The 66,549-nt window shown below is 38.5% G+C and overlaps 3 protein-coding genes, 1 long non-coding RNA gene and 1 pseudogene across 4 annotated transcripts; 3 read left to right on the top strand and 2 right to left on the bottom strand.

The window, feature by feature from the left end:
* LOC114473987 (olfactory receptor 52E4-like) overlaps window positions 1–4,778 on the top strand; it is a 7,806-nt pseudogene extending 3,028 nt beyond the window's left edge.
* Window positions 4,779–15,489: 10,711 nt separating this feature from the next.
* LOC114474188 (E3 ubiquitin-protein ligase Topors-like) lies at window positions 15,490–17,645 on the bottom strand. Its single transcript, XM_028464295.1, has 2 exons — window positions 15,808–17,645; window positions 15,490–15,710 (listed from the first exon to the last, which is right to left on the bottom strand). The coding sequence occupies exon 1, from the start codon at window positions 17,496–17,498 to the stop codon at window positions 15,846–15,848; it is 1,653 nt and encodes a 550-aa protein (XP_028320096.1). The 5' UTR covers window positions 17,499–17,645; the 3' UTR covers window positions 15,490–15,710; window positions 15,808–15,845.
* Window positions 17,646–22,207: 4,562 nt separating this feature from the next.
* On the bottom strand, window positions 22,208–24,367 carry LOC114474187 (E3 ubiquitin-protein ligase Topors-like). Its single transcript, XM_028464294.1, has 2 exons — window positions 22,526–24,367; window positions 22,208–22,428 (listed from the first exon to the last, which is right to left on the bottom strand). Exon 1 carries the CDS (start codon window positions 24,214–24,216, stop codon window positions 22,564–22,566), a length of 1,653 nt encoding a protein of 550 aa, XP_028320095.1. The 5' UTR covers window positions 24,217–24,367; the 3' UTR covers window positions 22,208–22,428; window positions 22,526–22,563.
* Window positions 24,368–27,035: 2,668 nt separating this feature from the next.
* On the top strand, window positions 27,036–34,898 carry LOC114474191 (uncharacterized). The gene is made up of 3 exons (XR_003675351.1): window positions 27,036–27,160; window positions 34,226–34,484; window positions 34,694–34,898. It is a non-coding gene; the product is annotated as an uncharacterized LOC114474191 (long non-coding RNA).
* A 20,699-nt stretch (window positions 34,899–55,597) lies between these two features.
* Window positions 55,598–59,586, top strand: LOC114474186 (uncharacterized). The gene is made up of 8 exons (XM_028464293.1): window positions 55,598–55,644; window positions 56,311–56,425; window positions 56,604–56,906; window positions 57,781–57,944; window positions 58,125–58,268; window positions 58,364–58,598; window positions 58,717–59,015; window positions 59,141–59,586. Exons 1-8 carry the CDS (start codon window positions 55,603–55,605, stop codon window positions 59,495–59,497), a joined length of 1,659 nt encoding a protein of 552 aa, XP_028320094.1. The 5' UTR covers window positions 55,598–55,602; the 3' UTR covers window positions 59,498–59,586.
* The last annotated feature ends 6,963 nt before the right edge of the window (window positions 59,587–66,549 follow it).

The raw sequence follows: 66,549 nt of genomic DNA, 5'->3' as shown, positions 1-66,549 counted from the left end.
ACCTGGATCAGTGAGAGGATAAGGAGAAAACCATGCAGAGCAGCCTACTTCACCATCAACAAACAGACAAAATATTTCTTAAAGAATATGAGAATTAAACTCCTAATATGTTGTCAAAGATAAAGCCAGAAAAGAAGGATCACTGACAGAAAATTGCTCTATTCATGCATAAACTTGGAACATTATACAATAATAATGCATTTGACAATAAATGGACAGCACTCTGATTAGTCAGATTTACTTTAATACTGAACAGATAATTCCACACCTTGATGACTTGAGTAGTTGATGGTTACATTAATCCATGTTTCAGCAGTTTGAAGTCAAGTGTATTTAAGGATTTTAAGCATTGTACATTATATATAAGTATGTACATATATGCATAGACATTATATACATCAATGGTCCCCAATCCTGGTCCTCAATGGCCACTATCCAGCATGTTTTAGATGTTTCCCTCTTCCAACACACCTGATTAAAATGAATAACTCATCATCAAGCTCTGCAGAAGCCTGATAACAATCCTGGTCATTTCAATCAGGTGAGTTGGAAGAGGGAAACATCTAAAACATGCTGGATAGTGGCCCTTGAGGACCAGGATTAAGGACCTCTGATATACGTAGACACCGCATTGCCTGCTGCAGCCCACTAGAGCGGTGCATTAACAGGGTGTGGAAAACTGTGAGCAGGGAACAAAACCTGCAGGACACGAGGAGGTTGACATAAGACATGTAGACAATGATCTAGCAATCACACTGTGTCCAAGAACTCAGCTAAATAGATGAGGGAAGCTTGATTGAGAATGGGCCACACCTGGGTGGAAAACATGAAGTCAGAACCCAAACACACTGACATCACCAGGGAGGTAGAGACATGAGCAGGAATACCTGGAAACACTAAGACATGAGTAAACACAGGAGATACTCAAAAATCAGAATAAACTAAGACTAAAATAACTAAAAGAACCAAAGGGCTAAACACAAAGAAAAACTAACAGAACCTGACAGGTTGGACCATTTTGGAACGGTGGCAATAGTTCTACCTACAGTACATTACATCTATAGAGGAATGATGTGCTTACACAAGATAGATAGATAGATAGATAGATAGATAGATAGATAGATAGATAGATAGACTTAAATAAAACAAAAGGAACCCGAAAACGTTCAAGCGTGTCAGGTTTTTATTGATAACATTGCATTTGACTCTATATTATTGTATAGATGTACTACTACTGTATTATTGTTGTTATTGCTTTTTCTTATAATTATCAATTATATTCTCATATTTTTGTATTGTTATTTTTATTAATAATTTTTTTTTTTAAAACTATAGTTGACTGGTTTCCTCAATTATATCATTATTATTTTTATTGCTATATTATTATTATTATTATTATAACCATTACTATTATTACTATTACTATTATTACTGTCACTAATAATATTATGTCCCCATCATCATCATCTTATTATTATTGTAGCCAAGAACTGAAACATTCAAGGAACAAGAACATAAACCAATTCAAACTATCTACAAGAGTATTTAGTATTTGACTCCCTGTCTCAACCGCAGCCGAACAGTTTGTCCCTGTCCTGTCAAGGTCATCTGTGTTGAAATGCTCACTGCAAAGCATGGACCTCTCAGTTGCCACAAAATCTTCCCGTTTCACTGCCCGTTCCCATTGTGTCCCTTAAACCACTGTCTTTGGGAAACTTTAAACATGTGAGCAATGTAAGCCAGAGATAAAGAATTGTCTACAACAAAAATAATCCCATCATTAATTAGGCCTATTATTAGCTTTATTAGATAGCTCAAATACATTCATCATGTCTTTTTATTACTATAGACTTATTTTGGTTCTTTTTTCAGACATTAAATTCAAGAGTAGATGTTGCTCTTTATCTTTTTTAGCTTTACAGTTTCAGCGAAAAAGTAGTCGGCGGGGGTCGCGGCACGCGGAGCGGAGCGGTCGGATCCGTTGGGCCCGGTGAATCTGACAGCTCCGCTGGGCGTGCCACACGTGCCGGTTCACACGCTGTCAGTGAGATGCTTCTGAGGAAGGTGAGAGACATCCCTGAAACTGTAAAGCTAAAAAATGTAAAGAGCAAACATCTACTCTTAATTTTTATGTTTGAAAAAAGAACCAAAAAAAGTCTATAGCTCTAATAGATGCTGAATTCTTTCTAACCCATCAATTACTGCAGTAAGTCTGTTTATTTCTGTGTAACAGGTTGTTGCTAGGAACCCTAGATTCATAACATCAATGGTTCTGTCTGTCCTGTCTGTGTTTATTTCACTATAGCTATAATAATCTGCTAACAATATATTATTTCTTACATGTCCATGCACCGCTGCCTCCACCAGCACCGTTCCAAGATGGCGGCGCTGTAGACATGTCCCTCTACAGTCGATGTGGCGTCTACGTATATAATGTCTATACATATATGTACTGGGGGGTATTTTATTTTAAGATAGGTGTAGAAGAAATCTAAAATAGCCACTTGTCAACCACTACTAAATACAATTATGTGATTAGAATCTGGTAGGTTGATCTTTATTAACATTAAAATGCTGTGAACATTCCTACTAGGCTGGGCAATATCGACCAAAACTTTTATCTCAATATTTTTTCTCAAATGGTGACATATGATATAAATCTAGATCATTTTATTTCGAATGAAGTCTGAGAAGAAAGATAATTCTGGGTTAAATTGCTGATCCAAAATGCTAAACAGGCTCATTTACGAACAAACAGCTGCTCAATATGTTGCAACATTTGGTTTTTTTCTCCTGTAAGGGACAGCATGTGTGAGTGATATGTAATCTGTAATATGGCTTGTTATGGGGAAGCTCTGAGTTAGGACTCTGTTCTGAGAAGTAAAAGCAGTGACTCTTAAAACTAGTATTTTGATGCAAAATAAACTATTATATATAACAGAAAACTCGATACATTTAAATCTCGATATATCGCCCAGCTCTAATTCCTAAATTATAAAACAGCCTAAATTAAAACATAAATGGATATATTAAGCACTGTGTTTATTTTAATATACTTACAGTTCATATACAAGTCAAACACGTTGCATATTTACTGTTAATTTCCAAATGCTTGTTTTTAAGTTAGACATGTACATTTTATTTTCATAACATATTTTATTTTAATTTTTCATCCTCACTCATGTGGTTTCTGGTATTCACTAATGACTTATTAGACACATTTATTACAGACTTTACATCCTTTAACACTTTGTGAAAGCAGTGTATATTTGTGGAGCTTGTGATTGGCTGATTTTTCATGATGACGTACGCCATTCCTTCCCCCGTGGTAGATGCTAGAATCTCAGTTAATAACGATGTCACATATGAAAACACAATAGTTATCACTCTACACATTTCACAACAAAGCTCATGTCCCTGACGTCCCACCTTCAAACAAAACCTAATTTGGCCATTCATGAAAAATCTACTTAACCTCCCACTTTTCTATAGCAATACATACTTCCTATAGGCACTGCACTAGAAATACTTCAAAATATTATCAAAAAACCTACAATGAAATAAGTGCCGGTCAAAATCTGGGAGGTGCCGGATCTTGCTGCTGCAAGATTTGGCCCAAATGAAGTTCTGCCTTTCTTTAACCTTGTAAGTTGTTACTGAGGTTAATGAGATCCTTGGAGAGAAAGGAAATGCTATATAACAACTTTGCTCCAACTTAATTCCTCTGTCTGACCGACATAGATGATGAGAACCTGAGGTCATTTGGAGGACTGGTATGTCAGGTGTTGCACTTTAAACCTAATCATTTGTTCTTGTTACAGGTCAAGAGACAAATCTGTGATTCGTCACAATTGTGAGATGGGTGAGGAATTCAATGAGACATATATAACACTTGGGGGCTTTGAAGGCATGGAAAACTATAGATATCTTTATTTTATCCTTGTGTTGACGCTGTGCATTTAATCAATTTACAGTAATGCTATTATCGTGTATATTATCTGGGAACATCAAAACCTTCATGAGTCTATGTACATTTTCATTGCAGCTTTCTCAGTAAACTCACTTTTAGTCAGTATAAACATTTACCCAAAACTTCTGATTGATTTTCTATCTGAGAAACAAACTGTATCCTATTCAGTCTGCCTTCTTCAGTACTTCCTATGTTACTGTTAGGTATTGTAGACTTATTACTATGGCAGCCATGGCCTTTGACAGGTATGTGTCCATATGTAAGCCTCTGGTATATACCAAACATCATGACTAACAGGACTGTGGTTGTTGTACTAGTTTTTGCCTGGTTTGTGCCTGCTTCTCAAATGTCAGTGTCCACTGTGTTGAGTGTCAAGCAGAAAGTCTGTCATTTTGTTATAAAAGGATTTTTCTGTACCAACTCTATCTTTAAGCTACACTGTGTGAACTCAAAAGTGATATCAGTATTTGGTTTGGTGTCTTGCATGTTTATATTGGGTATTTGTCCTGTGTTTTTTGTTTTATTCACATATGCTAGAATACTTTTCATTGTCTACAAAAGCAGTAACGATGTGAGACAAAAAGCTGCAGAGACGTGTTTACCTCATCTGCTGGTTTTATTGTGTTTTACTGCTTTAGGTACATATGATGTCGTTTTCACTCGATTCAACGACAACTTTCCCAAAATTGTGCACTTAATCATGACTTCACAGGTTGTTTTATATAATCCTCTCTTTAATCCAATTATTTATGGTTTCAAAATGAAAGAAATATTTAAACGCCTTAAGAAGTTGTTTGGTTGTACATAACAAAGGTGAAATAGTTACATTTCTATTGAACAAATATTTATACAATACTTTTTTCCTATCTTTTTCTTGTTAGTGTTCATCACATGTACAAATAAATCAATTTCACTGATAATTTACTATATACAGTACGTGTCATAGTCATTCCTATGCATAGGACCACAGGTTAGACACACACACACACATTTAGCTCACTTTCCTCAAATTTTTCAATTTTGCTTTCATTTGAGACAAATTCATGTAATACTGCAAGTTCTATATCATTGGTAAAAATGTGTAAACATGAAAAATCAATCTAAATGTTAAATCTAAATGTTACATCTAAATGTTAAATCGGTCACTACCCCGTGTGAAATGTGGGTTTTAGATTCAGATTTAACATTAGGATTTAATATTTACATTCAGATTTAATATTTACATTTAGATTAGTTTTCCATCAGTACACTTTTTTAATAATGATATAGAACATGCTGTTTTTCATGAATTTCTGTCTCAAATAAAAGAAAAAAATTGCTAAATGTGAGGAAAGTCAGCTAAATGTTCAAAATATGTTGGCTATGAAAAAGTGATCGAGTCTTTACATTCGGCACCCCATACCTAACTGGGGTGAATAGTTGGATGTGTGGAGTGCACACACTGCACATGAGGCCTACACACACACACACACACACACACACACACCCACACACACACACACACACACACACACACACACACACACACACACACACACACACACACACACACACACACACACACACACACTTTATTGTAATATGAAAGATTTGTCTTTTGTCTTGAATGTTGCAAAGTAAAGTTAATTAAAATAACCTGCTGTGTCCTTAAGCTGCTGTGTGTCATTATTCCTTACTGACAATTTTTGTTCTTTTTTTTTTTTCCTTTGGTTATATTTGCTAACATGTGTTTGTAATATACATGTATAAATGTAATAAGCTTTCGGTCAGAGGTTCTTCATCTGGGTAACAAAAAGCATGGGTACAATGAACAGGCTTATCTAATAAAGGCAATCAGTCACATGTTTGCTACACCACTATTGATCATGTGGGAGATGTAGTTCAGAAGGAGAATGAGGAGTTTGTAGTGAGAAAACTAATTATATACACAAATATATAAACAGTGTGAGAACAAATACTTGGCATTAAAGGATGAGGACACTGCATACACATCAGGCAGACGGTCAATATGCAGTGTCTAAAACCATGGCTAATCTACAAGAATCCATATTATATTAAATCATATCAAAATCTATATTTAAGCTCTTTGGGTGTTGAGAGTCTAGTGTGTGAATCCAAAATAGTTATTTTTGTCAGTGTCTCATCCTCTTGACAACAGTACATGCTGAATTCCCTGGAAATGACAGAAGAGATAGGGTGTGAAACAGCATTAAATTACTGGCCACTGGATACAAGTAGTTAGGATTGGCACATCTGATGGAGCTTTTATGTTCACTGATTCTCTTGACAATAAACCAACAATCATTCTGTGTACAAGCAGTCAGATAGTGGGGAAGGCTTGATTGGGAACAGACCACACCTGAGTGCAAAACATGAGGAAGCTAATGACTCAAAACCCAAACACACTGGCATCACTGGGAGGTGGAGACACAGTCTTTTCAAAGACAAAAACGGCAAAATGAAATGACTAATGAAAACTTTAGACTTAAATTAAATCACGTTGGCCATATCATCAAGGATCTAAAACGAGCACACAGCGCTAACATATGAAGTCTGAAGGCGGTGCAACTGCTAATGCTAACAAAACAATGACAGGGACGTCTTATCACTTTTTAGCGTTATTTACAGCTTACCGAAGTGCTCTGTTCATCGTCTCCAAAGATAGAAGGAATTGAACCCTCAATCAGACAAAGTCTTTCTGTAAATCCTTCTTTATACTGGTGAAGGTTGATGAAGCAGTCATCCTTGAAGTGCTTCACACACAAAAATGACCTTACCCACAGATGTGGGTACATTTCCATAAAAAATAAAACTCAACCAGGCACTTTGAAAAGGTTCTGATGCTGGGAGACGTTGTAATGAAGCGTGTGGGTTACTACATCCAACAACTGAACATTTTGACTTATCCTCTCGTAACTTCTGCATCCTGGAGCTTGGACTACAAAATAAAAGCGAGAAATAAAAGTCGTTGTCCTAATTTGGCAGTTCTGCTGCAAATACTGTGATGTAATAGTTCAAAAAATGTAATAGAGAATAGAAAAATTGAAACAGATTGAAAAATATGACCAAAACAGAATATAAAGATATCAACGGAGCACCTGAAGAGACTAATTTGATTTTTTTTTTGTACTTCTAAGCACTCTAAATATACAACAAAATGCATTTAAGGGCTAAAAAAGTGGATTTAGCATGATATGTCCCCTTTAACACACAGGCATGGATATATTATAAATACATGTGTACATGCATTGGGAGTGCTGGGATTTGGAGCCTTTATAGGAACATGTGCTTCATTCATTGATCCATTTCCAGTATCTTCTCAAAGCTACTGTTCTCTAACGTGTCCCCATTCCTTTCCTTCAACTGTGGTTAAATACTTTTTCAGTAACGTTTTCACCTTCTTTTATTTCTGTAAATCTAGGAAGTTAGAAATTCCATAGCACTGAGTATTTTACCGGCTACCTCTGTCTCACCACTGGATGGCGCTACAGAGCTGGAAGAAGATGATATGAAACGGTCCGTTCATGGTCAGGAATCTTCCTTTGAGCTTCTATAATCTGTATTTCTTTCTAATCTCAGCCCTAACCTTTTTCTTATCTACTTTAAGGACTACATTTCTCTTTAAACCCTTCAACTGCCCACCCCTCCCTCCACCTCTCTGATGCACCGCCCACTGTCACAATCAGCCATGGGAGAGCAGAGGAGCACAGACCACGCCCACAGTGTGTGCTGATGCTGTGCTGACACAGGGCCAGTTCTACTGGGAGGTGGACGTGTGTAACAGCGCCCTCTACAGGATAGGTTAGTCTATGTTCACTCACTCACTGACACTCACTTCCAGGAAAGTGAGTCAGCACCAAAGACTGCTGAGTCACACAAACAGTCACATAAAGGCTCTGCAACTGACCACACAACTTTAGTGGAGCTCACTCTAAAAGAAAGTGTGTTAAACCAAGGGTTCCCAAACTTTTCAGCCCTTTTCAATCCTTGTTCATCAGAAAGAAAATGGGTTAAAAGTGTCCAAAAATGGTTGAAACAGTTGTGAAATGGTATTTTAAATACCACAGAAATTGGTTAAAAGTTTCAAATTAGAGTGGCCAAACATGTACAGAAAAAATTGTAAAAAGTGTCAATATTGACTTAAAGGTAACAGAAAAAGGGGAGGGGGTTCTGATAATGTAATTTAAAAAGTAGAAACAATTATTTTAAAGTGGCTAATAATGGGCGTAATAAATTGTGAATGTGGTTAAAGCATGAGCATGAAATGTGGTGAAGAGTTTAAAAGTGACAATAATAACTAACATATGTGACATTAGGTGGAAAAGTGGTGGAAATGATTTATAAGTGCCAAAAATGTCTTGAAAGTGGGAAAAAATGAAAAGGCATTGAAATTTGATGGAGAAGTTGACAGAAATGGGGAGTAATGTAGCAAAAAATGCATTAAAAGGAGCAAAAAATATGGCAAGAAAAAGTTATGAAAATAGGTTAAAATATGGAAAGTTGGTGAAGTTGCAGGAAAAATGATAAAAATAAGCAAAAATGGGCTCAAATTCTTTAAAAAAATATTCTTACTTTATTGAAGACATCTGGCGACCCTAGTGTTTTGTAACCCCAAATGGGGTCCTGACCTGAAGGTTGAGAACCCATGTTAAACAATGGCGAGATCAAACGTAGGCAACTTTCATCACAGCAGGGCCACAAACATCCAGTCTGAGAGCCACATTATCAACATTAATGTCAGCATTTAGAATAATGACCATCTAAACAAAAACACAAAGTTTTTGTGTATTTTTCTATTTTATGGAGTCATTTTTTTCTCATTTGTTTTTGTATCTAGTTATCTTTTTAGTGCTTTTAGTGTTTTTTGTTTTGCATCTTTTTGTTATGGTTTTTACCTTTTGTTTTGTGTATTTTTGTAATTTTGTATATGTTAACAGTCTTTTTTGTTTATTTGTTGTTGTTTTGTCATTGTTGTTGCATGTTGTTTTGTTTATTCCTCAGAACTTCTGTATGTATTTTGGAGTCCTTTTTGTGTTTTTAGTGTTGTTTTGTACATTTTGTGCTTTTGTGTATTTTTTGAAGTAATTTTCTGTGTTTTTGTTCTCTCTTTGTGCATTTTCTATTTATATTCTGTTTTTATGTATATTTTTAGAGCCATGTGTTTATTCTTGTTGTTTGTTTTGGGTATTTTAAAATAGACCAAGGGCCTTGTGTGCCCAGGCCTCCCTTCATCATGTCTAGGCTAGATCACATGTGTACAATGTGTATTTTGTTTGACATTATTTCACAATGTCATAGACAACAAACCACTGGATTGTACTCCGTAGATATTTACTGGAATCAGAACAAAAACCATCAACTAAAGTTCATCAGGACTTGCAGTATTGATTTAGACCACAAGATGGGGCTAGAGTCCCACCAGCTTATACTGAAACGTTTGCTGAAGAGATGAGACTTTTATCACAGTGGGGGCTACAAAAGTGTGTGATTGTGTCTGAAGGTCACATGATTAACATTCATGTCAGCATTTAGAATAACGACCAATCTGAGCATTAACACAGTTTTGTTTTTAGAGTCATTTTGTTTGTAGTTTAGTTACTTTCTTCTTATTTTTGTAGTCATTTGTGTGTTTTTGGGAGTCATTCTGTTTTGTTATTTTGTAAATTTTCCAGGAATTTTTGTGTACTTTAAGTCACCTTGTCTGTTTTTGGCTAATTTTGTGTATTTCTTTGGTATTTTGTCTGTTTTTGTTGTCCACAAAGAAACAAGTTTTGTGTAGGTTTTAGCCCTCAACTGTTTGCATTGTCACTTTTTCCATCTATGCCTCTTGTTAATTACAGTTGATTATTTTTTTCTTTGAAACTGTAAAAAAATAATAAAAAAAACAAGTAAAAATACTGTGATTACCTGTCAGGCTTTTAGAACATTTGCTTTTTATTACTACTACTACTACTACTACTACTACTACTAGTAGTAGTAGTAGTAGTAGTAATAATAATAATAATAGTCAGAGTATCAACAAGTCAGGGTCTTACAAAAACAAAAGAGCATCCGCAAATTCACACATTTTGGCAAAATATTAAAAAGGATAAAACATTTTACAGCACAGTGGTTTGTCTTAAATCTTCTGTCGTTGGATTTCCAACTCTAGGAATGAGGAATTCTGATTTTGTCCATCTCAACATTCTTTTTAGAACAATGAACAAAATCCCTGTCTAAATATAAAATAATTACACATATTTAGGTCCCAAGCACCAAATGTGGTGGGAAGACCCTAATGATCCTGTAAGGATTTTCTTTTTTATAATAATAATAATAATAATAATAATAATAATAATAATAATAATAATAATAATAATAATAATAATAATAAATTTTTATTGAAAAGCACTTTTAAAGAAACTCAGTCACACTTTACATGTTAAAACAACAGCAAATAAAGTGATGAAAACATTTAAATATAAATCAGACAAATATAGATATTTACTGTAAATATATTTTACTACATGTAGGGTTATGATGAGTGGTAGAGTGGATCGTCCAATATCCAAAGGGTTTGGGGTTTGAATCCCGCTCTATCCAAGTCATTGTCGTTGTGTCCTTCGGCAAGGCACTTTACCCACTTTGCGTGGTGTGTGTGAGTGTTGGTGGTGGTCAGAGGGACAGATGGCGCACTATGGCAGCCTTGCTTCTGTCAGTCTGCCCCAAGGCAGCTGTGGCTACAATAGTAGCTGACCCCCATTGCATGTGGAATGAAGAATAATGCACATCAATTTAAAGTGCTTTAAGTGTCTATGTAAAGCATTTTATAAAATCCAATGCATTATTATTATTATTATTATTATTATTATTAGGCTTTTGATAATTGGAAAGAGGATAAAAAACATGATTTTGATTACCTACCTAATAAAGGTTTGTGATTTGGTTCAGTAGAATTTGGTTCATAGGGACTTTGTCATGAATTGAGTTTTCTGAACACCTGTGACATGCTGAACTGGTTCTTTCAGGTGTGATGTCATCAGATGGATGTACTGGTTGGTGGTTCCAGAGGCAGGGCAACTCTTTCTCTGCAGTATACGATGGAAGTTCTGAGCCTCTCTCCACTGTTCCACCACACATCAGAACAATTGGCCTCTTCCTCTGCATCGGCGCTGGAACTCTGAGCTTTCACAACCCTTTGACCGAGGAGCATTTAGCTACACTGCCCACTATTTTTGGTTCTGCTGGAGTGGTCCCAGCTGTGGGTCTCGGTCAAGGCCGGCTGCGGCTACGCTCTGGCCTCCCTCCACCTTGCTGTGTGTTTTTTCTACAACAACTCAGCGTATAGAGAGCCTGGCAGTAGCCGCAGAGGTTGGAGGAACACCAATGTTGGCTTTTGCTCAGTGAAAACCTTGATACAGAAGTTTGAGGAGCTGGTGGTCTCTCCTCCTCCTGAATCCAGGGGTTCCACAGGCCTTCCTGTTAGTGATTAGGAATGGAAGCTTAAAAAGGAAGAGACCAAATTTTGCATAATTGGAACTTAATTATTTTACACAAAGGCATCTGTATGAAATAAAATGTTTATCAAAATGTACAATTCTTTTTTTAAATAGGGGTATCATGTAAAATTAACTTTTTCAAGCTTATATCATGTTAGTGTCATTCCCTCCTGAAAAACATACCTTCAGTGTTGCTCAGATTGATTCACGTATTTTTGAGTAATCTTTAAATCTCCTGCCAGTGTCTATTAGCTGTTAGCAAACACCGGTCCGTAGCTCCGGTAGTTCCGTTCTGTCAGTCCTCTTCGTTCAAACAGGCGTCACAGTTGAACCGGGAGCATGCAGTGCATGATGGAAAACAGAAACGATTTAAATCTTAAAGCTAGCCACAGGTGTAAGGAAAGTTGATGGTTTGTAGATGTTGCAGGAAGTGAAGTAGTAAGGTGGCCGAGCCATTGCATAATGTGATTTATTTTTAGGTTAACAAATTGTTATATTATGTTTTTATTGGGCATCAATCATTAATAGCTTCTGTAAGAAAATAGTAATAACAATAATATTTATTTCAATATTTCTTAAAAAGCTATAGGGAGCCATTGCAAAAGAGTCAAAGAGCCACATGAAGCTCCAGAGCCGCATGTTGCAGACCCCTGTTATTCACTAGATGGTGATATCGACTTGCTGAAAGATCAACACATTGACATTAAAGCTTTTTAAATAGGGCGACCAGACGTCCAGATTTAGGTCAAACATATAACTGTTAGTGTCATGTCACAGATGCAGTGATGTGCCGTGACCACTAAGGTTGGGTAGGCACGTTATAAATCGAGACCACCAATGACAATTTCATATGTTTCTGCTGACAATCAACTTAATTTGTATAAAGCAATTTACAACAGTCATGTCAATGCGCTTATCAAAATATAAAATTCATAATAAGAAAGAAACAAACCCAAAAAGATCTACATGAATAAGCATTTAGCCATCTAACAAAATCAACATTGTAAAACAAAGAAACATAAACAATTATTTAATATAGCCTCCATACTCTCCCAACAAGATATATCTCATGACACGGCAGCACATCTGTTGTTTGTGTTGGAAACACAAAAACACGGAGAAAATGACAACAACTCGGAAAAGCTTCAGTGAGACACATCCACGAAGCCAATTGTTCCTGTTGCACCATTCACTGTGAAAAGTATGAAACATGTTGTGACCTTACCTTTGCTGAAGCTCTGGTAACTCAGGTGTTGGTCTCCCATCTCTTAACAGGTGTAGTTTTTCCTCAAAAAAAAGTTTCTCTATCATCTCTAGCGCTGTCATCCACACTGTAGTGTTATATCGCCCACTAGCTAAAGAACGTAGAGCAGCGGTCACGTGATATCAATTCACTAATGTACTGTGAACTTACGTATAGCATTTAGCATAGCGCGGTTACGTCTTTTCATTTTGGGGACCTGACTGTGCATGCACAAACACGTAAAATCACGCAATGAGAATGGAGGCAGTGGAGCGACAGCGGTGCGAGAAAAAAAAAAAATAAAAAAAGACAACTGTTCCAGGAAATAGCGCTGTTTAGTAGTTTGGGCTATGAAACGCACAAAATGCGGACACTTTCAAACTTATAGGTACTGTAGGCTATTGGAAATGAAAAATAAATAATTTATAATTATATGATAATTAAAAAAATAAAAAAAATTGATAATTAAATAATCAAAATATCAATTCACCCTTGGGTAGGCACTGCCTACCTTGCCTACCCTGACGGCACGTCACTGGTGATAACCACATTTATTTGTTTATTTATATGAATAATTTCCACTGTTATCCATGCAGGATGTTTATTATTTACACCATAGTGTATAGTCATCTGAAAGATGTAAATCTTTGTTTTAATCAGAAATAAATTGGGTTATAAATATGAGATAGCCATAATTAGGTATCATACTAGGTCCTAATTATGAGATAGTATCCGATAATTATGAATAATTATTTTATAATCATTATTTTACTATTCCTAGCTTCTTCTTTTTTTAACTTGCCTAAATGGGCTTCCATAAGATTGGCCATCCTGGAGTTGTTTACATTATTTTATTGATATGGCCAAATATAATCTGAAAAAATAACGTTTATCTGATTATTATTAATTAAAGAGTGAACAGGTTCACATTGCTGAGTGCTGTTCTGCAACACAGAGGATGGGAGTGTTGCACTGACAAGTCTGTAACAGTACACTGATATAAACAGGATAGGCATATGGTTTTTATTCACAAATAAAGATAAGATCATACACAATATTTAAAAAAAATTAAGCCCGAAAAATAATAATAATAATAATCATATATATCTCATATAATTTTGTAATAAATCAATCATGAACTTCTCCACACTTCACTGGTTTGGAGATAAAAGAAAGCTGCTTTGTTTTAGGAGGTTTTCCTTCTCCTGTCCCATATGTGAGAAGTCATTTTCATCCAACATCAGTGCCTGATTTTTAAATGTTTTTTCTGTGTATTTTTCTATTTTATGGAATCGTTTTTGTCTCATTTGTTGTTGTTTTTGTATCAAGTTTTGTGTATTTTATTTTTTGTTTATTTTTTGGGCATTTTTATCTTTTTATTCGTTTTAGTGTTTTTTTTGTTTTGCATCATTTTGTTATGGTTTTTACCTTTTGTTTTGTGTATTTTTGTAATTTTGTATATGTTAACAGTCTTTTTTGTTTATTTGTTGTTGTTTTGTCATTGTTGTTGCATGTTGTTTTGTTTATTCCTCAGAACTTCTGTATGTATTTAGGAGTCCTTTTTGTGTATTTAGTGTTGTTTTGTACATTTTTGTTGCTTTTGTGTATTTTTGAAGTAATTTTCTGTGTTTTTGTTCTCTCTTTGTGCATTTTCTATTTTATTTTGTGTTTTTATGTATATTTTAGAGCCATGTTGTGTATTCTTGTTGTTGTTTTGGGTATTTTAAAATAGACCGAGGGCCTTGTGTGGCCCCAGGCCTCCCTTCATCCATGTCTAGGCTAGATCACATGTGTACAATGTGTATTTTGTTTGACATTATTTCACAATGTCATAGACAACAAACCACTGGATTGTACTCCGTAGATATTTACTGGAATCAGAACAAAAACCACCAACTAAAGTTCATCAAGACTTGCAGTATTGATTTAGACCACAAGATGGGGCTAGAGTCCCACCAGCGTGGGGCTTATACTGAAACGTTTGCTGAAGAGATGAGACTTTTATCACAGTGGGGGCTACAAAAGTGTGTGATTGTGTCTGAAGGTCACATGATTAACATTCATGTCAGCATTTAGAAAAACGACCAATCTGAGCATTAACACAGTTTTGTTTTTAGAGTCATTTTGTTTTGTAGTTTTAGTTACTTTCTGTCAGGTTCTGTTTGTTATTTAGCCTTTTTAAGTTATTCGGTTTGAGTCTGGTCATGTGTTTAACTCTTGTCTGTGTTTCAGGTGTTCCTGCTTGTGGCTCCACCCCCCAATGATGTCTGTGTGATGTCTGTGTGGACTGATTAGTTCACCCAGGTGTGGCCCATTCCCAATCAGGCCTCCTCCACTATATAGCTGAGTGCTTGGGTACAGTGTGTTTGCTGGTTCGTTGTCATTGTTAATGTCATTGTCTTCCCTCCTCGTCCTTGTGCCGCCTGTCATTTTTGGTTTTAAGTTACGTTTTCTCTGAGAAATAAACATGGACTGGTTCCAAGAACACTATGCATCCATCCTGCCTCCATCTCTCCTTGCATTTGGGTCCACACCTCCACTCAACCCTGACACTTTCTTCTTATTTTGTAGTCATCTTGTGTGTTTTTGTAGTCATTTTGTTTTGTTATTTTGTACGTTTTCCTGTAATTTGGTGTAGTTCTATTGGTATTTTGTCTGTTTTTGTTGTCCTCAAAGTTTTGTGTAGGTGCATTGTCACTTTTTTCTTCGGTGACTCATGTTAATTAATTTTTAAGCCTTTATTCATCATGTATATATGTTGTTACACATACAGTATTATTGAAATTTGTCCTCTGCAATTTAACCCATCCCTAGGGTTATTTTAAACCATCCCTTGGGAGCAGTCGGCAGCCTGTTCGGGGTTAACATGGCCCAGGTGAGGTTTGAACCGGGAACTCTCTGAATAGAAGCCCAGCGTCCTTAACCTCTAGGCCACCACTCACCATTACAGTTGATCAATTACAGTTGATTACTGATGTTTTTTGAGCGGAGCCTTCATAGATGTGCACCACACTGCTCCCTGCCACACACACACAGAGAGAGTATTATCAATCAGTTAATGATTTGTTATTGATCAGTTATTGATCACTGATCTACGTCACGCTGTGACCTCTGACCTTTGCGTTGCTTGGCTCCGCCTTTCTCTGCTTTCTAACTACCGTCGCTCCTGGTCATTGCTGTCCAGGTGGCGGATCTTTAACTTCCTCTTTTGTCCGGGTTTCTCCGCTCGCAGTACGTCACCCCGGCTGTCGATGGGCGGGGCTAAGGGCGGCGAGAGGGGCAGAGTCATAGGAGAGTGGTGGAGGTAGGGCGAGGAAGAGGAGGCGAAGGAGGAGAGGTATGGGGAATTTCTTTTCCAGAGGACGTCGGTCAGGGTGGGCAGAGATTTATTCTCAGAGGAGGTGGAGCCCAACGGCGAGAAGCTGAAGGCGCTCTTTGACTCCCTCCTCCTCCTCTTCCTCTTGCTCTGCTGCCAATCCTCCTCGGGGAGAGGTGTGCCCGCTGACCAGGGGTGTTCATGTGAGCAGCGCCTGTCTGGCTGCTCCGTGAACGCCGCTGACGTGGAGGGGGGGATGGTGGGCGGTCCTTTGGCGGCAGGCGGCGGCTGCTCATCTGACTTTTGCATTGTTTGGCTCCGCCTTTTTTTGCTCTCCATCTGCCGTCGCTCCCAGTCATTGCTGTCCAGGTGGCGGCTCTTGTATTTCCTCTTTCCTCCGGATTTCTCCGCTCGGAGTACGTCACCCCGGCTGTCGATGGGCGGGGTTAAGGGCGGCGAGAGGGGCAGAGTCACAGGAGAGTGGTGGATGTAGGGGGAGGTAGAGGAGGCGAAGGAGGAGAAGTACGGGGAATTTCTTCTCCAGAAAACATCGGTCAGGGTGGGCGGAGATTGAGACTCAGAGAAGGCGGAGCCTAACGGCGAGAGGCTGAAGGCACTCTTTGACTCCCACCTCTTCCTCTTGCTCTGCTGCCGATCCTCCTCGGGGAGAGGTGTGCCCGCTGACCAGGGGCGTTTATGTGAGCAGCGCCTGTGTGGCTGCTCCGTGAATGCCGCTGATGTAGAGGGGGGGATGGTGGGCGGGACTTCAGCGGTGGGCCGCGGCTGCTCATTCTCAGAGTCAGAGGAGATTTCAATGATCTCTGGCGTGGGCTCATCGATGGGCTTCCTGTTGCCTATGATCAGACACTCCTCCTCCTCCGGGTGCCCCTCCTGATTGGTCGGCTGCAGAGGGGCGGAGCTGAGTGCATGCAAAGAGGGAAGCTCGGCGGTAAAATCGGAGGTGCCAGGGTCTTCTATGAGGCGGTATATGTCGAGTAGCAAATTCATACTCTCGTCAAATATATCATCAGGCCGTAGGTACATTTCTGCGCTGGGCGCTGGGTGCGGCGTGTCCTCCTCGTAGTCATCATCGGTGCGCACCGTATGCAAGATGGTGGCAAAGGGCTGCCTGCAGACCGGGCAATCGGCCTTCTGGTTGGACCACTCCTTGACGCAGGGGAAGCAGAAGCGGTGCAGGCAACAGTCCAGGTACGCCACGTTGTTGAGGCGGTCCAGGCAGATTGCACACTTGGAGTCCGGTGACACGTCCTCCGCCGTCATCGCCGAAGCCCTCCGGGGCTCCGAGCCGCTATCGCCGACACCCTCCAGGCTATGCCTCCCCAAGCCCTGAGGGGCAGCGCCTTCTGACGGGAGGTCATCTGCTGCACTTTCACGGTGGCGAGAGAGCAGCGACACTTGTGTGGGCTCCATCACTTGGATGGGAGGAAGCAATAAGCTAACGTCACTATGACCATCACTGTGATTAAACATCTAGATGATTAATCTCCGTTAGCTGGCTTGAATTTACCAAATATTCCTTCTCAGACACAAGCTGTCCTACGAACGTATTTGTAGCGTCTGACCAATAAATGGAGATAACTGAGCGTCGAAGTTTGAATAGTCCGTCATGTCTCCTTTCATATCTGTCCTTTAGCGCCCGGAAGTGATGATGCGGTGTCATGACAACCCAGCGTTCGATTATTTTATTTTCTTTATTTATTTTTATTAATGAACATTATACACAAACAAACATAGGCACATATTCATAAACAATTTAAACATTCCATCTTCACAGGTTAAACACATTATTGAAAAGAGGAAGAGAAATAAATAAGATAAAATAAATACTAATTATAATAAAAGAACGTGAAATAAAATAGTATCAACAAAAGCGTACAGGGGTCAGGACATAAATTAAATTATATTAACATAAATTGCTCTAACAGTGTACAGAGTTTCAGTGCAGACTCATTTATCAAAGTTTTCATAGAAAAAAGTCGTTTTTCCACATAAAGTAATTATGTTTAAAAAAAAAAAAAAATTCGGCATTTATGTATGGAGAATTTGGCTGTCCATATTAAATTATTAACAGCAAAGTCTATATTTATATCTTTAGAAAAGTAACCAAATTGAATACAATCAACCGTTAGTGTGGATAAGTTTATTCCCTTTAGTCGCAGCCAGCTCCACAATTCCTCTCAAAATATACGAACCACAATACAATGAAAAAAAAGATGCTCCAAATTTTCTATTTCACTGACACAGAAGGTACAGCCCTCCACCTCTCCATTCAATTTAAGTCTGGTAAAATTATTAGTCGGATACATTTAATTTAAAATTGAATTCTTTACCTTTTGGAAGGAGTGGAAATGTTAAATTTAGTTCTTATAGTTACATGGCCAGCTTTAAAATTTCTCAATATATGATTTTAGTCAGATTAGGGAAAACATATTTTGTTCGTAATTGTCTGATTCATTTGTTAGTTATTTTAAATCATAAAAATAAATATTATCAATGTGGAGCTGCCTAGGTTCAGGGGAAGTTTTAGAATATAATAAGTCCTCTCTCACCATTATTTTAACAGGTACGGGGATTGCTTTTGTTAATTTTTCACAAGACAATATATTGAATTATTAAAGAAGTGTACAGATGTCCAAATACTTTTTGAAAAAATATTTTCAACGTAAACAGATTTTCTGTTGATCAGTGTATCGATTGTTCCATATGGGTGTGTTATGAGGAGTAAAGTTGTTTTTAAAAATCAACTTCCAGTAGAGAAGAACTTGCTGATAGAAATCACAGAGCATTATGGGTAACTTATTTTACTCAAAATCACAACAAAGTAAAAAATCTATACCTCCCACTTTATCAAAGATAAGTCTAGTCACTGAAAAACACAGAGAACTTTTGATTGCTAAGAAAACTTTTTAACCATTTGAGCTTTATAACTCCATTCATCACATTAAAGTCAATTACATTTAGGCCTCTATCTTTATAATATTTAACAATAGCTTCCTTTCTAATATAGTGATATTTGTTATTCCAAATGAAGTTAAAATTTATTTGGTTAATTGTTTTAATCATGTTTTGTGTAATGTCTAAAGAAAAGGACGAATATAGATGATTCTAGATCGACTGTCCATTTTTGTAAGCAATATCCTGCCAAATACAGTGAGGTCTCTTTGTAACCATCTGTTTAACATAAGTTTATATTTATTTACACTATTACAAATAATATTTTTTTCAGTTACTGTTTTATCCTTAGATATGATAATTCCCAAATAATTCACTTCACTTTTTACCTAGATATTATATAACGGCTGTAGAGTGTGGTCATGTGTTGTTATAATTTCACATTTATTTAAATTTAATTGTAAACCAGACACTTTGGAAAACAAATTCATATTTTGTAGAACTAATGGAATTTGATCTCTATTTTTTAAAAACCAAGTTGTGTCATTGGCCAGCTGGCTAATTTATAAATGATTTCCTTTTATATCAATGCCTTCAATTTCACTAAGTTTAATTAGCACAGACAACATTTCTGCAACCATAATAAAGAGTAAAGGTGAACTAGCACATCCTTGTCTTTTTCCTCTCTTAATATTGAACCTTGGGCGTGTACCATGGCCTCAACTGAACTATTAATATCATTATATAACATTCTAATCACATCAACGCATTTCTGCCCAAAACCAAAGTGTGTCAGTGTTTGGATAATAAAAGGATGTTCAACACAATCAAAGGTTTTATAAAAGTCAAGAAACATAATATACCCTTCACTAAACAAGTCCTTATACTCTATCAAATCTAAGACAAGTCGTATGTTATTATATATTGATCGTTCCTTTAAGAAACCGGATTGTGTCTCACTGATTATATTGTTGATATTCCATTTTTAAGTCTTGATGCTATTAAAGGGTGTAATTGGTTTTAAATTATTAATAAGTCTTTTATTTTTTTCAGGTTTATAGAATCAGAGTGATTAAACGTTCTTTCAAACTTGTTGTAAGTTCTTGCCTTTTAATACAATCAATGATTGTCTTAAATAACAAATCTCTCAATTCTTTCCAAAAATTGGGTTATAAATATGAGATAGCCATAATTAGGTATCATACTAGGTCCTAATTATGAGATAGTATCCGATAATTATGAATAATTCTTTTTTAATCATTATTTTACTATTCCTAGCTTCTTCTTTTTTAAACTTGCCTAAATGGGCTTCCATAAGATTGGCCATCCTGGAGTTGTTGACATTATTTTATTGATATGGCCAAATATAATCTCTAAAAAATAACGTTTATCTGATTATTATTAATTAAAGAGTGAACAGGTTCACATTGCTGAGTGCTGTTCTGCAACACAGAGGATGGGAGTGTTGCACTGACAAGTTTGTATCAGTACACTGATATAAACAGGATAGGCATATGGTTTTTATTCACAAATAAAGATAAGATCATACACAATATTTTAAAAAAATTAAGCCCGAAAAATAATAATAATAATAATCATATATATCTCATATAATTTTGTAATAAATCAATCATGAACTTCTCCACACTTCACTGGTTTGGAGATAAAAGAAAGCTGCTTTGTTTTAGGAGGTTTTCCTTCTCCTGTCCCATATGTGAGAAGTCATTTTCATCCAACATCAGTGCCTGATTTTTAAATGTTTTTTCTGTGTATTTTTCTATTTTATGGAATTGTTTTTGTCTCATTTGTTGTTGTTTTTGTATCAAGTTTTGTGTATTTTATTTTTTGTTTATTTTTTGGGCATTTTTATCTTTTTATTCGTTTTAGTGTTTTTTTGTTTTGCATCTTTTTGTTATGGTTTTTACCTTTTGTTTTGTGTATTTTTGTAATTTTGTATATGTTAACAGTCTTTTTTGTTTATTTGTTGTTGTTTTGTCATTGTTGTTGCATGTTGTTTTGTTTATTCCTCAGAACTTCTGTATGTATTTAGGAGTCCTTTTTGTGTTTTTAGTGTTGTTTTGTACATTTTTTTTGCTTTTGTGTATTTTTGAAGTAATTTTCTGTGTTTTTGTTCTCTCTTTGTGCATTTTCTATTTTATTTTGTGTTTTTATGTATATTTTAGAGCCATGTTGTGTATTCTTGTTGTTGTTTTGGGTATTTTAAAATAGACCGAGGGCCTTGTGTGGCCCCAGGCCTCCCTTCATCCATGTCTAGGCTAGATCACATGTGTACAATGTGTATTTTGTTTGACATTATTTCACAATGTCATAGACAACAAACCACTGGATTGTACTCCGTAGATATTTACTGGAATCAGAACAAAAACCACCAACTAAAGTTCATCAGGACTTGCAGTATTGATTTAGACCACAAGATGGGGCTAGAGTCCCACCAGCGTGGGGCTTATACTGAAACGTTTGCTGAAGAGATGAGACTTTTATCACAGTGGGGGCTACAAAAGTGTGTGATTGTGTCTGAAGGTCACATGATTAACATTCATGTCAGCATTTAGAATAACAACCAATCTGAGCATTAACACAGTTTTGTTTTTAGAGTCATTTTGTTTTGTAGTTTTAGTTACTTTCTGTCAGGTTCTGTTTGTTATTTAGCCTTTTTAAGTTATTCGGTTTGAGTCTGGTCATGTGTTTAACTCTTGTCTGTGTTTCAGGTGTTCCTGCTTGTGGCTCCACCCCCCAATGATGTCTGTGTGATGTCTGTGTGGACTGATTAGTTCACCCAGGTGTGGCCCATTCCCAATCAGGCCTCCTCCACTATATAGCTGAGTGCTTGGGTACAGTGTGTTTGCTGGTTCGTTGTCATTGTTAATGTCATTGTCTTCCCTCCTCGTCCTTGTCATTTTTGGTTTTAAGTTACGTTTTCTCTGAGAAATAAACATGGACTGGTTCCAAGAACACTATGCATCCATCCTGCCTCCATCTCTCCTTGCATTTGGGTCCACACCTCCACTCAACCCTGACACTTTCTTCTTATTTTTGTAGTCATCTTGTGTTTTTGTAGTCATTTTGTTTTGTTATTTTGTACGTTTTCCTGTAATTTGGTGTAGTTCTATTGGTATTTTGTCTGTTTTTGTTGTCCTCAAAGTTTTGTGTAGGTGCATTGTCACTTTTTTCTTCGGTGACTCATGTTAATTAATTTTTTAAGCCTTTATTCATCATGTATATATGTTGTTACACATACAGTATTTATTGAAATTTGTCCTCTGCAATTTAACCCATCCCTAGGGTTATTTTAAACCATCCCTTGGGAGCAGTCGGCAGCCTGTTCGGGGTTAACATGGCCCAGGTGAGGTTTGAACCGGGAACTCTCTGAATAGAAGCCCAGCGTCCTTAACCTCTAGGCCACCACTCACCATTACAGTTGATCAATTACAGTTGATTACTGATGTTTTTTGAGCGGAGCCTTCATAGATGTGCACCACACTGCTCCCTGCCACACACACACAGAGAGAGTATTATCAATCAGTTAATGATTTGTTATTGATCAGTTATTGATCACTGATCTACGTCACGCTGTGACCTCTGACCTTTGCGTTGCTTGGCTCCGCCTTTCTCTGCTTTCTATCTACCGTCGCTCCTGGTTATTGCTGTCCAGGTGGCGGATCTTTAACTTCCTCTTTTGTCCGGGTTTCTCCGCTCGGAGTACGTCACCCCGGCTGTCGATGGGCGGGGCTAAGGGCGGCGAGAGGGGCAGAGTCATAGGAGAGTGGTGGAGGTAGGGCGAGGAAGAGGAGGCGAAGGAGGAGAGGTATGGGGAATTTCTTTTCCAGAGGACGTCGGTCAGGGTGGGCAGAGATTTATTCTCAGGGGAGGTGGAGCCCAACGGCGAGAGGCTGAAGGCGCTCTTTGACTCCCTCCTCCTCCTCTTCCTCTTGCTCTGCTGCCAATCCTCCTCGGGGAGAGGTGTGCCCGCTGACCAGGGGTGTTCATGTGAGCAGCGCCTGTCTGGCTGCTCCGTGAACGCCGCTGACGTGGAGGGGGGGATGGTGGGCGGTCCTTTGGCGGCAGGCGGCGGCTGCTCATCTGACTTTTGCATTGTTTGGCTCCGCCTTTTTTTGCTCTCCATCTGCCGTCGCTCCCAGTCATTGCTGTCCAGGTGGCGGCTCTTGTATTTCCTCTTTCCTCCGGATTTCTCCGCTCGGAGTACGTCACCCCGGCTGTCGATGGGCGGAGTTAAGGGCGGCGAGAGGGGCAGAGTCACAGGAGAGTGGTGGATGTAGGGGGAGGTAGAGGAGGCGAAGGAGGAGAAGTACGGGGAATTTCTTCTCCAGAAAACATCGGTCAGGGTGGGCGGAGATTGAGACTCAGAGAAGGCGGAGCCTAACGGCGAGAGGCTGAAGGCACTCTTTGACTCCCACCTCTTCCTCTTGCTCTGCTGCTGATCCTCCTCGGGGAGAGGTGTGCCCGCTGACCAGGGGCGTTTATGTGAGCAGCGCCTGTGTGGCTGCTCCGTGAATGCCGCTGACGTAGAGGGGGGGATGGTGGGCGGGACTTCAGCGGTGGGCCGCGGCTGCTCATTCTCAGAGTCAGAGGAGATTTCAATGATCTCTGGCGTGGGCTCATCGATGGGCTTCCTGTTGCCTACGATCAGACACTCCTCCTCCTCCGGGTGCCCCTCCTGATTGGTCGGCTGCAGAGGGGCGGAGCTGAGTGCATGCAAAGAGGAAAGCTCGGCGGTAAAATCGGAGGTGCCAGGGTCTGATATGAGGCGGTATATGTCGAGTAGCAAATTCATGCTCTCGTCAAATGTATCATCAGGCCATAGGTACATTTCTGCGCTGGGCGCTGGGCGCGGCGTGTACTCCTCGTAGTCATCATCGGTGCGCACCGTATGCAAGATGGTGGCAAAGGGCTGCCTGCAGACCGGGCAATCGGTCTTCTGGTTGGACCACTCCTTGACGCAGGGGAAGCAGAAGCGGTGCAGGCAACAGTCCAGGTGCGCCACGTTGTTGAGGCTGTCCAGGCAGATTGCACACTTGGAGTCCGGTGACACGTCCTCCGCCGTCATCGCCGAAGCCCTCCGGGGCTCCGAGCCGCTATCGCCGACACCCTCCAGGCTATGCCTCCCCAAGCCCTGAGGGGCAGCGCCTTCTGACGGGAGGTCATCTGCTGCACTTTCACGGTGGCGAGAGAGCAGCGACACTTGTGTGGGCTCCATCACTTGGATGGGAGGAAGCAATAAGGTAACGTCACTATGACCATCACTGTGATTAAACATCTAGATGATTAATCTCCGTTAGCTGGCTTGAATTTACCAAATATTCCTTCTCAGACACAAGCTGTCCTACGAACGTATTTGTAGCGTCTGACCAATAAATGGAGATAACTGAGCGTCGAAGTTTGAATAGTCCGTCATGTCTCCTTTCATATCTGTCCTTTAGCGCCCGGAAGTGATGATGCGGTGTCATGACAACCCAGCGTTCGATAATTTTATTTTATTTATTTATTTTTATTAATGAACATTATACACAAAGAAACATAGGCACATATTCATAAACAATTTAAACATTCCATCTTCACAGGTTAAACACATTATTGAAAAGAGGAAGAGAAATAAATAAGATAAAATAAATACTAATTATAATAAAAGAACGTGAAATAAAATTGTATCAACAAAAGCGTACAGGGGTCAGGACATAAATTAAATTATATTAACATAAATTGCTCTAACAGTGTACAGAGTTTCAGTGCAGACTCATTTATCAAAGTTTTCATGGATTTCACAATCAGAATAAAGTCGTTTTTCCACATAAAGTAATTTTGTTTAAAAAAAAAATTCGGCATTTATGTATGGAGAATTTGGCTGTCCATATTAAATTATTAACAGCAAAGTCTATATTTATATCTTTAGAAAATTAACCAAATTGAATACAATCAACCGTTAGTGTGGATAAGTTTATTCCCTTTAGTCGCAGCCAGCTCCACAATTCCTCTCAAAATATACAAACCACAATACAATGAAAAAAAAGATGCTCCAAATTTTCTATTTCACTGACACAGAAGGTACAGCCCTCCACCTCTCCATTCAATTTAAGTCTGGTAAAATTATTAGTCGGATAAATTTAATTTAAAATTGAATTCTTTAACTTTTGGAAGGAGTGGAAATGTTAAATTTAGTTCTTATAGTTACATGGCCAGCTTTAAAATTTCTCAATATATGATTTTAGTCAGATTAGGGAAAACATATTTTGTTCGTAATTGTCTGATTCATTTGTTAGTTATTTTAAATCATAAAAATAAATATTATCAATGTGGAGCTGCCTAGGTTCAGGGGAAGTTTTAGAATATAATAAGTCCTCTCTCACCATTATTTTAACAGGTACGGGGATTGCTTTTGTTAATTTTTCACAAGACAATATATTTCCTGAATTATTAAAGAAGTGTACAAATGTCCAAATACTTTTTGAAAAAATATTTTCAACGTAAACAGATTTTCTGTTGATCAGTGTATCGATTGTTCCATATGGGTGTGTTATGAGGAGTAAAGTTGTTTTTAAAAATCAACTTCCAGTAGAGAAGAACTTGCTGATAGAAATCACAGAGCATTATGGGTAACTTATTTTACTCAAAATCACAAAAATTAAAAAATCTATACCTCCCACTTTATCAAAGATAAGTCTAGTCACTGAAAAACACAGAGAACTTTTGATTGCTAAGAAAACTTTTTAACCATTTGAGCTTTATAACTCCATTCATCACATTAAAGTCAATTACATTTAGGCCTCTATCTTTATAATATTTAACAATAGCTTCCTTTCTAATATAGTGATATTTGTTATTCCAAATGAAGTTAAAATTTATTTGGTTAATTGTTTTAATCATGTTTTGTGTAATGTCTAAAGAAAAGGACGAATATAGATGATTCTAGATCGACTGTCCATTTTTGTAAGCAATATCCTGCCAAATACAGTGAGGTCTCTTTGTAACCATCTGTTTAACATAAGTTTATATTTATTTACATGTTTTTTTCAGTTACTGTTTAATCCTTAGATATGATAATTCCCAAATAATTCACTTCACTTACCTAGATATTAGATAACGGCTGTAGAAGGTGGTCATGTGTTGTTATAATTTCACATTTATTTAAATTTAATTGTAAACCAGACACTTTGGAAAACAAATTTATATTTTGTAGAACTAATGGAATTTGATCTCTATTGTTTAAAAACCAAGTTGTGTCATTGGCCAGCTGGCTAATTTATAAATGATTTCCTTTTATATCAATGCCTTCAATTTCATTAAGTTTAATTTGCACAGACAACATTTCTGCAACCATAATAAAGAGTAAAGGTGAACTAGCACATCCTTGTCTTTTTCCTCTCTTAATATTGAACCTTGGGCGTGTACCATGGCCTCAACTGAACTATTAATATCATTATACAACATTCTAATCACATCAACGCATTTCTGCCCAAAACCAAAGTGTGTCAGTGTTTGGATAATAAAAGGATGTTCAACACAATCAAAGGTTTTATAAAAGTCAAGAAACATAATATACCCTTCACTAAACAAGTCCTTATACTCTATCAAATCTAAGACAAGTCGTATGTTATTATATATTGATCGTCCCTTTCAGAAACCGGATTGTGTCTCAATGATTATATTGTTGATATTCCATTTTTAAGTCTTGATGCTATTAAAGGGTGTAATTGGTTTTAAATTATTAAGAAGTCTTTTATTTTCTCCAGGTTTATAGAATCAGAGTGATTAAACGTTCTTTCAAACTTGTTGTAAGTTCTTGCCTTTTAATACAATCAATGATTGTCTTAAATAACAAATCTCTCAATTCTTTCCAAAAATGTCTGTAAAAGTTAGCAGTAAGGTCGTCTGTACCTGGTGATTTATTTAAGGTCATCTTCAGAACAACAAAATCTAATTCTTCAATAGAAAATTTGGAGTCACATTGATTTTTAAACAAATTCTCAACAATTGGAATATAATTTTTAATCTTAGCAAAAAATGAAGCGATGTGATTCCTGCAGCCGACGATAAGACACGTCCTCTGCCGCCATCGCCGAAGCCCTCCAGGCCGCTTTTGCCGACACCCTCCAGGCTCCGCCTCCCAAAGTCCTGACGGGAGGTCGTTCGCTGCGTTTTCACGGCGGCGGGAGCGCAGCGACATTCGTGTGGACGCCATCACCTGGATGGGAGAAAACAATAAGGTAAGTCACTGTGACCACCATGACTCAGCATCAGCATGTTAGCATTGGACACAGGTCACGACTCAGCATTTGAAAGCGCCGAGCATCAGACAATAACAGTCTGTATGTAACCAATCATTCAGCGTTAACATTAGCATGTAGCACAGACACGGCTAAACAAACAAATAAAGAGGGGAACAAACTCACAGGTCTGCTAATAACCAGCTATGTAAACAAACAGGTAAATAAACGTCAAACAGCGGTGTCTGCAAATGCAACTTTCCTTGATGTTACGGCAGGAGATAATTCCATAAACAATATACAAAGAAGCCATAGTAATTATGTAAATATTTTTAATAATAAGACATAATTAAGATAGATAGATTCCTTGATTGTCATTCACCATAACATCTGGGATGCACTGCACAACAAAATTACATTGCATTTCAGCCGCAACACAACAAAAAAGTTAAATAAGCAGCGAGAGCACAAGAATAAAAAGATAAAAACTAGGTCAGAGAAGGATGCAGTGTGTAAATATATAAATACATAAATATATCTTTGCAAAGTGTTTGTGCAATGGTTCTTGGCAAAAAAAAAAAATATACACAGAGGTAGATAGAATCAATAATGTTGAGGGCTGTTAAAGTCTAAGTTTTTTGCATCACAAAAAACAATTGACACTATTTTTTTTCACTTTCTAATGGTTTTGCTACAGTGACATACATTTCTTTAGCTTCATTCAGGGGGCCAAAGTTGAAAAAGTTATGTTTCCTCCCTCCCTTGTTATTCCACATGTTGTAAAAAGTCAGCTCCAAACGGGCCAGTTGGATTTTTCTTGCGTTGTGAAGTTGCAACGCAGAAACTCCTCCTCCTGACAATCCTAGCTCCTCCTACCCTACATAAGAATGTGAGCTCCTCCCTCTCAAACACTGCAGTTTATTATATAATACACATTATACTTTACTGTCATATATGTAAAGCTAGATACACGAAATGTGTTCTCTGCATTTAACTCCTCACTGAGGAGCAGTGGGCAGCAACGGTGTAATACCCAGAGCAGTTTCGTCTTTGGTAATCATTATACTGCCTCATATTGCTTTTGACATGATCTGACATGTTTGTCACCAAATGAGATGCAGCAGTTGGACAAAACAAATGATTATCACCTTAAATGCATTATTCCTGTAGTTAGGATAAGTGAGGAGAAGAAAGTGACTGAGCAGCTTAACACTGTGGTCAGTGTTTGAAACAGCTGACTGATTCTGCTGCTGCCATACACACACACCCTGAAGCAGCGTTTGTTGGACTCACAATCACAATAGCTGCTTAAATTGCTGTGTGTTTTACAGTAATGTGCCTTTTTTTGGCTGAAAACAAGACCAAGAGTGTTTTGCTCATACCACAGCAAAGACCAATCCCTGTCAGATAACTCATTAAATCAACATCGAACACAAATTTCAGGTTTTAAAACTGGGAACACGAGGGTATTTTAAATCTATTTAAAAGCGCCCAAGTCCTTTAACTAGGTTCACTTCTGGAGGTGCAGGGATAGTTGTTCTGACGGGTACTTCTTGGTAAAGAATATGAAAAATAGCCCGTTTGTGTTTTGACTCTTTAATCTTGCAAAATAAATAGGGATCATGAATACAAAAAATGTGCCTCTTAAATGTCCAGTAAAACAAAGAAAAACCATTCACAAGAGCCCGGCAATACCTCGATTACCCTTGAGTACCGTCCAAAAACTGTTTGCTTCCCCTGATTGATCACACGTGTGCGATCACCATGGCAACCTAAATAACTGCATGCCCCGCCCATCTACAGGTCGGGTAAATGCTACACATATGAAACAGAGGTATTTTAACAAATAAATTATGGCTCCTACAGCTGCTGTTTTGTACTCTGTGATTTTAAGCAAAAGGAAAAATTCAGATAGTTTGTTTGTTTGATGATGTTTTTAAATTAACCATACAAGCACAGTGCCCGTCGGAAGTATGTATTTATGTGGGAGCATAAGGGGTATATTAACGGGTGCAAAATGTGGGTGCAATTTTCCTGGTTTAATTTTATGGGACATGTGACTTCATCACTTTTATATTTTTTTGTATGGTGTATTTTTCTGTAACGTATGTTTTTTGGAGTTGTGTATTTGTGTATCTTTCTGTTGTCTTTTTGTGCATAAATGTTTGCTGTTTTTTATTTAAAATTTTTTGTAACGTATGTTTTTTTTGGAGTCATGTGTATTTTTGTATAATTATTGTTTTTGTTGCTATTGTAGTGTGATTCAAGAGTAATTTTGTGTATTTTTTGTGTAAATATTTAGTTTTGTGTATTTTGAGCCATTTTCATATTTTTGTTGTATTTTTCTGTAAATGTATGTTTTTTTGAAGTCGAGTACAGTGCCCGTCGGAAGTATGTATTCATATAGTGGGAGCTTAAGAAGAGTTGTCAATTATGGGCATAATAATAACAACATACTCTGTAGCATTATAAAGAGGTATATTTGCAGGCAAAGTAAAATAGTGTGTGCAATTTCCATGGTTTAATTCTATGAGACATGCGCATGATAAATGTGTTTTTTTTTTTTTTTTAACTCATTTTTATGTATTTTTTCATTTGGTGTTTTTTTCTGTAATGTACATTGCCCGTCGGAAGTATGCATTCATGTGGGATTATGAGTATTTAGTTTAGTGTATTTTGAGTCATTTTCGTGTGTGCGTGTGTGCGTGCGTGACTCTCTACCTTGGACACAAATCTCCTCCGTTGGTTCTCTCTCTCACACGCGCGCTGCTGAGAAATGTGCAGCTTTCAACACAGCAGCCATTGCCGTCAATAACTTCCTGGTGAGGTCTCTCCGGTCTAAATAGCGAACGGTCAAACTAACATGAAAATAAATGTTTCAAAATGTCATCATCAAATAAAGAACAGTAAAAAAGTATTTTTCCTCAAAAGAGAAAAGAGAAGTCCACGGGAGCTCATGCACACACCGGAAGTGAGCTGTGCAGTGAAATAGATATAGATGGTGCGCTAGCGCCCCCTCACACCCTGAGGTCAAAAGTTGAATAGGTTTCATTTCGGGGCCGTCCAGAAGTGAAATAAAATTAAAATAAACATTTTGAAATGACCAAATTACTCCAAAAGAACAGATTCACACACTTGGGGTATTTGAAACCTGTCGACCGAGTTTCAGGTCGAACTCGCACCACATAAGCGAGATATTTGCTCCGCACACACACAGACCATCCTTGCTTTTATAGGTAGATAATCACAGTAAAGTAATATGAGGGTGAGGAGAATGGTCTTTATAAAAATACACACTTTTAGGACGAATACTCCATAAGAGGTGCCATCAGGTTGCGCACCGTTCTTTGAATGAATGCCCTGGAGAAAGACGTAAATGGTAGAGCGACAAAATTCTTTTTGTGACCAAAAACATTTCTAAACATTTTTTGACGGTCAATATTATGTTTAACATTTGTTAAACATATGAAATGTTTGTGAATGCTTATTTTAAAGGGATTGCGAATATGCTGAATAAATGTTCAAATGTTAATATCAAATAATAAAAATCTAACCTTTTTTCATGCGGGTAGATTACCTACATTTTATATCCCAAGAAAAGGAATTGCACATGTTTTTAATACCAACTGAAGTTAATTATGGATTGCATGCACTGCACTTCTATAGATGTTTCAGTCATATTCTTGATTATGTATTTTACCGAGATGGTCCAATGGTGGTGTGTGTTGATGACTCCCAAAATGAGTTTTTTCTCCAGGGGTTCGATCTGAAAGCAATTTACTTTATAGTTAGTTCTTCACAGAATATTAACTGACAAATGAAAGTTGCCCACACTCATGGAGATGAAGGACGAAGTGAAGTCAGTGACCCGAGATTTAAAGTAAGTTTGGAATCACGGGAATAATATTAAATAAACATGAAATATTAACTTGAATGACTAAGTGGTACAAAAACGTTTTTAATATCGACCTTTTTTTTTTAACTCAAACAAACGTCATGAAGTGGTGATAGATATAGATGGTGCACTAGAGCCCCCTCACACCCTGAGGTCAAAAGCTGAATAGGCTTCATTTCGGGGCCGTCCAGAAGTGAAATAAAATTAAAATAAACATTTTGAATTTACCAAATTACTCCAAAATAACAAATACACACGCTTGGGGTATTTGGAACCCGTTGACCAAGTTTCAGGTCGAACTTGCACCGCGTCGGAGAGATATTTGCTCCACACACATGCACGCACACAGACCATCCTTGCTTTTATAGGTAGATGTTTCCGGGGACCGCTTATTAGGCGCGCCGCCCTCTCTCCTCTTGTCCTGGCTGCATTAAACTCATCTTAAACCACCACAAACACACATCTTCACCTGCTCAGTGTTAGAACTGTTATGCCTGGTTAACTAAGAATAACTCAGTCCGTGTTGTCCTTTAGTTCTTTTTATTCCAGCCTTTTGTCTGTACCTCGTAAGTACACATTCACAGTTGGCAAGCTACCTCAAGTGCAATTGTTTCAGTGGGAACTTCCGGTTTACAAAATAAGTCTGTTGGAGCAACGTTATTAGAATGTTACATTCTAACATCTCATCTGAGCTACAGTAAAATGCATGTTGAAATAATGAATTAATAAAAAATTAACTAATGAAATGATGAAACAATAATGAAAATGCTCAAAGTTTATACTTAATTGATTATTTTTTTTTTTTTTTTTTTAATTAAGCAATGAAAAATGTATTATTTTTTTCTATTTAGAGAGTGCTTGGCTTATTATCCAGAACATCGTTTTCCTAAAAAACAAGTTTTGTTTTCTTTGGGTTTTTTTTAACTTCAGTGTATTGCATGGTGTTACTTTCGTCCTGACTATGGGGGACAAAAGTAACAGGCCTCCCTTCATCCATGTCTAGGCTAGATCACATGTGTACAATGTGTATTTTGTTTCACATTATTTCACAATGTCATAAACAACAAATTACTGGATTGTACTCTATAGATATTTACTGGAATCATAACAATAACCACCAACTAAACTTCATCATGCCTTGCAGTATTCAATTAGACCACAAGATAGGGCTAGAGTCCCACCAGCGTGGGGCTTATACTGAAACGTTTGCTGTAGAGATGAGACTTTGATCACAGTGGGGGCTACAAAAGTGTGTTATTGTGTCTGAAGGTCACATGATTAACATTAGCATTTAGAATAACGACCAGTCTGAGCATTAACAGTTAACACAGTTTTGTTTTCAGAGTCACTAGTGATAACATACATTTTAAAGAATCTCATTTTGTAAATAAGTTGAAAGAAAAAGTATTTAATGCAGTGGTTCACAACCTTTTTGCATTTTGGTTTCAAGAATTGGCAACCACAAAGATTTTTTCCCTAGAATTGGTTTTTGATCATATTTAAGCTCAAAATGTAATTTTTTTTTTACTGCATTTTAGTTGAACTAGATTTATATTTCACAAAGTGAAAGTATAAATATGCAGTTGTTTAAGATTGTGTTATGTTTAGTTTTTTTTTTTTTTTTGAAGAATAATTAAAGAAATTTCAAAATCTTTTAATTCCTCAGAAATTTCAGGTGACCCCATTTAAACTCCAGGCGACCCCACATTGGGTCCCGACCAGTGGCGGATGCTTTAAGACTACAAGGGAACCTCAGCTTCCCCTAAAATCAGTGGTCAAATATGTAGTGTTGTGTGTACATTTCATTGACTAAATATATGACAGAACACATGTATGTTTAGTTCAGAATCAGCTTCTTATAACAGGAAACTGACAGTGACAGCGTGACGTTCTTCATTCATTACCGCAGCGTCACAGTGTTAATAAACAGCGGTGAAGTTCAGCTTCAATTGACTTCAATGGGAGAGGATTTAGTGGTTGATCCACTGCAGTCAAACTAGACGCTCATTGGATAAATGCTTGGTTATGACGCACTTAGTCCCGCCCATCGGACGCTGGGATTCACAGGAGGTCTATGGAGCAGTGGGCTGGATCTGTCTGTTCCGGACGCTGGAATAATGGATGATGATTGGATGATCTGTCTCAGGCCAATTCAATTTTGATTGACAGCGAAATGAGCCAATCAGAGAGTATGACGTTGTAAGCACACAGGCGGGTTTTTCAAATATTTCAGTCCGTTGCTCTGTGTTGACAAGGAGACTTTGCTGATCCTCTCATAGCGAATCAACTTCTGACAAACCTAGTGTCTGTTTTTGGTGTTTGTGGAGACTGTTACTGCTTGTGTTGTGAGCCTTTTGACCAAACACTCACACTCCAGCGCGCAGCAGCTGCGCGTGCGCGTGTGTGTGTGTGTGATAATCTACAAATAGTTGTTGACAACAAAATGTGAATTCTACTAGAATTCACATTTAAATAAACAGATACTTCCCCTGCATGAAAGACCAGCAGCCGCCACTGGTCCCGACCCCCAGATTGAAAAATGCTGATTGAATGGCTCCTGAATAGATTTATTTCTATAGTTTTTATCATTTTTGGTCATCTTACACCTGGGGTGGCACCAAAACTGAAACTATTTGTTAATTTTCCACTTTTTCTCTCTTAAGTACCCCCTGTAGTGCCCTTGTATATCCCTAGGGGTACACGTGTCACCATTTGAGAAACACTGTCCTATGTGATGTAGTTCCTGAGATATAAAGCTGACTTTGACTCTGACTATTGGAAGGTGAAAATGGAAGGAAAATAAGGATGAGTGAAAATCGAACCTATTGAATAATCACGGAACAATTGGTAAAAATTTCAGAATTCTTTTGAGAGCGAAGTGTACGGGTCATTTGTGAAATACATGGAATGACCCAATAGGAACATGTGATTGTAATGCTTGGTTTTAACTCATAGAGGGCAGTCACTGTTACATTTGTCCAACAAAATAAGACACATTTTAATACTTAAAATGTGAAGAGTTGGACTTGAACCAATTAACAACACTTCATACAGATACATTTGTTTTCAGCAGAAAAAAGCGTGTTTTTACTTTTTAATAATAGCTGATTTCTAATTTCCTACACGATTTAAGCTTCTAAAGTATTTTCTTTCTGTTTTTCTGATCACAGTCCTTTGACAGAAAAGAAACACCACTCCCCAGAAAGAACAAACCAAGCGGATGATTTAGAATTTCAGTGAAAGTTGCTTGAAAAATCTGGACCCACTCTTGTGAAAAGTGGAGCTTAGGGAACGACAGGTCCTGCATCTACCTTCTCAACTGCTCCTCCAGAATGGGACCTGATGTGGAGCATCAGGGAAGAGGTGGAGAGGCTGATGAAGGAGCAGAACAAAACCCTGTCTGCTAACAGCAAAGCAAAGAAACAACAGGTAAGGAAAGATTTAAATAAAAACTACTAATCAATGCTTTGGGTACTGATGGATCGCCACGTACGCCACTAATTGCAATAATGCTGTTCACCATATTCATAATTTAATTGTAATTGAACATGGATATGGATTATGGGAGATGGAATTGTATTTAAAAAATGTAATTGACTCCAATCCTGGTGTTAACTAACAGTGGACTTCCCCTGCAGGCCCTCCATGGTTCATCCTCCTCATCCTCAGTGAAAAACGCAGCGTGTGTTCAGTGAGAGGGAGGGGAGTGGACATCAGACGGACACAGATGGCAGCTTCTACTACACCAGGGATGAACAGAGGCAAAAACAGGTCCACCTTCCCTCCTCCTGGTCCCCCACAACAGCCACAGCCTAAATCTAAAGTCGTCAAGAGCCGAGATGAGGCCAGATCTCCAGGTGCTCACTTCAACACTATCAACAGAATAGAATAAAAGAGATCTAACTCAGAGCCTTTATCACAACATGTGACTGTAACAACATTCATGTCAGCATTCAAATAATAATGACCAATCTGAGACTTAATCTGAGTATTTTTTTTTTTTTTTTTGTGGCAAATTTGTGTTTTTGATGTTTTGTGTATTTTTTGTCTTTTTGTATGTCTGGAGTCATTTGCCCTGATTTATCAAACGTTCATACTTTCAGATCTGTGTGTTCGACCATATTCACACAAGCTTCGATATTTATCAATTGTGACGTGATCGTACACTACGATCAGATTTGACTTCAGGTCTGACCTCGTGTACGATAATCTGTGGATTTGTGGTGCAGCAGCAAAATCTGAATGAGACTGAAAATAACGTATTAATCAAACCTCAGCTGTCATTTAAGCATAAACAGACACATTCAGAACAGATTAAATAAAACAATGAAAGTTAATTTAAAAAAAGCTCACGATATTACTGATGCCACTTTTTTGGTTTTCCTTCCACGGAATACCATATAACCCCGCTAATGAACTTCCCTATTGTTCGAGCACAAGCGTGTAGGTCCACCCAGTGCTCTCACACACACGGGATACAACGCTGCTTCTGCTTTGTCCTGGAGAATGAGGTCCTCATAAATTATGCTTTTTATAATTTTTAATTTATTATTATTGTTATTTTTAATGTTTTTATTTAGTGGTGGAGCTCATTTGAATTGTTTTGGTTTTATGATCTCATGTTGTTTAAATGTGCTATATAAATAAAGTGGATTAGATTCAATAAATGTAAATAGTTTCTTAAACTTTTACAAATAGGCTGAAGTATTTAATCAGTAATGTGATGAATATGTGGTGAAATTGGCTGAAAGCATGATAAACAATCGACAACATTTAGTAATTTTTAAGGCTTTTTTAAGGGTTTTAATTTCTTTTAATGTGATATTTTTTGCATAAAGCTTGCGGACAACTGATGCTGATATAAACGTAATATTCGTGTGACTCCAAGGTCTCTGCTGTGAAGTTGTTCTCAGTGCACAAGGGGGGGCAGACATCATCTGCTCAGTAACTGATCCTGTTCCACAGAGCATTTAAATTAGCTCCTTTAAGTCCAGTTTTCACACAGTCAGAAAGTACATCTTTGTTTTGCTCCACCTCTGATATGAGAATGTTGATTTTCATCTCAGAAAACTTTATTTTCTTGTTTGACCTCAGTGAGCGGGGGCCTCTGAAACAGGAGGGAATAACATGTTAATGACAATCAAATTCAGCCGCTGCATTTATCGACACCTGATCAATTGTATGCTGGGATTGGTCATAAATCACATGTTGGTCTTGTCGTACGACCAAAGTGAACTCAAATGTACACCTGTTTGCAAGGTTCATAAATGAGGGCTCCTGCATGTATTTTTCTGTTGTGTGTTTTTTTTTTATTTTTTTTTTTTTTATCATTTTGTGTACTTTTGTTGGGGGCAGTACAAATTAAACTAAGGGCCGCATGTGGTCCACGGGCCTCGATTTGCCGATCCCTGATTTAACCATAGCAGACGTTTCCTGGACTTTTCTGATCATATTGTATAACAGTTTCTGTGTGTTCAATGATGTGATTACAGACTTTTTTGTGAGGGTGAGCAGTGAGCTGATATCATCGGTGCAGTCCTTGGTGGATGTTCTTTCACAGCAGACACACACTAGCAGAAGTCCCCATGAAGGATGTCCTCCAATCAGCTCCCAGGAACCTTGTCCACATGTCAGTACCATGAGAACACATTCTAGATTAAGTGTTACATCAGCTAGAGCGAAACTTCCCTCACACAGGTTCAGCTATCATTCCTGGCATTAATATGGAGCATTAGTACACAAACTATTTGTATTGCTGCATTTCTATTATCTACACCAGTGGTCCTCAAACTCACTTTCAAGCCCCACCAACTTTCATTGCCCCCCAAATATTCCTGACAGCAATATTTCATCATGTTTTATAATGAATCAAAAATCAAAACCTAAATTTTACCAACTAGTACAGTGCCCGTCGGAAATATGTATTTATATTGTGGGAGGAGCTTAAGTAGAGTTGTCAAAATAATGAGAATCGAGTAACTATAAAATAAAAAAAAAATATAAGAACACAGTAGTAGTACAATTAGATAGGGATATGATATTCATAGTAAAAGTAGTAATAGTAATAATAGTAATGTTATAATAATAATGGGTTAATATTGACACTAAAACCTTTTGCAACTGTATCATACAAAACTAATGTACGCCAGTTAAGTAAACTATTCATCAGCATGCATGGCGATGCTGTACACTCCCTCGACCAACAGAGAAAGTTGGTCACACCAGTGCCACCATTAGATGAGTTTGTGTAAAGCCCTGATAGTAATAAAGGTGTGCGTGTGCGTGCGCCTCTATCTCCTCCGTGCATTATCTCTCTCACATCATGCACATAGTCCGGCAGGATTTAAAAAAGAAAAAAAAATGAGAGAGACCCGAAAGTACCACAAAAAATAAACGTTTTGCAACACAACTGTCTCTCACTTGCGCAGAACAAACGTTAATCATAGTGGAGCCGTGTTGTGGACCCATCCGCTCACAAAAAAGTTACATTCCTCTGTCTGAAGAACCAGATAGTTTGGTCGGCTAATGCTAGTACATCAGTGTGAGCACGGCTGCTCAGAAGCTCCTCCCCCTCTCTGGTCTAAACTGTCTTCTTCTCTCTCACTCGTGATTTTGCAGTCTGTCTCTGGCTGCTCACATGACTCTTGCTCGGGTGAGGAGCTGTGCAGTGAAATAGATATCGATGGTGCGCTAACACCCCCTCACACTCTGAGGTCAATAGCTGCCGTCCAGAAGTGAAATAAAATTAGAATAAACATTTTGAAATGACCAAATTACTCCAAAATAACAGATGCACAAACTCTGTGTTTTTGGAACCGTCGACAAAGTTTCAGGTCGAACGTGCACCGCGTCAGGGAGATATTCGCTCCACTCACACACACTCACAGACCTTTCCGTCTTTATAGTATAGACTAGTACAGTGCCCGTCGGAAGGTTGTATTCATATAGTGGGAGGAGCTTAAGTAGAGTTGTCAATTATAGGGATAATAATTGCATATTCTGTAGCATTATAAAGGGATATATTTGCAGGTGCAAAGTAAAATAGCGTGTGCAATTTCCCTGGTTTAATTCTATGGGACATGCGCATGATAAATGTATTGTTTTTTTTTTTTTACTCTTTTTTAATTTTTTCGTTTGGTGTATTTTTCTGTAATGTATTATTTTTGGAGTCATGTATTTTTGTATCTTTCTGTTGTCTTTTTGTGCATTTTTTGTACTAGCGCAGTGCCCGTCGGAAGTATGTATTCATATAGTGGGAGGAGCTTAAGTAGAGTTGTCAATTATGGTCAAATGAGTATGTGTTTGAAGGTTGGATGTACAAAGAGGTGTACATACTCTGTAGTGTTATAAAGGGGTGTATTTGTGGGTGCAAAGTATAATCGCGTGTGATTTCCTTGTTTTAATTCTGTGGGACATGAACATGATATATCGATAAAGGTTGCACCAATGTTTGCTAGACTTGGGTAAATGAATAATAAATGCACCAGAGCATCCCGTCTTTAGACCCTACCTCAGCAAAGAAAAACACAAAACCCAGTGGGAAAATTAATTACACACAAACATGTCATGTACATCCAGACCCTGTGACTTATTCACAGTCATGGCAAAGCATGGTCTCACTGGAAATTGTTTGCGTCTTAAGGTGAATGGGAAGATGTTGTCACATGGTATGAGTGTGATTTGTGGATTTAAGAGTGTGCGTCCAGTATTTACACCAATTACAGATTTTGTAACTAAGAGGTGCGGCAGGATTTCTTAGATAATGTATCTTGAGCCATTAGAATGTCCATTTTGTTGGTCAAAGTTTCGCAGTAGCATGATCACCATTACAACTTTTAATGCTTGGAATGCGTCCAACGGTGTCGGCCATGCGATAATCGTGGGAACTTAGTCTTTTTTTTTTAGCAATTGAAATGTCTTACCTTTGTATGTGAAGTGTTGAAATACATCTGGGTACACAATGTGTCGCATGTGTGGATGTAGAGACATTGCTTTAAAAAAGGCAGTCAATGTAGTTGCAGGTGGTCCTGCGTCCAGTAAGTTGTGGACAGCGGCGTCATCATTGACCGCGATGACCTGTTCGTTCTCTAAATGAATTGCCAGCGTTTTTACGGGCGTTTTTTTTTTTTTTGTTGGATGGGGAATTCATAGATTCACCAGTAGGCCTGAGATGCAGTGATGTACCGACCTAACTCATAGAACGTCACCGCATCGTATCTCAGTTGTTCACGGTCAGCCACATCAAACCTCACAAGACATTGATGTGGACCCATCTCCAAGTATTTGTACAAATACTTGACACTGGAGACAGCACAGACAATTTCAAGATTATTGTGTGCATTGTATCAAAGCAGGAGGTATGGATTGTATGGCACAACCCACTCATTATTGACGAACACATTTATGCCCCCGTCTTTCAGATGGGAGAGCCAGGTGCATCTTCAGCTCGCCTTCTGTACAGTGGGTAAGAGTTGTCTGAGAAGCTTGTGGTATGTCTTAACTGTTTGGGGTAGTCCTTTGAACACTTTCTGTCAACCATGCATGGACTGTTACGATTGCATTGTCCACATGGGACGTGAATCATATGTGATGTAGATGTAGATTTGTGTCTTTGTTTGAAATCCCTGCAGATACGATGCGATCAATATCAGTGGAGGTCCTGGGTTTGTCACGTTGCACCATGGTAATGAGCATATGTATATCAGAATCAGAATCAACTTTATTGACCAAGAGTGTATGAATACACACGAGGAATTTGTTTCGGTGACCTATGCTCTCTCAGATAGTGTAACATTAGATAGATAGATAGATAGATAGATAGATAGATACTTTATTCATCTCCAAGAGAAATTCACAGTTCCAGCAGCTTACAGGTATGGGAACACAGGGGCATGCAGGGAAAGTACAATTTAAAAATTTAAAACAGTGCAAAAAAAGTACTAAGGTAAAATATAATGGTATAAAAACGAAATACAGTATAGTGTCTGCCAGTCCAGTTCAAGTGCAGTTGTGCAGATGACAGTGTGCAAGATACAGTTGCGTAATGGTCAGTTTGTACATACTTAAAGTCCAACTTGTAGATGTGTGTGTGTGTGTGATAAAGTGCGTGTGTGACAGAGGGTGCATGGTGTGATTAGCATTAAGTCCAGTGTTCTATGGTTGATTTTATCGCCCCCCCCCCTAGAGTTGTTAAAGAGCCGCATGGCGTGGGGGAGGAACGATTTCCTCAGTCTGTCAGTGGAGCAGGACAATGACAGCAGTCTGTCACTGAAGCTGCTCCTCTGCCTTATTGTTAAATAATAACAATCAACTAGAATAAATAAAAAAAGAAGTATAAACATAAATATAAGAGTAGTTAGACTAATATGTGCAAACTAAATAAAAATAACAAGATAATAATAATAACGAAATAAAATAAAAATATAATAATAATAAGATAATAGTGCAGTAGTGCATTGATGAGTAGTGCAGGTGAACATTTAAATGAAAATATTATGTCCATGAACATTTTGCAGTGACAGGTTGATCCAGGGTTGATATGTTTAGTTCCAGGTTATTTCACAGTAACAGAAACAGGTCTGACACTCTATGACTGTGTAGTGTTGATCACAGTGACAGCCTGGGGGAAGAAACTGTTTTTATGGCGGGTAGTTTTGGCGTACAGTGATCTGTAGCGTCTGCCGGAGGGGAGGAGTTTAAACAGATTGTGTGCAGGGTGGGAGGGGTCTGCAGTGATGCTACCTGCCCGTTTCCTGACCCTGGACAGGTATAAGTCTTGGATGGAGGGCAGATCAACACCAATGATCTTTTCTGCAGTCCTGACTATCCTTTGTAGCCTGTGTCTGTCTAGTTTGGTTGAAGATCCGAACCAGACAGTGATGGAGGTGCACAGAACAGACTGAATGATGGAGGTGTAGAACATGATCAGCAGCTCCTGGGGCAGGTTGAACTTCCTCAGCTGACGCAGGAAGTACATCCTCTGCTGTGCCTTTTTCCTGGTTGTGTCTATGTGGGAGGTCCACTTCAGGTCCTGTGAGATTGTGGATCCCAGGAACCTGAAGGAGTCCACGGTAGCCACTTTGCTATTCAGAATGGTAAGGGGGGGATTTCTCCTGAAGTCCACTGTCATCTCCACAGTCTTGAGTGGGTTCAGTTCCAGATGGTTCTGACTGCACCAGAGAGCCAGCTGTTCCACCTCCCGTCTGAAGGCAGACTCGTCCCCATCCCTGATGAGACCGATGACGGTGGTGTCGTCTGCAAACTTCAGGAGGAAGATGTCTCTTTTGAGTTTCTTTCACCATCACAAATGCATCCACATGTCCCAGTATGTCATGTTTCAGAAGGTCTGTGAGTAGAGCGTCCACCTTCATGTGGAATACTCTGGCAGTGATGTTTGGTCTTTGATGGGTCTGCTGACCTTCAAAAAGCGATCTTTTAATCTCAAACCAGTTGGGGTTGCAAGTGAAGGTGAGGAAGAAGTCTGGCTTGTCTTTGACTCTGACCAAGGCCATGGTGTCTTGGAATTCTTTGGCGTACTATCTTGGTGATCCATAAATTGTGGGGGGCAGTATTTTTCTGGATTTCTGGTTGTGGCGAATCCAGTTGAGACGGTGTTATTCAATTTTAGCCATCGTGTCACATACATACTGTTGTGAGTTTTCCACCACGATGCAGCAAATTAAAGTGATCAGTGTTGCGCACTTAAAGAATTGGTAAAAGTTTGTTGGGGTGACACCTATCAGTTCAGTGTGGTATCTTTGAGAGCCCTGTGGCAGAAGAAGCACATATGATAGCGGGTCATATGCTGGATGAATGCATCAATTTTCTGAAGTTGTCGTCCTGAGGTGAAGAGTGTTCAAATTGTTCAGTAGGAGTGGTTCCTGGAGCAATGACTGCAGCATTGCTGTCCAGTGATGGAGATTCACAGTGCCACGATGAAGGTCACAACGGCGAGAGGGAGTTGTTAGGACAATTTTCAGATCATCAGCAGTGTCTGAGCAAAGTTGGGCATAAGACCCTGTTCAGGAAGGGGACCGGCAATGAAATGAAAAACTTTTCCTTGTGTTCGTATGCCTTGGTTGAAACCAGGAATAGCGATCTCTTTCATGCCAATGCTTACCATTGCCAATGCATTGTTATATTGTTTAACAAAGTTTTGATTCATGAAACGGTCCTTCATAGCATTTGGAGGCTGTGGTGGGATTGAGCCAGGTTTAGGATTAGTGGGATTCAGTGGCGGCTGCTGGTCTTTCATGCAGGGGAAGCTCATTTTCTGCCTACTTCAGAAAATGTATCTGTTTATTTAAATGTGAATTCTAGTAGAATTCACATTTTGTTGTCAACAACTATTTGTAGATTATCACACACACACACGCACGCACGCGCGTAGCTGCTGCGCGCTGGAGTGTGAGTGTTTGGTCAAAAGTCTCACAACACAAGCAGTAACAGTCTCCACAAACACCAAAAACAGACACTAGGTTTGTCAGAAGTTAATTCGCTATGAGAGGATCAACAAAGTCTCCGTGTCAACACAGAGCAACGGACTGAAATATTTGAAAAACCCGCCTGTGTGCTTACAACGTCATACTCTCTGATTGGCTAATTTCGCTGTCAATCAAAATTGAATTAGCCTGAGACAGATCATCCATTCATCATCCATTATTCCAGCGTCCGGAACAGACAGATCCAGCCCACTGCTCCATAGACCTCCTGTGAAGCCCGGCGTCCGATGGGCGGGACTAAGTGCGTCATAACCGAGCATTTATCCAATGAGCGTCTAGTTTGACTGCAGTGGATCAACCCCTAAATCCTCTCCCATTGACTTCTATTGAAGCTGAACTTCACCACTGTTTATTAACACTGTGACGCTGCGGTAATGAATGAAGAACGTCACGCTGTCACTGTCAGTTTCCTGTTATAAGAAGCTGATTCTGAACTAAACATACATGTGTTCTGTCATATATTTAGTCAATGAAATGTACACAACACTACATATTTGACCACTGATTTTAGGGGAAGCTGAGGTTCCCTTGTAGTCTTAAAGCATCTGCCACTGGTGGGATTGTATGTGAGGTCTATTTTTCCAGACACGCAGCAGAATACTTTCCTCTCCTCTTTCCATACATAGGCATCGCAGTGTCCGTATGTAGGACACTCAAACAGTGAGATGATACTGTGTGTGTGTGAAATCACCATAAAGCTCCTCTTTAAAAAAGTCTGTCATCACACCGAGCAAGGTTGCAATTGTTTTTGCGTGCCTGTTCTACGCCTGCACGACGTATTTCTTGATGGCACAGGGCATCTCTTGCTTGTCGGTGCTCCTGCTGCTGAGGTGTTTCTGCTGCATGGCGTGTTACCTCACGCGCAACGTTGCTCGTCAAGCCATTATTCCGTTCTTCTCTCATTTCTGCTGCATGGCGTGTTGCATCGCGCGCAGCATTGCTTGCCAGGCAATTATTCCGTTCTTCACCTGTTTTTGCTTCACGACGTCTTTGTTTTTTAACTACTGTTAAACCAGGTCAAAGATAGAAAATATCAGCGTTTATTAACCACACAGTCTGCTAAAAAAAAACCTAGTTTTATGGAAATGCGGCAAAGCGTGCTGACAAATTCTTGCGAGACTACCTCGGGCACCATGTGATTAGCTTTAGCATAGCTTTCTTAACTATAAACATAACATTCGTAGATGCATACTGTGGAGGGCTGCGTCTACAGCGCAGCCATCTTGCAACGGTGCTGGTGGAGGCAGCTGTGCATGGACATGTAAGGGATAAGAAGGTTGTTAGAGCTATAATGAAAAAAACGGTGACGGGCTGGACAGAACCGATATTATGAGATCTAATAATAGGCCTGTTGTTAACTTGTTATGCTTTGCTGTTAATAAAAAGTCTTTGTCTTTTAAAATTATATATGTATTATTATAATTACTTTAGCCACTGCTTGTTACAGAAAAACTTAACATTGACACTAAAACATTTTGCAAATACATCTTGAGTCACTGTCAATCTTGACTTCATACAAAATTACAGTACGCCAGTTAAGTCAACTATTCATCAGCATGCATGGCTATGCTGTACACTCCCTCGACTAACAGAGAAAGTTGGTCACACCAGTGCCACCACTGGATAAGTTTGTGTAGAGCCCTGATAATAATAAAGATAATGATACGGGTATAATATTATTAGCAAAAATAGTAATAACAGTAATGGTCATATTAATAATAACAGTAATACTAGCAATAACAAAGTAATATAATAAGAATCTATTCACAATAATACAATAAAAAACAATATTAAATAATTATAAGGTAATAATATGATAATATAGCAATGATAATAATACAATGATAATAATTATGATAATATAGCAATGCCAATAATACAATGATAATAAAAATGATAATATAGCAATGATAATAATACAATGATAATAATTATAATATAGCAATGCCAATAATACAATGATAATAAAAATGATATATAATATAAATAATAATATAAAATATCAATAATTAAAAAGGAGTTTAATAATAAAATGGTAATTATAATAATGGAAATAACAATAATACAGTAGTAGTGCAATTGCACAATAATAATAATAATAATGGCAATAACAAAGAGAATCTCTTAACTGTAATACAATAATAAACATAAAATAATAAGGTAAGAGCAATAATAATAATACAATGAGAATACCAATAACTATAAGATCAAAGAATAATAAAAAAAAGAATAATATATAATAGCAATAATAATAAAGATAATGATACGGATATAATATTAATAGTGAAAGTAGTAATAGTAATAAAAGTAATGTTATAATGATATTAATAGTCATAATTGCAATAACAAAATAATATAATAAGCTAAAAACAATAATAATTCTATAACAAAATTAAATAATTATAAGATAATATAATGATATAGCAATGCTAATAATACAATGAGAACACCAGTAACTATAATGAAAATATTAATGATGAAAAAGAATATAATGGTAACTATAAGAATAGCAATAACTTTATTACAATAGTAGTAAAATTGTACAATAACAAAATATTATAAAAATCTAGTAACTATAATACAACAACATAAAATAATAAGGTAATAGCAATAATAAAAATAAAATCAGAATACCAGTAACTATAAGATAAAAGAATAATATAAGAAAAACAATAATACAGTAGTAGTACGATTAGATAGAGAGAATATTAATAGTGAAAGTAGTAATAATAGTAATGGCTACAACAGCAATAACAAAATAATGTAATGAATGCCAGTAACTATAAGATAAAACAATAATAGGAAAGACTAATATGTAGTTGCATCATTCATTTCTCCGTCTTTGGCTGCAGCGTCTACGTGTACAACCTCGAGCACCATGTGATAAGCTTTAGCTTAGTTTTCTTAACTGCCGACATTAGAACTATGTGCGTGTTTAAACGGACTTTGCGGGTTTTTCCGGGGATTCTCCCTGTGCGCTATAAAGGGCTTGACTGCTCCTGTGTGTGGTGCTCTGCTACGGAGTAAAAGCCTCACATGCTTTTGTTTTGCTTACGTGGTGAAAATATGAGCGTTTATAGTGTTCACAAATAAATATTTACTTACCAGAATAGTACGTTCTACTTTTCCGCTCTAAAAAACTGACACACAATACAATTGCATCTTCAACAAACATGTAGTTTAACAAACAATACTAACAAAATAGTAAATTATGTTATTATATATAGATATAAAGTGACAATAACAAACTTACAACATTCCCTGCCAATTGATTAACGTGGATGCCGATAGATGAATAGCAGTTGATTCACAGATCATCTGTTTGGCCTTTCATACATTTTGGCAAAATACAGTATTTAAAAATTAAAACCTTTTACAGCACAGTGGTTTTTCTTACATCTTCTGTTGTTGGATTTCCAACTCTAGGAATGAGGAATTCTGATTTTGTCCATCCCAACATTCTTTTTAGAACAATAAACAAAATCCCTGTCTAAATATAAAATAATTACACATATTTAGGTCCCAAGCACCAAATGTGTTGGGGAGACCCTAATGATCCTGTAAGGAATTTCCTTTTTCTTTTTTTAAATAATAATAATCATAATAATATTAACATTAATACATTTTTATTTAAAAGCACTTTTCAAGAAACTCCAAAACACTTTACGTTAAAACAACAGCAAATAAAGTAATGAAAACAAAGAAATATAAATCAGACAAAAGAAAGAACATCAGTAAAAATGTAGACATTTACTGTAAATATATCTACATTTTACTACATGTAGTCGGGCTCTTCCTCTGCATCGGCGCTGGATCTCTGAGCTTTCACAACCCTTTGAGCATTTAGCTACACTGCCCACTGGTTTTGGTTCTGCTGGAGTGGTCCCAGCTGTGGGTCTGTTGTCAAGGCCGGCTATGGCTATGCTCTGGCCTCCCTATTCCTTGCTGTGTGTTTTTCTACAACAACTCAGCGTATAGAGAGCCTGGTAGTAGCCGCAGAGGTTGGAGGAACACCAATGTTGGTGTTTGCTGGTGGTCTCTCCTCCTCCTGAATCCAGGGGCTGCGCTCCTCCCACGGTGGCTTTGCAGTGATGTTTGTGAGCGAAGCCTTTATTGATGTGCACCACACTGGGACTACGCTGCTCCCTGCCACACACACATACACACATTATTATCGATCAATTATTGATTTGTTATTGATCACTGATCTACGTCACGCTGTGACCTCTGACCTTTGCGTTGCTTGGCTCCGCCTTTCTTTGCTCTTTATCTTCCGTCGCTCCTGGTCGTTGCTGTCCAGGCGGCGGCTCTTGTACTTCCTCTTTCCTCCGGGTTTCTGCGCTCGGAGTACGTCACCCCCCGTCTGTCGATGGGCGGAGTTAAGGGTGGCGAGAGGGGCGCATTCACAGGAGAGTGGTGGAGGTAGGGGGAGGAGGAGAAGTAGTAGTACGGGGAGCTTCTTCTTCAGAGAACGTTGGTCAAGGTGGGCAGAGATATAGACTCAGTGGAGGCGGAGCCTAACGGCGAGAGGCTGAAGCCGCTCTTCGACTCCCTCCTCCTCCTCCTGCTCTGCTGCTGATCCTCCTCGGGGAGAGGTGTGCCCGCTGACCAGAGGCGTTTATGTGAGCAGTGCCTGTCTGGCTGCTCCGTGAATTCCGCTGGCGTGGAGGGGGGATGGTGGGCGGCGGCTGCTCATCCTCAGTCAGAGGAGATTTGAATGAGCTTTGGCGTGCCCTCAGCGATGGGCTTCCTGTAGCCTACGATCACACTCCTCCTCCTCCGGGTGCCCCTCCTGATTGGTCGGCTGCAGAGGGGCGGAGCTGAGTGTATGCAAAGAGGAAGGGTTGGCGGTGGAATAGGAGGGCCAGGCGTCTCATCCAACAACTGATAGGCTGAAGATGAACTGGGTGACCTCATATATACACTCATCCATAAACTCTTCTGTTCCAGCCTTTAGCTCCGGCCACCTTAGGTGCACTTTTTCACTGGGCGTGGTTGCTGGGCGCAGGGTGTACTCTTTTTAGTCTTCATCGGCACTCACCGAATGCAGGATGGTGACAAAGGGCCGCCTGCACACTGGGCACTCGGCCTTGTAGTTGGACCACTTCTTGGCGCAGGGGAAGCAGAAGCGGTGCAGGCAGCAGTCCAGGTGCGCCACGTTGTTGAGGCGGTCCAGGCAGATTGCACACTTGGAGTTCGGTGACACGTCCTCCGCCGCCATCGCCGAGGCCCTCCAGGGCTCCGGGCTGCTTTCCCCGATACTCTCCAGGCTTCGCCTCCCCAAGTCCTGAGGGGCAGCGCCTCCTGACGGGAGGTCGTCCACCGCGTTTTCACGGTGGCACGAGAACAGCAACATTTGCGTGGTCGCCATCACCTGGATGGGACGAAACAATAAGGTAGCGCCACTTTGACCACCATGACTCAGCATTAGCTTCAAATATTAGCCTGTTAGCATTGGACACATGTCATGACTCAGCATTAGAAAGCACCGAGCATCAGCGTTAACTTTAGCATCAGACAATAACAGTATGTATGTAATCAATAATTCAGCTTTAGCATCAGCATGAAGCACACACGGCTACACAAACAAAGAGGTGAACAAACTCACAGGTCAGCTAATAACCAGTTATGTAAACAAACAAACAGCTAAATAAACATCAAACAGCTAACAGACACCGGTGTGTTACTCTGTGGTTCAGTTGTTTAATGGGTCAGTGTGTCAGTAGTTCGGTTCTGTCATTCCTCTTCATTCAAACAGGAGTCACAGCTGGACCGGGAGGGCGCAGTGCATGATGGGAAACAGAAACGATTTAAAACTTAAAGCTAGCCACAGGTGCAAGGAAAGTTGATGGTCTGTAGATGTTGCTGGAGGTGAAGTAGTAAGGTGGCCGAGTCATTGCATAACATGATTTATTTTTCGGTTAACAAATTGATCTATCATGATTTTATTTGTCATTAATAGCCTCTGCAAGAAAATAACTCTATTTCAATAGTTTTTTAAAAGCTATAGGGAGCCATTACTCCAGAGCCGCAGGTTGCAGACCCCCGTTGTATCCTAATGTCATTATAATCCTTTCATTTGCTTTTCACTGTGTTGTGCTATTTGCGTGTTTATTCACTAGATGGTGATATCAACTTGCTGAAAGATCAACACATTGACATTAAAGCTTTTTAAATAGGGCGACCAGACGTCCAGATTTAGGTCAAACGTATAAGTGTTAGTTTCATGTCACAGATGTTAGTTCTACCTCAGGTAGAGGTTCTTCTTCTGTTGGTTTGGTTGTTCTTCTGGTAGGATAGATTACATTCCAGGGTGGATGAAATGGCTTAGGACTGAGTTGTCGGTATAACATCCATGCGGGCCTCGATGAAGGATCCATATTTTTTAAATAGCTATAAGACATAGAAGCAGGTTTTATCCACACCAGAAGTATGCCTAGTCTATTTTGGAAATTATACTACGAAATGAGTTATGGAATACAAGCGATGAATAAAGGAATAAACTAAGCATGGAATGGAATCGCATATTAAGAAAAGATTCGCAAGTTGAGTCGACATAGCTTGTAAGGAATAAGCTAATTTGGGAAGATTTAGAGCGCTATTTTTACTTTTTGTTCTTGTCTTTGAATAAACGAGGAAGAATGATGCAATTGATGGTGAATTGTGTTTGTTTTTTCTGTTTGTTTGTTTGTGAAGCTTGTGTGTAATCTATATGTTGGTTCATCTGTCATCACTTGTGTTATGTCATGTTTGTAGGTTTAAACAGTTAAGTGTTTAGAATTAAGTTAGTTTAATGTGAGAGAACTGTAAGAACATAAGCCTACACCATTTAGGGGACTTTGATGGAGTTGAATAAGTAAATTAATAAATATTAATATATATGAGTCATTGTAGAGGCTCATAGGTCAGTTGAGTACAGAAATCATCCGATTATACATGAATGCAACGTTATTTGATGTAACTTTTATTACCAAACAAGTCTTTAAACATTATTTCTGAGAGCTAAGCATTGTCAAATGAAACATTCAAATCTAACCGTCTTGTTTTGATTAAAAAAAACCTCCCGGTGACTGCGGGTGATGTGATTGATTTGATACCCTATGTATTGGGTGACCAATAGCTGTCTGTTTAAATGCCTGACCGGAATCCTTAAAATGTACAGGAATGTCAGATAAATACACATAAAACCATGTTGTTTTTCTTGGAGTTGTTTTAGAGTTGTGAAGTGGACATACAGTAGAGTTCCGTCCAGGGGAGGAGATGATGACACATCCACCAACTGGTGGTGGACATTGGAAAATGCATGATTTAGAGTAACATGGAGCAATGCAAAGGAAGTTAATCCATTTAAATACAGTTTGTACTTTAATATTTATTATTATTATGATTGCTCCATAATTTAGAATTATAATTAAGATCAACAGAATTTTTCAATGTTTTATTATTGTCTTTAAAGCTTTTGAAGTTACAGGTTTAAATGAAATAAGTGATTGGTAAGATCCAATGAAACTGAATTCTTGTTTTCTTTTACATGGGGAGCTGAGGAGGGGGTGTCTGAATCGACATTTCTAAGGCATCAGAAAACACAACTAGTGGCTTTGGCTTTGTGGGATGATACACTGTACCAATTCCAGCTGAGATAAACTGGTGCATTTATACACAATATTACTCAAACAATTCTTTGCTTGTTTTTTACGGATATTTATAATGACACATTACTTTATATAAACATTCAAATACACAACAGTAGTTCTCAACCAGGGGTACATGTACCTCTAGGGGTACTTGAACACATTGTAGGGGGTACTTGGAAACATTGATAAATCTATTTCCAAAATGCTGAGTCATTCTTAAGCCTATTTCAGACACTGTAAATACTCATGCAACAGCTTTTACACTTGTTGACATGAAACTGCATTAATGAAATAAACAATATTGTGGCCTTAATATTCTACTAATTGTAACTAACGTGTTCTGTACATTACTAAAAATTGAGGTAAACAAATTCTCTGCTATACAATAATTGTAATGCACAAAATTGATATTAAGTCTGCGTTAACGTACAGGTTGACATTTTCAAGCTATTAACATGTAAATAAAAAAAGAAAGGTTACTAAATTGGAGTGATGAAGGGGTTCTCCTCATCTGAAGAGAGGCCTCGGGGGGTACATGAGACAAAAAAGGTTGGGGAACACTAGTATACATGATATATGGAAAAACTTAGCAAAAGACTGAATATTGAATTTCTTTATTAATTGAACATCATTGGTTTGGTTTATAATCACTTATATTGATTAATTCGTTTTATTGATTAGTATTGTTAGTCCGATTGATTATCGGTGAGTTGGCTAATCTGTTTAAAGTTTCAATTATTTGGAGATTATTTAAGATTTGATTATTTATATCATTTGGATACAAGTGGTTTGCTCTCACGTCATTTTTTCTGCAGTTGGCAAAATTCGGTGAACAAAAATTACGTATAGCATACGACAATCACAACCGTGACTAGTAAAGGGAAAGTTTAATTCAAATGTACTTACGTATGAAGTAAATCAGAAAAAGGGAAGGAAACGCAGTGAGAAAAGACAGAAAAGCTGATGAAGAAAATCAACATACTTTTCTTTCATACAACACCAGCAAAGAAACCCCCGCTTTATGAAAAGGAAGTGCGTTTCACTGTCTATTTTCAGCTGTCAATGATCCTGAATTGAATCAAATGGAGAAATCAATCCTACGTGCCAAGATACAGAAAGAAACATGAACAGAAGGAACAAGATCAAGAGACTCTCAGAAAACTCAACCAGATATAACTGATCGATAATACAAAGAAAAAAAAGAACCAAGCAGTTGTCGTGCAGAGTCAACTTCAACTGAATCAAGTGCAACCACAACCCCAACAACAGATCCAGCAACAGCCATCTGTGGTCCCCATTGCCTTTTTCCAACAGCCACCTTTTTACCAACCGTAAATATGGAGAGGAAGAAGTTGAGGAAACTTTGGAAGTGGAAGTTTCAGAGGAAGACTTCAAAAATGGCTTCAGAGGACGTTACCAAGGTCAACAACAGCCGTCCAGGGGACCGGTAAACCTGTATAGGGGTCCGGTACCTGGCTTTTAGAGGTGCCCAGAAAATTCAAAGGGGAGGTGCCAGCTGGTAGTGCCAGGACCGAAGCAAGAACCGTCAATAAAGGTGAAAATAAATGATCAGCCATTGGAAGTTAGGGCTGATTGGTGTTCACCTGTTTTCGACCTGGAGATGCTATACATCTTCCCATGTCTGGACGGTTGGTTTGGGCAATTGGGAATTGACGGGGTGTAATAGCGGATCCCTCTCACAAGACCAATTGAGCTCTGCTACAAGAATTGAGGAAGTACGTTACCTGTACCAGTGTCAGAACGTACCCCTATCGCTCTCTTGGGGAGAGATGCTATGTGTAAACTTGATTTTACAATACAATGCACACCTGAAGTCTGTCAGGTGGATGTACCTTCTGATACCCACAACCAACAACACATGGTACCAGACACAGAGACTTCTTCAGTATACTGGATTTGAAATCTAAGTCCAGAACTGTTACAACCCAACAAAGATGCGGGAAAAGTTCATCGTAGCAAACATGCCTGATGCTAAGCTACCAGAGTGTCCACATCACTGTACGCTCAAATACTTCAAGAACACTGACCAAGCGAATCTGGAACAATGGTTGAGCAAACAACTCAAACATGTCGAGTTGACTTTGTACTGCATAATCTTGGGGCCCCAAGGAGTGGCTATGATGATAAACATCAACGACTACCTTGAAAAAGAACATGATATTGAGAAAAGCATCCCATGTGACTCTGAAGGTTGTGAGACAAAAACATATAAGTCACATGATGTCACAAGCCAAAAGACTCTTTTTACACCTCTAAAAGAGAATCTGTTTGTCTTGATAACTGCAGACCGGAAATTCATGAGTTCGGCTCAAGGACAAGGAAGATCATAAGCAGTACAAAGTAGTTTATTTAAGTCAAATGGTGACTCAGAGACACAGAAACATCTCTGAAAGTAATTTACAATCTATTCATATAGCACTAAAACCTAGAACAGTCAGGGGAAATGAAGTTTTTAGGTATTGCAGGTTATTCTTCAGCCTGGGTCGAAGATTACGTTAGCCCACAGGTACATAGGTGCAGGTACGAGTCCTCACCCTGTTGCATATTATTCTACTGCATATTCAGAAGTAGAGTCAGGGCTACCATTGTGCTACAGCGCAATGGTAGGTGTTTATCTAATGTATGATCAAGCATCATCAGCGACGATGGGTAAACCAGTTACAATTCTTACCCATCAGAGTCTTAGAAATGTTTTGAATTTTGGTAAATGCACATTGACTATTTCCAGGCTGAGAGACTATCATAGGCTCTTAGAGCAGGAAGAAGTTCCCTTAGTGAGATGTGCTATGGTAAATCCGGCTGAACATTTACCAACCCCAGAAAATGGAGAACCACATGATTGCATATAGGAAGTGGAGAAGTATGCAAAACTCTGATCAGATTTGCAAGCTTTTCCACTACGTGAATAGATTATGTTGACATGATAAAACCAGTCGAAGAAAAAGATACATGCTAGTTGTGGATAGATTTTCACAATGGTCTGAAGCATGGCCAACTAAACGTAAAGATGCTCAATCTTTTGCAAAGTTTTTGTGTTGCGAAGGTATAAGCAGATGGGATTACCTAATTGTATATCTTCAGACAACGGGGAACTAATTTTGTACTTCAAACAGTAAAGTTAAGACTTGGATTTAAAAAATGATTAGAAGCTGTTTATCACCCACAAAGCCAAGGTGTTTGTGAAAAAATAAAAGAATAAATAAATGAAATAAAATGAATGGTGTGCTTAACCACATTGTTAAAATTTGTTAGCATACAGATTTATTAGGCAAGGCAAGGCAAATTTATTTATATAGCGCATTTCATACTCAAGGCAACTCAATGTGCTTTACATGATAAAACATTCAATTGTTTAAAATCAATAAGAACATTTAAAATCATCAGTAAAATCAATTAAAATCATCAGTAAAATCATCATTACATCAACAACATGACAAAAAATCTCTCTCTCAATCATATGCAGTAGAGAAAAAAAGTGCCTTTAACTTTGATTTAAAAATGTTCACATTGGATGCTGACTTCAGCTCCGCTGGCAGTTTGTTCCACTTCTTTGCAGCATAACAACTAAAAGCAGCATCACCATGTTTACTGTGAACTCTGGGCTCCACTATCTGATCTGTGTCCATAGATCTGAGAGACCTGCTGGGTTCATACCTGACTAACATGTCACTGATGTATTCTGGACCAAACCCATTCACAGATTTATACACCAGCAGGTTAGGTTGATGCACTTCCGTTGGCAATTAATGGTGTGTCGCTCAAGTGATTTACAAATGACACCCCATGAGTTGGCTATGGGTAGACTAATGCCAACACCTTGTTTGTGCACAAGTAAAAAGGGACCAAGCTTAGCCCTTTTAGAAGATGAAATGCATGTATATGTTAACTATTTGGATACACTACATAAGTAAGTAAGTAATATTTATTTATATAGCACCTTTTACAGACAGAAGACACAAAGTGCTTCACAATACATACAGTGCATACAATACAATACAATACAAATTGCAGTTACAGTCACAAGAATATGATGGTCATAAAACAACCCTTTATCACTGGAATTTAAAATGCTTTCTGAAACAAATAGGTTTTCAGTTGGCTCTTAAAAGCATCAACGGAATCAAGCAAACGCAAGGAAAACGGAAGATCGTTCCAGAGCGTTGGCGCGACCGCCTGGAAGGAGCGATCTCCTCTGGTCTTGTAACGGGTACGGGGGACCATGAGCAGGTTCTGATCTTGAGACCTCAGCCTCCGGGAGGGGTTATAAGGACACAACAAGTCTCTAATGTAGGAGGGAGCCTGACCATGCAAGGCTCTGAAGCAGGGTTCCCGCGGGGTCTTAAAAAGTCTTAAAAGCATTGAATTTATGAATTGGGAAATAATACCTTAAAAAGACTTGAAAAAGTCTGGAATTTTGATATCTGGGTCTTGAAATTTGTGCAGTAACTTCAGGTATCACATTTACCTCTCTAAAGTTTCCATTTGTCAACCACTATTATTTTGATTAAATACCGTAATAGCCTAAATAAACAGTGGCGGAACCAATAATTGAGAACGCAACGCCGCCCGGACCCGAACACTTCACTTTGCGACAGACTGACCTAAACTTCTCTCTCAACGTCCTCTCGTCAACGTCGACTGGGACGCACATCGCATGTAGACCCACTTCATGCTGAGGTTATGGGGAAATGTAAATTTAATGAAGCGTGGCAAGATAAACAAGCATTTTGTCACTGGTTAAAACCGGTGGACAACAACGTATTTGAGGCTTTTTGTACAGTATGCAAAAAAAAGATTCAGCTTGGTAACATGGGTGTGAAGGCTTTGGAGTCTCATGCCAAGTCAGGTAAGCACATCAACTCTATCAAAGCTAAGGAGAAAACACTTTCCATCGACGGAGTGTTTCAACCTGCTAACGTTAGCCAGCTAACTGTTAACGCGCCTGAAGCAGAAGATAGCGTTAACCAACCAGCTGCTTGCGCTAGCACAGCCCCTCCAGTTACGACCGAAACTAACGGTAGAGTGGATCTGCGCACAACTTTTGGATTCACACCTACAATGAAAGCAGAGGTGTTGTGGACTCTTAACACCATCGCCAAACATCAGTCCTACAATGGAAATGAGGGTATTTCAGAGCTTTTCAAAAGCATGTTCCCTGATTCCGACATCGCTACCACGTTTACTTGTGGGTCCGACAAAACGGCATACATAGCCAAGTTTGGTTTAGCGGTTCACATCAAAGAGGAATTGGTGTCCAAAGTAAACAAATCGCCGTTCGTTCTTATGTTCGACGAGAGCCTCAACGAGACAACAAAAAACAAACAGCTGGATGTGCATGTTCGCTTCTGGGACGAGGGACAGGTTCAGTCCAGATACCTGGGATCCCAGTTTATGGGACATTCCACTGCACAAGACCTGCTGTCACATCTCAAAGTAAGCTTAACCTTTTTTATTCTAAATGTTTCTCAATCTATATTGATATAATTTTGTGGGCACACATCGTCCTGTAAAAGCAATGTCACATGACCAATTATGTACTTGCCTTAACAATGTTTATTTTTTATGTTCATGTACTTGGCAGACACTTTTATCCAAAGCAACATATAAAATACATAAAAAACAATCACTATAAAAATTCTAATAACTTATGGAAAGAATAATGTTGGTACAAGTAGAATACATAAATGGTCGTCTGTAAGGTTCCTAATCAGTCCTTTTTCATAGCACAGATGCACAAGTGAACAGATGTGTCATGTACTCTAAAAATGTTGGAATTGATTCAGTAAATTTTTTTGTTCTTTTGAAAATCTAAAATATAACTAACCCAAGTATACAACTGTGCCTTATAGTATAATGATGTGTAGTACTAGTATAGTGTGTGTGTGTGTGTGTGTGTGTGTGTGTGTGTGTGTGTGTGTGTGTGTGTGTGTGTGTGTGTGTGTGTGTGTGTGTGTGTGTGTGTGTGTGTGTGTGTGTGTGTGTGTGTGTGTGTGTGTGTGTGTGTGTGTGTGTGTGTGTGTGTGTGTGTGTGTGTGTGTGTGTGTCTCTCTAACAATGTGTGCTGCTCATCTTGAGTAATCAAATGCAACCCTTTTTAAGGAATGTATGGACAAACTGGACCTCAGACACTTGGTGTCCATTTCAATGGATGGGCCCAGTGTGAACTGGAAACTCTTCGACATTTTCCAGAAAGATCAATCTGAGCAGTACGGAGGTGAGGAGTTTATAATGCCATTACTGTGTGTGTGAGTATGTATATGACCCATTTGTAATTATAAAAATTAATTTTATTTGTTGTGCACTTTTACATTGAATAAACTATTTAAACGTGCTACAGAGCATTGCTACATAGAATTTGTTTTTTAATATCAAGTTTCCAATGAAACCTTCAGGTGTTCAGCTCATTTGTGTGGGGAGCTGTGGCTTACACACGCTACACAACGCATTCAAGTGTGGGTTCAGTGCATGGCAGCTGGACAAGTTGCTGAGAGCAATGCACACATTGTTTCACAATGTGCCTGCCAGGAGAGAGGATTACATCACCATAACCAAGTCCAGTGTGTTCCCCCTGTCTTTCTGTGCCCATCGTTGGGTAGAAAACCTTCCGGTTGTGGAGAGAGCCTTGGCTGTCTGGCCATCACTTCTCCTGTACATGGAAGCTGTGAAAACAAAGAGACTCTCCAACCCTGGGACAGGTAGGCCCTTCTTAAATGCTGTGAATAGGTCTGTGACTGTCTTAATCAGTGGTGGAAAGAGTACTGAAAATCTGTACTCTAGTACAAGTACTGTTACTTTGCTAAAATATTTCTCAGAGTAAAAGTACTGGTGTTAGAGAAATACTCCAGTAAAAGTCCAAAGTAATCAGAGTATTAGTTCCTTTTAACGGCTGATGTCACCGTCACTTCTCCAGACTAGGGCTGGAAATTGTGTGTTTTCCTTTACCAAAAGTTAAAACACCAACAATCTATTAATCATTAATCATTGATAAGATACAAAACAAGTGTTTTTCCCTCATTTTTCCCTCATTTGAAGTTTTTATTTCCTTATTCAGTAAATGTCTCCGGCAGACAAAAAACTAAATGACATGAGGAGCCGCGACTATTGATTAAATATCCATGAATCCATTTTAACTGGTTAAATTCTTCATTCAGAATCAATGAAAGATCAATCATTAACGTCCATTTTTTGTTTGGTTTTGTTTTCCGTCCTCATGACCCGGTTTCCATTGGCTTGTTTGCTATCAGATCACCTTACTGGCTACAAAAATGCAGATAAAAGCTTTGGATAATTAAAATTGGACTCAGTACTCAACTATGATTTTAAAAGTAACTTAGTAGATTACATGGATTAATGAATACTTAAGTACAAGTAAAACTACAGACTTGAAAATCTACTCATAAAAGTACAACTACCCCCAAAAAACTACTTAATTACAGTGATCTGAGTATTTGTAATTAATTACTTCCACCTCTGGTCCTAATCCTGGTGTTGGTATGGCCTTGTCATAGTTTTTGTAATATGGCTAAGTTGAAATTCTCCTGCCTCTCTGTCTGTCTGTCTCTTTCTCAGCATCCTATGACACAGTTGCAGCAGCCATAAAGGATCCACTCATCTTGGCCAAATTGCAGTTCTACGCAGCACTTGCCAGGACCTTCACTCCCTTCTTGAAAAAATATCAGACAGATAATCCTGTGCTCCCATTCCTCCCCAAGGATCTCACCGAGTTGATGATGGTGATAATTTACATAACGTTATAATAACCACTGATTGGGCTCAGTTGATACATTTTAACAACATGGGGTTTGTGGTTAGGATGTCTAGAAATAGTGGCTACATTGTGCATCATCATCAGACAATTTGATGTTGGTGATTAATGTGCCACACCCGACATTTCTGTGTTTGTCTGTTGACAGAGTCTACTCAGACGTTTCATAAAGAGAGAAGTCCTCCACGATATCACTGCCCTGCAGCTGACCAAACTGGATATTACAGACAAGACCATCTGGCTCAGCCCACAAGACATCAGCATTGGTCTAGGTGCAGAGTCGGTCCTTAAGGTAGTGTGATGTTTTCAAAAGATCGTTTAACAAATGGTTAGGCTGAACCAGGTCAGTGAAGACATGTTCTATATTCATGGCTAATTTCTCTGTAGAGCATCAAAGGTGCAGAGCTCAGGGTGCTAGAGTTCAAGAGAGAGTGCATGCAGGGACTGTGTAACATCATCAGGAAAGTGCAGGACAAGAGCCCCCTCAAGTATCTGACTGTTAGGCAGTTGGTGTGCCTGGATCCGTCAGTAATGTACAGAGAACCCGAAAGATGCAGGAATCACATGAAAGGGCTGGTTCAGAGGTTTCTTCAGGATAAACAGCTAACTGATACTTCTGCAGGTAGGAATAAGAGGCAAATTATAGACTTCACAAGAATTTATCCTCAATCTGATTTGCTGGTAATGCCCAATGATTTATCAATGTTTTTCTCTATTTTTTCTCATCTGTTTTGTCATAGGGGACGTCATACTGCAGCAGTTTGACAGTCTCCTGTCCTTGGAGAGCAGGAGTGAGGACTTCCTCTCCTTTCCTCCCATGCAGAAGAGGCTGGACGTCTTCCTGTGCAGTGCCATGGAGCCTTATCCAGAGCTGTGGGCCTTCTGCAAGAAGCTGCTCATCCTCTCCCACGGCCAAGCTACGGTTGAACGTGGATTCTCCATCAATAAAGAGGTTGAGTCAGATAACTTGAAGGAGGACACTGTGGTCACACGGAGACTGGTGTGTGACTACATCATACAACATGGAGGTGTTACCCAGGTAAGATGACCCCTGCCTGGACTAGTAATATGTTGTTGACTTAAAAGTTGATAGAATCAACATACATAGTTGGTCTCTTGAGTTTGTCACTGACTCTGGTTCTCTTTTCTCAACCCGATACCCAGGTTCCACTCAGTAAACAGCTACTGGCAAGTGTAGCAAGAGCTAGGACAAGGTATCGTATCCATCTTGAGACCAATAGAAAGAACAAGGAGGCAAAAGACCAGGCTCTCAAGAGGAAGGAGGCAGAGGACTGTCTTCAGGAGTTGAAGGTGAAGCGAAGATGCATACAGGAGGTATCTGAGGGTCTGGCTAGGGATGCGGACAGGCTGGCTGAGGAGGCTGAAGCGAAGGCAGGGAGCAAAATGGCTGACCTGATCACCAGGTCCAACATCCTGCGGAGAGGCCATAAGGAGAAGTTGGCAGAAATGGCTCTCCTTGATAAAGAGATCACTGCTAAGAGTGCAGAACTTAGGGGTTGATTGTGTGATCGTAATCTTATTTATTGTTGAGTTTATTTTAATTGTGTATTGCTCAAGAGTGTACTCCCCATATTCCCAACATGGAATAAGTAGATTGGTTAATGTTAGCAATGTTAAAAAAACAACTTAACTGTGTTAAGCAATCTTTTTTTTTTTGTGGTCTGCTGAAAATTTCTTTGGTTTTTCACACCTCTGTTTGGCTTGTCTGTGGTCTGTGCTGTGGTGTTGTAGCGTAAGTAGGCCTACTCACTATTATGCTGCAATATTACATAATTCTTCCATAATGCTTTACGCAGTCCACATTTTCACATTTGTTTGAGAAATAAATGATCAAACAAAAAAAAGTGTTTTTCTTTGCCGGTAGGTCTGTGAAATATGCCGTGAAATAGGTATTACATTTTTATATAAATGGTCTTAAAAAGGACTTAAAAAGACTTGAATTTGACTTGAAGAAACCTGTAGGAACCCTGTGAAGGTCAGCACCAGAATTTTAAAATTGAAACGAAAAGTGACTGGGAGCCAATGAAGGGCTTTTAGAATGGGAGTGATATGGGCCCTTCTGTTTGTGCGAGTCAGTAACCTCGCCGCAGAGTTTTGTACCTGCTGAAGACGAGACAGCGCCTTTTTGTTTAGACAAGAAAATAAGCTGTTACAATAGTCTAAACGGGAAGACACAAAGGCGTGGATAATCATCTCAAGATCATCTCTGGACACAAATGAACGTAGTTTAGAGATTTTCCTCAGTTGGTAAAAACAACTGACACTACACACGTGTTTCTGACAAGCAGAAACCAGAAGAGGTGCATGAAAGACTAGATAAGCAAAAGAGAAAATGGGACACAATTCTAACAGTAAAGGTGAACAGATGTGGGACAATGTAACCATAGGAACGTTTAAAGACATTTGCTGGGTGTGCGATGATAGAGCATACCTATTTCTACCGTATGGGTGGTACGGATGCTGTTATATAGCACAGTTAAAACTTCCATATAAAGTTTTGGTTATCCAACAGGGACTCCACTCAAATGAGATTACCTATACGAATACTTCTGGTTAAAAGGACAAAAAGGGACATGTCAGTTTTTGAAGAATTGGGGCATAGCTATTATTCCATATTCTTAGCTGATCATATTGATAATATTACATATCTGATTACACCATTTCATAAAACATTGTTTTAACCAAGAGGTTCTTGGTTAAAAGGGGGAATAAAAATGGAAACTGTTACTCAAGTGTTAAATAAGAATATTGAGAATACATTGTATTAAATGTTGATCATGCAAAAATCAAATAAAAATAAAAAAGAATAAAAATATAAAGAAAGAATCTAACATTAGTACAGCAAGGGAGATTATTATGTTGTATTTGATGTTTGGGCAAAGATACTGGTCACATATTTTTTACCTTCCAGAATAAGTTTGAAGGTGATGGTGCCAAGTGATTCTAATTGCCCAAAGGAACTGAGACACCCCAAACATGGAAAATTCAAACATGGACACTTAAGGACACTAAAGGACAAACATGGATGGCAAAACCCCAACGTCATGAACTGTGCAACTGAACGATAAGTTGATGGAAAAAAGAAGAAAAAAAACGAAAGGGAAAAAAAAGAAAACTGTTTAATGCAATCATATGTGTCCTATATACTTGTGATGTCTGTTATACTGAAATGTGCTTATTACAATGTATTCTACGTCATTAATGAATATTCTTTATTCTACACTAGAGATTTTCAATAAAACCTTTTTGGGGCTTGTTAGATAGCATAAAGTGCTTATATTGGGACCACAGTTACTCTGATTTTTTTTTTCAGGGTTTTTATTTGCAGGGCCAGTGAAGTTAGGTAAGGAAAGGTTCACTGTGGGGTGCAATGGGTTGACCAGACCAAACAGTGGGCGTCTTTTGTTTATTTCTGAGGTTTTCAATGTATGTGCTTTTATATATTTACATGTAGACATTTAGGCATATTGATGTCTCTTCTTCAAATGATTACAAATAAATTATAATTTAAGTACATTTATTGACATGGAATTAAAATTGATAAATATAAGACTAATCAAGATATGTATAAAATTAAGGATGCATCGAATATTTGGCCACCGAATATATTCGGCCGAATAGTGCAAAAAAAAAAAAAAAACAACATTCGGCCTTTAGTTTTTTGAGTTAAAAGCAAGGCTGAATAATAGTGTGTGACGCAATCAAACAATGGGCAGTGATTTTGAATCGTGCGTTGCTGCAGTAGCACAGCAGTAGCTCCTCCTTTCCACACACAAACACAACCAGACTCTCTCCTTACCGCTCTTCGTCACCGCATAAAAGTTGGAAACTGTCCATTTCCACAACTCAGTGAGCTGCGAGTCTGTAAACATCCCCATCGTTTCCTCATTACACTACACCGGGTGTCGCTGCATAGACTGGTGTAGCATTAGCATGAAGTGCTAACAGCTAATGTGTGTAAACAATGGGTCAGTGGCTCCAAGCAGTGCAGAAAAAGAAGCGCAATTTGGGCATCCAGTAATGGAGTTTTCATTTACATATATGGCAATAAATTATAATATATATTCTATATTAAACACCAGTGTTGTTTTAGCTATAAGATAGTTGGAGAGCGAGAAGCTCACATTCTCGGAGGCGTGTTAGGTGACGTCACCTGCCAACGTGGGCAATATCCAACTGTCCCGTTTGGAGCTGACTTTGTTTATACAAAATGTGGAATAACAAGGGAGGAAGGAAACGAAACTTTTTCAACTTTGTCCCTCTGAATGAGGCTAAAGGGATGTATATCACTATCAAAACCATTATAAAGGTATTTTTTCATTATACCTCCCCTTTAATGCACTTTAGGTTTTTTTTGGATGCATGTTTTGTTTTATTTGAAGGGCTAATATAAATGAAAAACTTTGTTGTGCTTTTTATGAAAATCAAAGGCTACTGGAATATTTAAAAAATGTCATAATATTCAATAAACATTTGCTTTCGAAGTGTATTAAAGCATTTAACATGTGACATTAAAGGTTTATAGTCCTTTTTGAATAAATAATTGACTCAAAAAATGCATATGAGTGATACGTGTTTTCCTCAAGTTTGTATACATTGTATCTGCAGGCGTTTGACAGGCTCGTATTTCAGTTCAAGTTTCTATTTGATAAATAGACTGTTTTACTTACGTTGGTGCCCAGAACTGAGTTGATTGATTATATGGTGATGAGCTAATGTTAAAGACATACCCCGAAGATATACATGCTTTGCCTTCCCCGAACGAGTTCAGGGTTTGCATCGATCGGACCCCAACTCTCAGCAGGTCTAATTTTTTTTTACTTTTTCAGGACATTGATTGTATTAATAAACTGCCTATTATTTACATATCATTTGTCCCGAAGACTTTTTCTATACCACTTTTTTGTCATCACCATCCACACCACAAGATGCAACACTTTCTTTAAAAAACATGTCAAAAATGTGTTCTAGGCTATTTATGCACTATTTAAAAAAAAAATAGTGAAAAACTTTGCATTTGATATTCGGTTTTTGGCCAAGCGTTTATTTTTTATTGGGCCTCAAATTTTCATCTCGGTGCATCCCTATATAAAATAATACAAGCTTTCCTATTTTTGATTGGGTTATAGGTTTACTGAAATTTGCTAATGTAGCTAAGATGATAGTTGTAATTTGCTTCTTCACACTTTGAAATTTTTACAGTATGGATAAGTTTGAACAAGATTAAAGGGGTGCCATCACAGTTAAAATACTTTGTGATTTTTGCTTTATCGAGATGATTACATCTCAAAAGGGGGAAATGAAGTGTACCAAAGTATTTAACATCTTGATATTAAAAAGTTCATCACAGTGAAGAGTTAGAGGCCTTCATTTTTGAGTCAGTGTACCATTCAGATACAGTATATTTAAACTTGGGGGTCAAACAACAAGCTCCCTGTTTCACTGATTTATAGGTTGTCTTTTTCTCCAACTATTTCTAGAGCAAGGTAATTCCATATATGGTGATGAGCTAAGGTTAGAGATATGGTCAGCAGCTCTCAGTAGGTTGTGACACCCTGTTTTTGGACTCTTGATTGTACAATAAATGTCATAATATTTGCAATTCAGTTGTCCCGCAATCATAATCACTCACCTTGTTTTTAAACCACCTCCTCTTGCTGGCACATGTGTAAAAACACTGGCTATGATTGGCTACCATGAAACATGACGTCGCCTCAGTCAATCATAATTGCTCACCTTGTTTTTAACCCACCTCCTCACAACAGCTGAGTCAGAAGCCAGGGATGCTTTCGGATAACATTTTATTTAATCAATGCATGTAACGCACCACATTTAACGTTCAGTAATGATAACTGCGTTGTAACGGCGTAAAAGTAATTGGTTAGATTACCCCGTTGCTGAAAAACAAACGGCGTTACATAACGACGTTATTCCAAACACTGCAATTGACTTTACAACAGTTTTAAAGAAGTTTGAGGGTATTGTGTCAAGGCAACACGTTGATGGATTCAGCTGCTGAACAGTTTCCTCTATTGTTTTTGGGTTTACTGTAATAAACTCTAACATTGTAGTTGACTCATCCCTCAGTGGTTGAAGCTGTTCAAGATTTTTGTTATTTTGCTGGTGTGTTCTGATGTTTGACCTTATTGATTGTATTTTTTCATTTAAATATACAGTAAATTCATTGCATTTTACAGCTGACAGTAATTCAGGGGCTATCTGATCATTGAATTTTCGCCGACTTATTTTGTACAGTTCTCGATTAATTTGGAGTTTTGTTGATCTCCATTTACGCTCAGCTCTTCTACAGTCAGTATTATGTATAGATCAAGAAGACGGCAACTGTGTGCCTCATGAGAATAGCTTTATTTATTTTTGTATTTCCCAGAATGCCTCGGGAGCCCGGACTCCCGTTTACCAACAGCAGTAACACTTTACAACAGTCATACGCCACACTGTCGTAACACACACACATACACAGGTCGCTGTGGTACATAACAGTCAGATTTCAAAGTCTGCATTATCTCAGTCCTCCTCCAAGATGTTTTCTGTGTTTTGTTTTCTCTTCGTTTTGATTGGAGCCACCACATATATGACATTAAAAATGCATTAAAAGGAGCAAAAATATGGCAAGAAAAAGTGATGAAAATAGGTTAAAATATGGAAAGTTTAATGAAGTTGCAGAAAAAGGGTAAAAATAAGCAAAAATGGATTCAAATTCTTTAAAAAAAATATTCTTAGTTTATTGAAGACATCTGGCGACCCCCTCCCAGTGTTTCGCAACCCCAAATGGGGTCCTGACCTGAAGGTTGAGAACCCTTGTTAAACAACGGGCGAGATCAAACGTAGGCAACTTTCATCACAGCAGGGCCACAAACATCCAGTCTGAGAGCCACATTATCAACATTAATGTCAGCATTTAGAATAATGACCAATCTAAACAAAAATTTGTTTATTTGTTGTTGCTTTGCATGTTTTGTTTATTCCTCAGAACTTCTTTAGGATTTTGGAGTCCTTTTTGTGTATTTAGTGTTGTTTTGCACATTTTTGTTGCTTTTGTGTATTTTTGAAGTAATTTTCTGTGTTTTTGTTCTCTCTTTGTGCATTTTGTATTTTATTTTGTGTTTTTATGTATATTTTAGAGCCATGTTGTGTATTCTTGTTGTTGTTTTGGGTATTTTAAATTAGACTGAGGGCCTTGTGTGGCCCCAGGCCTCCCTTCATCCATGTCTAGGCTAGATCACATGTGTACAATGTGTATTTTGTTTGACATTATTTCACAATGTCATAGACAACAAACCACTGGATTGTACTCCGTAGATATTTACTGGAATCAGAACAAAAACCACCAACTAAAGTTCATCAAGACTTGCAGTATTGATTTAGACCACAAGATGGGGCTAGAGTCCCACCAGCGTGGGGCTTATACTGAAACGTTTGCTGAAGAGATGAGACTTTTATCACAGTGGGGGCTACAAAAGTGTGTGATTGTGTCTGAAGGTCACATGATTAACATTCATGTCAGCATTTAGAATAACGACCAATCTGAACATTAACTCTTTCAGTGCCAGCCAGTCTCAGATTTTCTATCCCCCTCAGTGCCAGCCGTTTTTGAGCATTTTGACTGATTTTAAGATCCACAGAATATTTCCTACTATGACTATCTGAAATCTGACGCCAGATTCTGAAAGATTGAAGCCTCTACTTTCATCAAAAAAAAAAAGTTTCTGGCTTGTTGCATTCTTTTGTTATCAACCGTTGAATAGAGCAAGTTTTATACAAAGTTTCAGAGCAAAAAGCTGAGAAAAAAGCCTTGTCAGTGACTTTAAAGCCTTTTTTTGCTTTAGTGACAACTCTAACATCTGAACATAGTTTCCTTATATTAAAAAAAAAAAAAAAAAAAAAACACAGTCCGGGCTTTTGATGAGAAAATTATTATTTTGCTATCTGGGTCAGAGTCGAATGGATTTCTTACTGTATTTTGGCATTCCTCCAACTTTCTCTGCTTACCGGTCACTGCTTACCCCGTTTTTTTATGGTTTTATCTCACAATCGCCACACTATCCATGAGTTCCACACTTGCTCTGGTCGGAGTGTGTGCTGCTGTGCGCTGCTGGGAATGTCTGCTCTACACGTAGCACCATTTTCTGTCTCGTAAACTCCTTTCCTTTCTCCCTCTGAGCTCTGATGAGCATGGATGATCTCTCATCCAAAGGTGCGCTGCTACTTCCTACATGTCACCTATTATTTTGCTATCTGGCTCACAGGCTGGGGGTATTTTGTACCCACCTCCACACCCCCCTCCTCCCCCTTCCCCCCGACACGCAGGGATGACCCGTTTGGCCTGGTTGGTTGATGGTTTTATCTCACGATCGCAACATTATCAATAATCCACTCAGGTCCACACATGTTCTGTGTTAGTATGTGGTGTTGTGAGCTGCTGGATACGTCACAATATCACTTCATAGCGCCATTATCTCACTTCTTTTCCTGCTTCTTCCTCCTTTGCTGGGTAGCATCAGTGGCTAATCTCTCATCTAAAGGTGCACTGC

The sequence above is a fragment of the Gouania willdenowi genome, chromosome 13 (genome assembly GCF_900634775.1).
Source record: "Gouania willdenowi chromosome 13, fGouWil2.1, whole genome shotgun sequence".
NCBI lineage: Eukaryota > Metazoa > Chordata > Actinopteri > Blenniiformes > Gobiesocidae > Gouania > Gouania willdenowi.
Note: the sequence above shows the minus strand (reverse complement) of the source record. Positions and strands in the feature narration are given on the sequence as shown.

Coding starts and splice junctions, on each gene's coding strand:
- LOC114474188 (XM_028464295.1), bottom strand. CDS start 17,498: ATGTTTAATCACAGTGATGGTCATAGTGACGTTAGCTTATTGCTTCCT.
- LOC114474187 (XM_028464294.1), bottom strand. CDS start 24,216: ATGTTTAATCACAGTGATGGTCATAGTGACGTTACCTTATTGCTTCCT.
- LOC114474186 (XM_028464293.1), top strand. CDS start 55,603: ATGGGACATTCCACTGCACAAGACCTGCTGTCACATCTCAAA. Junction 56,426..56,603: donor TCAATCTGAGCAGTACGGAG/GTGAGGAGTTTA, acceptor TGAAACCTTCAG/GTGTTCAGCTCATTTGTGTG. Junction 58,599..58,716: donor GCTAACTGATACTTCTGCAG/GTAGGAATAAGA, acceptor GTTTTGTCATAG/GGGACGTCATACTGCAGCAG.